We start from the raw sequence: 72,089 nt of genomic DNA on the forward strand, positions 1-72,089 counted from the left end.
ATGTTCTCTGCAACTTGCCGCCCTAAGCAAGCTATTAATTATTTTATACATTTTCCAAATCAACAGGTATTTGATTCCGTTCTTATTGTGCAATCACTGAGTGCTTGTATATAACGGGTGCAAAGTTGGCATTATGGTGCTAGATTCTAGCACCAGAGTAGCTCATATAGTGCCAGCAACAACAAATTCTGGCACCAGTAGACATGTTTAATTTTTTTAAATGTGTATTATTATTATTATTTTTTTGTATTCTTTAGCAACCATAGATGATGGTAGTTTCTCATTAGGTCTAGGCTACTCACATGACCCACCCACACTCACAGCAGAGAAGGTTAGTGTCATGTGGGAAGTTGTGAGGGGGGCTTGATTAGGGCAGGGTTTGATAATTTAGCACCAGGAGGCTCTCTTCACCAGTAGGCCTTCCAAAGGCCTGTTCACACCGGATACGATGCGACAAGCAAATCTGTAGTATGATACACCACACCACGACAAAAAAAATAGAACATCTAGTTTTGATACAAACCATTCACGCTCCCTGTGATGCGAAAAAAATGGATTGGTGTCTATTTTTGCGATTTTGTCACGTGACAGCTAGGGTGCTGACCAATGAGTAATCGGAGGAGAGTCGCCTATCACATTGCGCCTGTCGCCACTGGTGTGAAAGGTAGTGTCGCAGCAAAAGTATCACTTTATCGCAGGAATTTCAATAGTTTTATAGATCTGGCAGTTTTCCAATCTGTCGCATCACGTCTGTGTCGCTTCAGGTGTTTACGGTCATGTTGCTGTCAAAGTATCTTGTCGCCCGATGAAAAAATTGCATCACATCTGGTGTGTAGCAGCTGAATGCAGTCTGGTTTTCGGTGTGTTCCCTTGACTTTTCTACTGTCCATTAATATTTAAACTGATCCCTGATAAGCCATTCATGTATCTCAAATTACACAACTGAGGAATATATTAATAGTAAAACAGGTTTAATTTACGGGGTTTTACTGTGAAACAAGTAAATGGGCTTTTAAATCGTCCAAGACTTACTTTGACATTTAAAAGTAGAATGAAGAAACTGAATGCAAATTACAGCATAACATTTTAATAGGCAACTACTCTTTATTAATTTGAATAATTAGAAATATGCACATTGATTGTAATAAAGTGTGTCCAGCATAATATGTTTTCATTATAACTTCTAAGAAAGATTACTCGCTTATTAAAATGCAGCCTATTATATCAAAAGTAAGTCTTGGCCAATTTAAAAAAAAAAAAAGAAAAAAAAAATTAGTCGTTACACAGCAAAATCCTGTAAACCTCAACTGGTCAGACTCCTGGTGAACACAGAAGAGAGCAGTCTGGTCACCCTAGTATTAACTACTTTTTGGTAACTGGGAAGATTTTAATGTTCCCATTCAATAATAATAATAATAATAATAATAATAATAATAATAATAATAATAATAATAATAATAATAATAAGTGCTTCGTTTTCCAATATTTTTGGCTCGTTTTTGTTCCTGGTCGTTTGTGTTTCTTAGTGTCACCGGAAATGGGGCGTGTCTAGAGTTGCGCTTGTTTTAAAGAACGAGGTTGCTATTTCTATCAGGCAGTCCTTCCAAAGGTACCACCAAATGTTCTTGTCAGGACACTGCACTCTGATTGTTTGTCATATTACGGTTAATAAAATAATGAATAACCCTCTCCCAACACCGAAACCCTAGACCTAAGGTCAGTATCGTATAATGCAACCATTACACATCTAAAGTAATTCATGTTTGGCAGTGGATAAGTGTTTTTGTTACTTTAAAAACCGGAGGTGCTGACTTCTTCAGTTCTCCTGACAGGAAAATTTCGTGGTACCTTTGTAAGCACTGGAATCTGGCAACCCTGTGTGAGATGGAGGAGCACATGGCAGTGGAGTGCGGCGCGCCGGGCGCTCATGCTTTCACCCAAATGGTTAACTGCAACACAGACAGGCGCTGGGGTACGTCACCAAGTAGCGGTTTTCTTATTTAGTTTTACTTTGTGCAATTTTGGGGATTTTGGCGGTCGGTTTGGGTGGGGAAATACAGTAGATGACTTGGTGACACTGACTAGTTTAGTTAATAGCACATCACCAGCAATGAATCACATTAATCAATTACAGCATTTTAATGCTGGTTACATTTATAATCCCTAGGTCGGTAGGTTGATTCCTAAAAAACTAAAACATTGAAGCTGGTGGCAAGAGTAACAGTTCCATAAAAAAAAAAAAAAAAAAGGTATTTTAGTTACACGGCATATAGACCCAAAAGTCAAATCCTGCGAGTGAAAAGTATACAAGTACAAACGTCTTATTCAATCTGTACATTTTTACACAGCAGTGACGTTTAGAAGAGGAGTGGTTTTATGTGTCAACTCCCACGTGCTTTTAAGAGATGTGTCCAAGAAGAACCGCTTACTGCATGATCTGTCTGATGTGACTCAGTAGCACCAGTCGGCTGTGCTGCCGGTTCCCTAAACTGTAGAAGAGAAGGACGTTGCGGCTAAATTATATTGTTTTTCCAGTCTGCTTATATTTTTGTTACTGCCGGTGAACAATGGAAAAGCTGTCAGCAGAAATTTCTGGTGTCCCTCCTCTTTTCCACTGCGGTAGATCATTGTTTTTGATGCTGGTGTTGTGTAGGAGTGCAGGGATGGACCTGATCTTTTTGGATTTCTGCTAGAAAACACGCAGAGGACCTGCGTTATATTATTCGTTTTGCCTTGTTCAACAGCAGATGTATTTGGTGTTGCCATTCAAGCAGAACTATGGTGAAATTGCCAGCGCTCACACATTACTGGCCTCTCATCCGCTTTCTGGTCCCTCTGGCAATTACAAATATAGCCATTGACCTCGGGGAACAGGTTAGTAACATTTCCTTTATTTTATTTATTCTTTCAGGTTCAGGTCCGGTTTACCACTCTGAATTGCGCATTATTGATATTTTTTTCTATTACAAACACACATTTACTAAATGTTTATTAATATGTGTTTACCGTATAGATTGTATTATGTGTTTTTCCTCGCCCAGTGCATGAATCCCGCATCATTTTGTAGCTTAATGGCAGTACCGCTACCTCAGTCTATGTAGCAACGGATAAAGATGAACCACTGTTTTTGCATTATTATTTATTTATCAATTATCGAGGATCGTATTGCTTTTGGAAAGTGGGGGGCAAATGTGAGATGCAGGTTTCTGATATTACCGTATAGTATTTAACAGATGGCCGTGCAGTTTTTGACAGGTTGGCCGTGCTGTCACAAAATGCGCACTAGCATTTTCCGATAGGATCAAAACGACGGCTAGTGAGTTTTCAAACTGTTGTCTGTAGTTTTGTTTCAATTAAACATTTTTGAATAATCAATCAGGTCACAAGAATAAGTCACTACGTCTAACAAAAAACGTCAATTGTTTAAATACATCTGGTGGGAAACTGCAGCCTCCAGACTTGTCAAGTGCAATACGGTAGTGCTATCTGCGATGTTCAGTGGGATAATCCTAGCTGTCGAGTGGAAATTCTATATTTAGAAAATGAGGCAACATCGTTCGAAGTTCATTTAAATACCTAACGGCAGGATTGCTGGGAATGGTTCAATCTGTTTTTACATATGTGGTTTTATAGGCAGGTACTGTAATATCAAATAACCACAGTAGTACAGTACATTTCTTTCTGTTTCTGAGAATAGCACAAAGCTTCAAGAGTGTAATACCATCAGATAATACACTTAGGCATGATTATCTTACTTGTGTCTATGACTGATAAATCACTCTGATTTTGTTTTATTTTATATATATATATATATATATATATATATATATATATATATATATATATATATAATATAACATTGCTTGACTGGTGCGATTTTTTAGCTGTACAGTTTCCACTCTTTTGGAGGTCCAGTGATCCCCAAAAAAGTAGGCCTCTTTTGAGTTGAGAAATGTAACGTAAAAGTAAAGGTCAAACCCATTCAGACAGTTTCACCAAGTTGCTCGCTGGCTGTTTATGAAAGCAATGGAAGAAACTGGAATGGAGGCTTCACTATATGCCTAATGCATGTTTTCCATACATTTACATACATACACACATTTGAATGACATTTGAAATGTGGGGTTTCATAGATGTTACTGGTATTTCTTAACAGCTGTGCTGGTGGAGATGTTATGCTCTCAAAAGGTGTATTGCAGTTTTTTTTACCTCATTTTTAAATTCCTGTTTTCTCCCTCACCTGTTTGCTAAATCATCACTTGACATGGTTTGTATGAAGTCATCTGTCATCTTTGAGAGAAAAATGTGCTGACAGTACTGTACATTATTCAGTGCTGTGTACAAAACCTTTACGTTTTGCAGTAAAATGCCTTAACTTAATGATGAGATGTACAGTAGAAGGAATGAAACCAAGGGGTTAGAATAATATTTATTATGTAGTTGAAGATTTGTTATCTTCTACATAGAGCTAACAAAGCAATTCCAGTAGACCTCACCTAATATGTATAAGCATTACTTTGGAGATCTCACATTTTGCTCTATATGTTTTGCTATATATGTTGAATGTGTATTTTATTTTGAATGGTATTATTTTTTCATACCTGTTCGTGAACAAATACAATGGTGTTTCAACGTCTTTTGCACTCTTTTCAACACTGGTTCCTGTCACAAAGAAACGCAGGAGACACCCAAGTTGCTTCTGGGAGTTCAAGTTCTTGTAAATTGGTCCAAAAAAAAAATACTAAGGTCACACCAAGCAATCCTTTATTATCTGAGATCTGCTGGAAGTAGCCCTGCCAAGCTTCTTTTACCAACTAGGAAAAATTAAGCATACAGTACGAAGGGTTTAGAGACCTTCATTGTGTTTTCAAATTGTTGCCATTTGACTCATAAAAGATGTGTATAGTTAAGCTGGTTTCTAAGCAAGGTTCTAAAAAATACTGAAGCTACTACAAATAAAAAAACAAATACCCTTTGCAGTAAATAAATAAATACATAAATAAATAATGAAGCCGATCGGATAGCTGATTGCTTTAAGCCTAGACTTTTCTGTCCCTCAGCAATAAGATGCAATACATCAATTACATCATTTTTTACACATTATTTTTACATACAGTTACCCATTTATACAGTTGGGTTTTTACTGGAGCAATCTAGGTAAAGTACCATGCTCAAGGGTACAGCAGCAGTGTCTCCCACCTGGGAATGAACCCATGACCCTCCAGTCAGGAGTCCAGAGCCCTAACCCCTAAGCACTTTTTTTTAAAGTAACAAAAACACTTATTGACTGCCAAACATGAACTACTTTAGATGTGTAATGGCTGCAGTATAGGATACTGACCTTAGGTTTAGGGTTTCGGTGTTGGGAGAGGATTATTCATTGTTTTATTAACCATAATATGACAACCAATCAGAGTGCAGTGTCCTGACAGGAACATTTGGTGGTACCTTTGGAAGGACTGCCTGATAGAAATAGCAACCTCGTTCTTTAAAACAAGCGCAACTCTAGGCACGCCCCATTTCCGGTGACACTAAGAAACACAAACGACCAGGAACAAAAACGAGCCAAAAATATTGGAAAACTAAGTGCTTATTATTATTATTATTATTATTATTATTATTATTATTATTATTATTATTATTATTATTATTATTAGTAGTAGTAGTAGTAGTAGTAGTAGTATTAGTATTATTACTATTATTAGAAAAACTTTAAGTAGTGGGAAATGTGGGCGAGTAGGGTAGCCTATTGTAGATCTACTGATATTTAAAAAGTGTACTGTTCTAAACATTTTGACTGGATAATATCTAGCCTATATCATTAACCTAAAGTATGCTGATATTTTAGCTCCGTTCAATTAGAATTGCTGAAGCTACAGTTCTGTAGGGAAATTTGTATAAATTATATATGCACATGTATAATAGGTTTATAAGAAATATGTAGTAAATAACAAATAACACAAGGGTAGTACACAGCACTTTCTTATGGAATGTTGTTTTTATTTTTTTGTGTTTGTGTTAGGGCTGTGTTTGAAGGTTCGTTCGCTAGCCAGGAATTAGTTCTAAACCTTCACAGGTTCGTCAGGCGGCATTCACGCACTGTATGTTTTTTTTTTTCTCTATTAACAGAAATACTGTGTGAATACTGTAGCGACCCGTGGTTCCTGCAGGCAGGGGTTTCTCACAGACGGAGGTGGGACGCGAACCCGGGACCTCCCGCTCTGAAGCATAGCGCTGATACAAAAGAGCCGGCTCACTTGCAGGAGCTGGTATCGGGCTTATGTGTTTATATATGATTATGTCACCTACCAGCTCTGACCCGTACCCCCGTGCATGCTACAATACTATAAATCACACATTAAATGTTGCATGCAAAATGTGATCTTTTGATTTGTATAATGCATATTACTAAAACCAAATCGTTATATGTATGAACTCTATGTGCTGCCGCTGCCGTGTGGAGCAGGGTATAGTATGCCAAATCGTGGCATGCCTGCGTCAACCAAGATGGCGCCCTGACGCATTTTTATGGAAAAACCTTTGAGAATCTTCTTGGGAAGTGGTGAACCGATTGATCAGAAACTTTGCATACGTTATCAGCAACCACACCCGCTTTAAGTTTGCTAAACAGAAGTTGCTGCAATAAATTTTACTATCAAAATGGCTGCCACCAAATTCTCCAAAACGCACCACAAACATCAAACTGCTTCTGTTTGCAAACCGTTTAACCAACTAACTCTGAACTTGAAAGGCATCATCCTGGGGACAAAAATTTTGTAAAACAAAATGGCCGCCAGACCTACATCTTAAATTTAAAACTGCTTCAGTTTAAAAACGGTTTACTTGATTAATGCCAAACCTGAAAATCATTATGCCTGTATCAGTGAAATTGACTTTTTCAAAAATGGTGTTTATGCGTGAACCAAGATGGCCGCCTGACGCATTTTTTGGAAAAAAACTCAAAATCTTCTGGAGAACTGGTGAAGTTACTGATTTCAAACTTGTCAAATATCAAGAACTAAACCCGCTTCATCCAGTAATTGCTTAAGTGTGTGGTACTGGTACTGGGGCTTGGGAGCCGTAAAACTGCCTGGCAGTTCTAGTTATTATTATTATTATTATTATTATTATTATTATTATTATTATTTTCAGTAAAATGTGACCGTGACTGACAACCTGCTTGGAACAGTGACTGTTAAATAAAGCTTTGTTTTGCTGCAGTTCTTTTAATTGGCCGCAATAAGGTGCTGCTGCAATGCAAGCTTACTGTATATATCGCAAGCAGCATCAATTACGTGTACATAAAGAACGTGTATTTTTATTTCAATTATAAAAACATGATTACTGTTCTATATAAGCTGTGCTTTTTAAATTACATGTGAATGTTTTATTCCATTTATATGGATTACCTATAAAAATAATAGGATTTTCAAGTAGCTATGGTGACGTCACCAGTAAATTATGCAAGTAGTACCATCAAAGGTTTGAACCTTCCTTCGGGAATGTGTTCCAAACCTTTGAAGGTCAAAATGTACCCTTCATTGCAGCCCTAAAGGCTGCTACCCACCAGACGCACTGTGCAGCGATGCGTCCAAATGAATAGAACCTATATATTTGAGAAGTATCTTTCACACCACAGGCAACGCAGGAGCGCATGGGTACCGTTTAACCGAGGCATTTCAGAATGACGTGCTTGCATTTTTTCTGTCCCAGGAGATTCTGGCTCGCTTTAAAGCAGCACAAAGCATTTTTGTCCCAGATGGCTTCCATAGAGATCACTCTTGTTTACTTTTTGCTGTCTAAAACGTTTAAATAGAGGCTCAAGAGCTGCTGTGTTTATCTTTATATATATATATATTGTGAAAGGACTGCACCACTCAAGGTTCTTTTGCCCCTTTAAAACACTGATCCAGGACACAGAAATGGAGTTTAAAGTACTGACGCGCTATTTTTAATTCACAAAACAAAACAAAACACAAAATAAACACCTAGCTCTTGTTCGAGCATTAACTAATACAGCGACAGGAACCTAACTAAAACAGGACAGCTAGGCTGTTTCCCTGTCACAAAACAAAATAAAACAAAACCACACAGGTTTACACTGCATATACTTTTCTCTAGACTGCTCGGAAGCAGAGCACCTCTTCTGCCGCCTCCTACTCAGCAGCCCTGAGCAAACTGACTGCACTCCTTAAATACCCTGCACAATAACAATAACTACCAGGTGCAGGGGATAATTAATAATAAAACAATTAAACAATAAAACAAACAAAATACAATTAGGCTGAACAAAATGTGCCTCCGTACAGGATTTAACCCCCTCCCTGCTGTCTTACTATATATATATATATATATATATATATATATATATATATATATATATATATATATATATATATATATATATAAATCTCACATATCACACAGAGCTCGTTTTCATTTGCCAGTTTTTGAAACTGTTGTGCAAATTCTGGTGAGGCGGTAAATAAGTGCAAGGTATTTTTGTTATTTGTAGCGAATACAAACATCTGATTTTTGTATCCGAATACATGTCAAAAAATACTCGTTCAAATATTCGGATATTTGTCCCAGCACTAGTTTAAAGAATCAATGCTAAATACAAGTCAGGAAGGAGGGTGAAGAGGAAAATTATTGAATTCTGACAATATATATTTAACTGAATACGAAATGCCTTTCAGTCTATAGCAGACGGTGATTACATCAGCTAAGGGTAACAGTTAAACCTCAAGCGTCTGAACAACATTACACCCAACGCCTAGGCCATCTTATCTTGGGCTATACCCTATCTTTTGTCCAACTGAACTTTCTGGTAGCACAGTTGTAAAATGCACCAGACACACCCTATCTTCAAGCTTGTAAAAATCCTGTATAAATATCTACTGTAACTCCATTTGTGTTAACAGTCTTTCCTAGACTCTTCCTCTGTATACATGGATTAAAATATCTAGAGCTGATAATCAACCTGAATCCTGAGTCTCTTTGGATAGCAAAAAATAAATCCACTGCAAGGGCTTTTGCATAACTGCACTTCCAGTGTTTTAATTGGATATACACAATTTCATTTTTCTTTGTATCGGGGGGTGTTGTTTATTATTTATTTCTTATCAGACGCCCTTATCCAGGGCGACTTACAATTGTTACAAGATATCACATTATTTTTACATACAATTACATTTTTTTACACATTATTTTTACATACAATTACCCATTTATACAGTTGGGTTTTTACTGGAGCAATCTAGGTAAAGTACCTTGTTCAAGGGTACAGGAACATTGTCCCCCAGCTGGGATTGAACCCACGACCCTCCGGTCAAGAGTTCAGAGCTCTAACCACTACTCCACACTGCTGCTTTATTGGTGTTTATCAGTTGAAACCAAAAATCTGAAGCCTATGATATATAAACAGTCCTATTATGCTTCTATGGGCTTGCCCTTGCCTCTCCGTTTGAAACAGTTTGAATGGCTTAGTCATTCTGTCATTGGAATTGAGTGAATGCAGCTGATAAAATAAATTCAATTCAAAGGTTTATTTCAGTTTTCCAAGAACTGTTTAAAGAGCGTCCAAAATGACCCAGTGTAATTAAGATAACAATAGGAATGCCATTCAGTAGTGCTTTCTGAGGGAACATCACTGTGTAGTGCAATGACTCCTTTTTATGGACAAAAGATACAAACTACAGGGTGCAAACATACAGTATAAAGTAATACTGGGAGACAGGACTGGTTGTTTGAGCTGTTTTGAATTCTGATTATCAAGGTCCGGTGGTTGCTGGGTCATCTTTGCTTGCTCAATATTTTTTAATTTTGTAGACTGAAATAATGTTGGTGCTCGCAGTGACTTCTGACCTGCATAATAACCCTGCAGTGGTATAAAGAGTGCAGTGGGATTGGATTACTGTTTTATTTGGCCAGCTGTCAAAATGCAGGGCTGCCTTTTATTATTCAATCATTTAGACAGGCTCATTTAAGTTGTTTGACTGCACAGTATTGTCCTTTGAGAGAGAACTGATAAATGATATGATCTTCAGTAAGGTGTGTGTGCAAATTTATATTGATGGTATTATAGTGATGTGTTATATGAATATTACTGTAGGTGACAAATATTAAACAGGCTATGAGATTTCTGATTTAAGATTTGATTTAGACAGTCGGTAATTATCATATTTTCTTGGTGGCTGTGCTGTGGGGATATTCCTTGACTGTGATGTGTGATTTAAATAACTTTTTTATAGGCCAAAATGTGCACAGCAGGGGGATTATGACAGGTTGATCCACTTGCTTGAATTAATGTTAGTACACTTGCAAATCCCAATTGCAGAGTACCAAAAGTTGATTCGCTAAATTAGATCAAATTTAGTACTGATTGTAGCGTACTAAACCAGCCCCTCGAGGTCGCAAAAAAGATCCACCTGAAGTGGACAAGTTTTTATTTCAATTTTATTAAATTTTGCATTTGACTTTTTTAATTTAATGGTTTAATTGTTCATTTTTTTTGTGTGAAGTGCTTTGGAATCCTTGTGATGAAAGGCACATTATTGTTGTTATTTATATATGTTTTTAATTTTTCAAAAAAGTCTAGTAAATAATAATAACAATAACATACCCTGTTTTTGTTTTCTTTTTAAAGAAAAAATGTTGCCACCAATTTTCCTGAACCTTCTCAACATGTAAGGCTTCATGCCGAGTTGTACATCAGTGGGGATGTTTTAATTATAAGTTGGGCTCTGTGCCAAGGGATGGTTTCATTTCCCCAGGGATCAGCTGTCCGTTCCATGATCAGGCGGTTTCTCTGGATGTCAGTTTTAATCTCACACTCAAGTGCTAGTGGGTATTTCAAAACAAGCTCATCAAAAGCTACTTTTAAATGTATTTGTGAACCCAATACCTAATTCATCTAATTCCACATTATTGAATTTCTAAATAACTAATGTCAGATATCTTGGCGAGCACCATTTCTCTGGGGAGCAAAACTGTAAAGACAGCTATCGGTTCAAACAAACCCTGTCTTCGATGGCACAGATCTTACACATTATAATCTATTGTATTACTCTTAATAGGACTACCATTGCTTTCCAAATGGTCACAATGCTTCGACGAAACCTTAACGGTAAGCAGATATTTGTTACCACCAAAAATTAGAAACCATAATAATTATCACAACAAATGTCTTCTAATATCATACTGTGGTATACCTTGGTAAACGCAGAGAACAGTGTTGCATATTGAAAGCATGATAAAGCACAAGTAAGCATGGTATAAATAACACAGAAGTATGGGGTAATTCCTCAAGTTGACTAAGGAGAGGTTGTTGCTTCACCTTTACTATAGGACAATTATTCTGTTTTGTTGGAAAGCCCATGAAACTCATCCAAGAAGCTGAAATTTACCAGCAACCTAAAGGCTGTCAGACATCAAATGGAGTCAGTTATTTGCAACCTCCTATTACATTACTTCTGACTGGATTATCACATTTTGTAGAGTACTGTAAAATATACACCTATAAATGAGATCTGGAGTGATTTGAGTCGGCTTGGGTTTTTACGGAGACCCATTACAAATTGTCAGAAAGCTCAAGTTACCGTCTGAAATCATTAACCTGCCCTTTCAGTGTAAGAGAATACTTAAGACTTTTAAGATGTGACACTTAGAAGCTGTTTTGCCTATATTGACAACAACTAAAAGTCAGTTTGGTGTGCTGCTTTGTTTATTCAATTATATACAGGTAGGTAGGCAGTTGCAGCCTATAGTAGGGAAAATAAACCACTGACCGGGTTTCCACGCAGCTCAGAAAGTCATCAGTCTCTCTCCACAGTCATTATTTATTTGACATGCTCTGTAGGAAGTGTGCATCTAAAACATTATAACACTTTAAAAGGGTGGGTAAATCACATTCTCACGCTAACAAGCCATACAATTTACCAAAAATTATTTTGCATGGAAACATGCCTGGAAGTCGTACAAGGCCAAATTGGAAGTCAGACAGAAACATTTAAATATACCTTTCCATATTTTAATATTCATTAGGTTATTTGCATTTGGAAGGAGAATATCTCTGGCTAAAAGAAAGCTACATGGAAACACAGAGAACCAAAAAGTACTACCAAAACAGAGTGAGAAAAAGATGAAATTTATTTTTTGATTTTCCATGGAAATTGCCCCACTGAAGATATTTTGGATATTATTATTATTTATTTGGCCAAAGTCTTTATCCAGAGTGACTTATAGGTGTTACATGGTTACAATGCAAAATATTAGAGCAAACAAACTATTTTCCCCTTGTCCTTTCCAATGGGTGGCATCCCCAACGGCACATTACAAACCAAATCCACTCAGTCCTTTGTGTGACCATGGGCCCGCAAGTCACTGCTGCATATGAACGATCAACTTACGCTTATAAAGAGTGATATGATCATTGGTGCTCCCTCTTCAAATTACACTATTTTTGCAATATTACAAAACTTTTACCAAGCAGCTCAGAAGGTCAATGCAAGGACTCAGGAGTTGCTGGTTATGTTTGGTTTATTTCCTTTTAAAAAAAAAAAAAAAAGTGGGGTTCTAATACGCTTTCTGTATTCTATTCTGCAGTAACTCGACAAAATAATAAAAGATTACCTTTTTATAGCCTATATGTTTCTTTGAACTTTGCCCGATTACATTAAATTGGTTGTAAATATTGTTTTTTATTTTTATTTTTACAGTACAGTTCTATTGAATTTCAGTACTGCAGCTGAGTAGCAGGGATTTGAATACTGTGAAAATTGGGAACTGTGTTCTCTACATGAAAATAATGTTGTTACTCAGATACAGTTAAATTTGGCTATGTTTTGTCTGAGGCAAGTAGGTCAATTTTACAAATAAATATAAAAGGTTCTGGAAAGTCTCAAGGTATTTTTGTTTAACAAGAAGTTGTTGACTTAATTCTGCACTCCCTTTTAGCTTTCATCTCACTCCAGAACACACGTGAAAGGATGGCTAATTTATAAACATTGCTTTTCCTTTTTTATTGTAAACAGAAGTAGGTAAGGATTAAAAAAATAACTTCTAATAAACCTTACTATATTTAAGATGTGTAAATGAACAACAAATCACCTTCAGTGGAATCAGAATTTGTAATGGTGAAATGTGGAGGACCTGTCTAGGTGTTGGGCAGATGATTTTTCTGACGATCAATTGAGATCTTACTGCCACCTGCATAGGAGTTATGCTGCAGATCTTATATTGCAATGGAAAAAAAGCACATACAGCAAGATTGCCATTCTTCATTAGTAATTATTGGCATGAATTATTGGCATCTAACATGAAAGCTGCTTCTCTGACCTTAATCCCGTCAGGTTTCGTGAGGGTTCAGTTTGAGAACAATGCTGGCAATCTAAAATTAGACTGGGTTTAAGGATTGCAAAGATAGTAAGACCTTTAAACATGACTGGCATGGCTTACAGTATGAAAAAATAAACTAACATTGCATTTTAGTTCTGGCACAATAGCAAAACTGAGATAAACACTGTCCGAGTCACTGTGTCAGTTTGATTCGCAAGGTGTAGACTTACTGGTTGTTTAATATATATCGTGACATTCATTCCCTTTTGTGTCTGCTGGAAGTGCTACAAAGTTAGACCTGGAATAAGCTCAGGAAAAGCTGCAGTTCAAGGGCATTCAAGTTCAAGACTCCAGATCTGATTAAATCCTCCCTCTGCCAACAGCATGCTATGTTCATTTCAGTTGGATCAGGACAGTTGAATTATCAGCAGCTACAGCTCCCCACTCTGTGGGTGTGAAGAAAACAGAATTCAACTCAGGGACCTTACTATACTTGAGCGATTATGTCATGGCGTAGTTTGCGCTATAAGTAACTGCTTTGCTCACAACAGATATTAAAAGTCTCTAGGGCGGGTTGTTTATGGCTTTGTGGTTGACGAAGTTGATTTACAGACAGATGGCGTGCAATTTATTGAGTTTATATTTTAATAATAGAGCAGACAGTTTTGTCTATATTTAGCAAATCCAAATTGATCCTCGGAGCATTGGGTTTTAGAATCCATTGTAAATGTACAGTATTACCTGTTCATCTGTTCAGTGTACTGGCAAAAGTTTACACTCTCAGGATTCTGTTACTTTGGCAGTCCCAAGGGGCCGCACATGTTTGGGAGAACGGTCTTTCACCTATCAGCTCCCAAAGATGTGTAACTCTTTTACTTATAGTATGAAGATGGAATTTGACAAGCTCTCCTTTTCTGGCTATAAAGATCGTATTTGGGAATTGCTTAGAGCCTCTTGCCATTGTTTTTCCTTTAGTCCACATTAACATATAGATGTGTCATATTTATGTTGTTCTTCTTTGTAGGCAGCAGACTAAGTTTGAACCACACATGTATTTATTGTGTTGCTTGCATTTGTAATTGTTTAGTTGACTAACAGGACCCCCTTGTAAATGAGGCCTCAGTCTCAATGTGTAAATCTTCTGTACAAATAAAATAAAAGAACACTTACCTCAAACTGACAAATGAAAGAATTCTTTGTATATATAAACAGGGCTGGGCTATTCATTCAGGGTGGCAGACTGTAAAAGCAGTTTGTGGTATTTATTGCTGCCAGAGCAGAGCTGGGTGAATCTCTATCTGTATCTGTACCACGGAAAGCTGCATCTCCCATTTAATACCAGAGGCCTGTTTTGTTTATTTTGTGTTGGAAAACAATAAACAAGCTCATCTGCATTTAGGTGCATTCATTTGTTTGTTTTAATGTAGATAATGTAGATAAAGCTGTTCTTATTGACTGTTATACATTAGAACAAATTATTGAGGGTCATTACGTCAGACCTGTGGCAGTAAAGTATTTGCTATTTTCAGAAGCTGTAGGCATTGCCTACAGTTTGTAGACAGGTCTGGAGCTTCAGGAAATGAAACATTTACCCAGCCCACCCTCGTCAATCTTGCCATCAGGTTTACTTCTGTGAGGTTGCTTGTTTTGTGAGATTAAAATAAAAAATAAAAATGTCATGGGGGCCACACCCTGCCGAGAATCGGATTTTCCTTTTGTTAATTATAGTAATTGTCACTATGATAGGTAATCCCAGTGGTCCTTAGGGATTGGATTAAATTGTTGTTTCCAACCTACATAAACTTATTAAATCAATATGTGTCCCAATTTGGCATTTTAATGTTTTAGGTCCTTGGTCCTCCATCACTTTTCTGGTCCCCTCCTGTAGGCTGTATTTTTATTTTCAGCAACATAGGAGTTCCTGTGGCTAGTGCTTATTTCCATTAACTTCCAAAAGGTTAGACCCTTATTCACACACCTACAGTAAATGTGTTTTGCCCTTTTTAAGGTCCATGGCATCTCAACTGCTAAAACAAACTGTGTGCTTTAACTTTTATCTTAAACATTATGCTGTTTTGTCCCTTTTTTATGTAGAACGTTCCAGTCACGCAAAAATATTGCAATAAGTTTGCATCCAGATGCTTAAAGACAAATAACCTGAAACCTGAAAATAAAGTACAGTATATTAAATATGTTGCCTACAGTGGAAAACCATCTGAAACATAAAAGTCACTTTATTGACATATTATTATTATTATTATTATTATTATTATTATTATTATTATTATTATTATTTATTTCTTAGCAGACACCCTTATCCAGGGCGACTTACAGTCGTAAACAAATACATTTCATGAATCACAGTACAAGTAATAATACAATTAAGAGCAAGTTAAATACAATACATATGCAATTGACTGATACATTTTAATTAAAGGTCTCTTCAACTTTATGCATTATTTCTTGAATGAAACTCATTAGCAATGAAAAGCACAAATTTGATAGCAGGCTACAGTGTAGATATTATGTAAATGATTAACTCCTTTTGAAAATTTGCACATGCAAATTGTACCATTTACACTGGGTTACTTGAGGGTGTAAACTGTATTATCTTCCTAGTGATGAGCAAAACTACTGTACTTACGTAAATAAGTTCAAGAGAGACAGCTTGTTCAGCCTGTAAAAAGATAATCAGTGAAATACACAGCACCAGACACATGCATGTTTCAGCTGAAATGTCTGTTACTGGAAGTACTGCAGCAATGGCAGCTTACCAGTTTGCGCACGGAGCTCAGCAGGTTTTATGCAGAGATGAACTTTGTGTCCATACAGCTTAGTTTCCACGCAGCTTAGAAAGTCGTCATTCTCTCTCCACATTCATTATTAATGTGACGTAGCACACTGTCGTGGGGTCCACCTGCCCCTGTGCGTATTTTGTGTCATATGTATGTATGTATGTATGTATGTATTGGTGCACGGGGTGTGCATGTGGGGGGGGGGGGGGGGGATATAGAGGTGGCAGGGAGGAAGTTAAAAACATGTTGGAATGTGGCTGGAGTCATGAATTGAATAAATGATTAAAGAATTCATTAAGGCTGCAGCTACAGGTATATAAATAAGGTGATCATGGGTGTTAGCGTGGTAGAGGTAATGCTGGTGTTAGAGGTATGTGGTGAAGTGTTTTTTGTGTTCTGTGTCGTTCATCCTGTGTTATTTATGTCTGAGTGTTTTGTATAGTCCTTTTGTTTTGGCCCTTGTGCCTTTTATTTTGACCAGTGTGTTTTGGTATTTGTACCGTTTTGTTGGGTTAATTTGTTTGATTAAGAAGCGCAATAGTGCGTTTAAACTTTCCTTCTCTGCCTCCTGAGTCTCTTCCTGATAATCACCAGCCTGGGCTGTGCCGTCAACCTGTCTCACACACACACACACACACACACACACTCACACACACACACACACACACACACACACACACACACACACACACACACACACACACCACTCGCACACACACACACACACACACACACACACACACTCACACACCACTCGCATTTCACACGCTATAGGAAGTAAACATTTAAAACATTACACGACTTTAAAGGCTTGGTAAATCACCTTCTCACACAGAAAAGCTGTACAATTGACCCGAAAGTTTTTTTGTTTGGTTTTTCTGCATGGTAACATGTCCGGAAGTCGTACTGTACATTATGCTCGAGACTTCAACAGTGAAAATTCCATTTGTGACGTAACCTTGCGACACTTTCTACTAGAACTGAAGACCCTACCAAGCAATACTTTAGTGGCAAGCTTCTTTGACCAAATAGGAGGGAAAATAATAAAAGGGGTTTAGAGACCTCTTCATTCAGTATTTTATATATATATATATATATATATATATATATATATATATATATATATATATATATATTTACGTGATACCATTTATTTTGTGTTTTAGATTATTGTCATTTGACTCATAAAAAGCGTTTTAGCGTTGTTTTAAGCATTGTTATAAAAAAATACTGAAGCTACTACAAATAAAAATAAAAAAAAAAACATTGCAGTAAATACATAAATAAATAATGAAGCTCTTCTTTACACTTCCTATTGTTATCTTCGTCATTGGGCACCGAATAGCTGATTGCTTTAACCTAGATTGTTCTGTCCCCCTTTGCAATAAGATGCAATTCGTTGTACAATAGCTTAAGTACCGTTTATCAAGAGTACCTAAAAATTCTTGTTTGTACCAAAATTTGTATTAAATTAGTGTAGCTGTATTACACCGTGTAACAAATTTTTTGGTTCCTGCTTAGTAAGTGTTATTTCCTAATTGCTTATGCCTCAAAAGTATAGAAAATGGCTATTATTCCCCACAAACTTTGCTTTTGTGACCAGGACAGTGATATTTTGAAATTTACCTATTTTCCAGAACATTCCAGATAGATTCAGTGCTGAGTAAACTTGGAGTAACTTCTAGAACTTTCCAGTAATATAAATAGTAGTATAAATACAGGGGCCTTAAGCCCACCAGTTCAGTTTAGTTCCAGCTGCCTAAGTGGATACATATCTGCATTTTTCTGAGATGGCATCAAGGTCATAGGAGACTTCAAAATGGTGGCATTCCTGATGGGTCTCCAAGGCGGTTTTACCAAGTTTCCCTGCTATCTTTGCCTTTGGGACAGCAGGGACACCAAGGCGCACTACCACAGGCGGGACTGGCCACAGCGGACTGAGTTCTCTGTGGGAAGGAACAACGTCAAGTGGGAGCCACTGGTGGACCCCCGGAAGGTGCTGATGCCACCACTGCACATCAAATTGGGCCTTATGAAACAATCTGTCAGAGCTCTAGATAAGGAGTCGGCAGCCTTCAAGTACCTTCAAGATTTCTTCCCTAAGCTGCCTGAGGCAAAGGTCAAAGCCGGTGTCTTCGTCGGACCACAGATAAAGAAGATCCTGGAGTGCAATGAATTCCCCAAGAAGCTCACTAGTAAGGAGAAAGCGGCTTGGAACAGCTTTGTCGCAGTGGTTCGGGGCTACCTGGGCAATCACAAGGCCGAAAACTATGTGGAGCTGGTTGAGACTCTGGTGAAGAACTACGGCACAATGGGCTGTAGGATGTCCCTCAAAGTCCATATCCTTGATGCTCATCTTGATAAATTCAAGGAGAACATGGGAGCGTACTCGGAGGAGCAAGGCGAGCGCTTCCACCAGGATATACTGGACTTTGAACGCTGCTACCAAGGACAGTATAACGAGAACATGATGGGAGACTACATTTGGGGGCTGATTCGTGAAAGTGATTTACAGTATAATCGTAAATCTCGAAAAACTACTCACTTCTAAATCTTTTGTAGTCATTTTTGTATTACTTTAGTATAAATACATGTTAATTTGGATTCATATGTTGTTTTTTTCTGACTTTGTGAACGAAAAGACACAAATTCACCCGTTTTCTCATTGGAAATAGGTAAATTTCAAAATATCACTGTCCTGGTCACAAAAGAAAAGTTTACGGGGAATAATAGCCATTTTCTATACTTTTGAGGCATAAGCAATTAGGAAATAACACTTACTACCCAGGAACAAAAAATGTGTTACATAGAGTTATTACTGCTGTCTACTGACAACACTGGGCTTGAGCAAATTCATTGAACAAGATTTGTTTTAAAAGCACGAATTTGTTAAAGACAAACACAGGGTTTAAAAGCAGCTTGCTGCAAGACTAATATACTACATAATGAAGTTCCAGAGGTCCCGGTGGACAGCACAGAGAAATGTGTTGAATTTGTGGACTACCGATATACTGGTGCATCAATAACAACAAAATATATTATATTGTGACGACACGCTGTAATTGTCGGTGCAAATCAGGAGTCCTGTTAATTACTCTAATGGGCAGAGACCACACCAAAACAGCAACCCCCCTATCTCTCCAGACTAACAGTGCCCTGCTCTCCCTACTCATTCCTACTCCAGTCGCCCTCACAGCCTCATACCAGCTCTCTCTCTGGCTAACTCTCGTAGGCCTCAACTAACGGTCTGTCCCTTCTCAATCGCTCTCACTAACAGCTCTCCCCTCTAGTATATATGGGTCAAGGTTGGATGTTGCATCATCAAACAATCTCTAGATAAAAGTACAAAAATAAAAATGAGTATGGCCTGAACGTTTACTGTTCTTTACCACAGATTGCTGTTATTTTCTTATGGTAACAGATTGCTGTGTTATTTTCTCATGGTAACAGATTGCTGTTATTTTCTTATGGTAACAGATTGCTGTGTTATTTTCTCATGGTAACAGATTGCTGTTATTTTCTTATGGTAACAGATTGCTGTGTTATTTTCTCATGGTAACAGATTGCTGTTATTTTCTTATGGTAACAGATTGCTGTGTTATTTTCTCATGGTAACAGATTGCTGTTATTTTCTCATGGTAACAGATTGCTGTTATTTTCTTATGGTAACAGATTGCTGTGTTATTTTCTCATGGTACCAGATTGCTGTGTTATTTTCTCATGGTCACAGATTGCTGTGTTATTTTCTCATGGTCACAGATTGCTGTGTTATTTTCTCATGGTATACCACACCAGACTTTTGTAAGGGATAGGACACCAGCACTACTATGCAGTGCATACAGAACAATGATCAATGCTGTGGCTGTGTCTTTTCTGGTATTTTGTAAAAGTGATGCAATATATTGTTAAATAAAGTTAAAATCTACTGCTCAAAGTGCTGTTTGTTCTGTGTATTCTCCTTTGCAAAGAGATGCAGTATGTGCAGCACGTGTCTCTGGGTATGAGAACAAAGGGGGCATTTACAATATAGTATCCAAATTGGTGTGGTTATTTGTTTAATTGTGTGTTCCTGAGCAGTACTGTTATTTAACAAATAATGGTATACCACTAATGACCCTTATAAAGTTCCCCACAGTAAAAGCATAGCAAAGTGTAAGAAAGCATGGTAAAAGAGAGGTAAGCATTGTAAAAGACAGGTAAGGTAAAGCAAATAAAACATGACAAACTATGGTAAATGCATAGTATAATCATTTGAAAACTGCACAATTGCCATGGTAAACCTTTATAAGGGAAAGAATGCCAGGTGTGTCTGACAGACACAGTGGGGGCTGCTGGCTGCTGTGAGTCAAGAATTATTGCCCCAATAAAATGCAGTACAAAGCTATCATATAGGGATACATTTCTGTTTCTGTACATTTTTTATTGTAACTTTTTTTTCTTTCAAAGAATCTTGGAAAAGTAGAAATTAAACGAATGCCTTGAATAGTTCATGGTGCCTCATGAAATAAACGTTTACAATTGAAACCCTGCATGTGTTACTGTATTTTTTTTTTAATTGATTAATCTATTTTTAAAAACATTCATCTCCTAAAATAGTCTTTTTATTTTTTTTACGCCCTTACCTTTTTTTCTTTGCAGGCCTTGAATAGGGGCATTGCAGCTGTAAAAGAAGATGCAATCGAGATGCTGGCCAGTTATGGGCTTGCCTATTCCCTGATGAAATTCTTCACGGGTCCAATGAGCGACTTCAAGAACGTGGGCCTGGTATTTGTGAACAGCAAGCGGGACCGCACCAAGGCTGTCGTCTGCATGGTCGCAGCAGGCACTGTAGCCATCATTTTTCATACACTCATAGGTAGGTGCTATGAAAATGCTGCTGCTCAAGGCAACAGATGGGCAAGTCATTATTGATCATTTCCCTGCTAATACTGCATACTGTTAAACTTAGAGTAGGCCCCAATGAAGATTGTTAACATTGCATGTTAGGTTTGGTTTAAAGCATACATAATTACACAAACTAGCAAAGGCACTGTATTTGTTTTCGGCTTTTCAGGGGTTCGTCTTCCATAATGTTCTAAAGAACATTTGCCCAGGGCATGCTGGAAAAACATAACTTTGTACAGGAATGTGTATGAACTAGAAATACATCTAGAATTTATCAAAGTTGTGTAGGAAAATGATACATGTTCTATTCTACATAGGGCCTAATAAATACACTCCAACTATCTGACCCAAGAATGTTTTTTTAGATAAATTAAATATCTTGTTTTTATTAAACGGTTTTATTGTTGGGTTTCTTAATAACTGCTGAGTTATTCAAGAAAACCTTTTTTTTTTTATTATTTCTCAACACATATTTGAAATGGATTAAATAGGTTTTAATTTAGAGAGGATTCTACTCAAGAGAAAAATATTCATTCATATTCCTTGATTAGTAGTCAAGAACTGCATTTTTTTATGAGGTTCACACAAGCTCCAGTCACAGTAGCAAACCTCGACATTGTAGCTGCAAGTATCAGACACCAGCCTGTGCTGGATATATTAATCTTCACTATTTATAAATGTACCCCTTAGAAATGTTTTCCATTGTAAAAGAACAGCAACGTGTAATAAAGCATAGTGAAAATGTGGTACAGCATAAATAAGCATTGTAAAGCCAGGGAGGTAACATAGTATAACAACAGGACAAGTATTAGAAACTGCACATTCACCCTGGTAAACTTTTATAAGGGACTGTGGCAAAGTGGTTTGCAGTGTGCAGGTGTAGAGGTGATGTGATTACAAAACAGAATAGCCTTAGCCACGTCCCCTTTTGTACCTTCAGTCACGCCCCCTTGGTTAATGAGTGCAACCGTTTCTCCTCCATTCCACGGTTGCCACAATGCTTCCCTTCTGGGGCGGTGACTTGGTGTACCGTGGCAGATGGCTTTCTAGATGGCTGACTTCCACCTTTCCCTGGAATGAATTGTCAGACCATCTAGTTCGGGGCACTCTGTTCCCTTTACACAGCGCCCTCACAGGTCGGGAGGAAGATTTATAACCAAGATTCATTCTTTCTCTGTCACAGGGACGCTCATGGTAGAAAGTGAAGACTTGATTTAGTTCTGTTTGTTTTTACAGCTTATACCAACCAGGAATATGCCATCATTGAATATTCTCTCCTAGCCATCACATTTGTGTTTTTAAGGTGATATGGATTTCATTTTTTCTTCTCCTTCTGTTTCTATTTGCAGCTTATACGGACCTGGGGTATTACATCATTAATAAACTTCATCATGTAGATGATTCAGTGGGGAATAAAACTAGAAAGGCCTTTCTGTATTTGGCTGCCTTCCCACTGCTAGATGCTATGGTGAGTTACTGTTTACCTTTACTGTTCATGAGGAAAGGTTGTTCAGCAGTTTCTGCCTTCCTTGTATTTAAAGTGAAAAGACCCCTTTAAAATTCATTCTTATTATTATTTACATATCTTGACATTTCCAAAGACTGGGTTTAAATATGGGATGAGATAATAGGCACCTGTGTGTGGTCGAGCTGTTGCTGTGATGACGTCACGGACCAGAAACAGGAACCAAAACAAGGAATGGATGGTGGTGAAACTGCAGTGCTACGGCGCTCAGTGTATTTATTAAATAAACAAAACAAACGATTTAAACAAACAAGACAGAAACAAAAAGGGCACGTTGGCCAAACAAATAGAAATAAACAAATAAGCATGCTGGTTTTACCACCAGCACGATACTCAGCAGTTGTTTTTAAATTTCGTTTTCTCTCTCCTCGCTCTCTCCGCTCTCACTCCTCATACACTCTCTCCGCTCTCACTCCTAACACACTCTCCGCTGAGGGTAGAGAACTGCAGGTTTATATACAGTGACCATCTCCCGATTAACAACAATTAATCAATGAATTAACTCGAGAAATGGTCACCGTCTGCACGAGTTTAATAAGGATGCGTGACTGTCAGCTAGCTAAATAAATCACTAGCTGATCACTCACGCATCCTCACAAGGTTTTTAAACTCTAAGAACAATAACAAAATACAATAATACAAATAATAAAACAGCGCACAAATATATATATAGGGGCGGGACACTCCGCCACACTGTGACATGACAAAATTGATCACTATGATCACTATGTCCAATTATGTACATGTAAAAATATAAATGTGACAGACAGCCAAACATGATACTCTTAATAACATGCTATGGAAGGTCTTCTTTCAGTTTTATCACAATCGCACGAGTGGTTCTCTAAACTATATAAAAAATATCAGTGTGTGATACAGACAGGCAGTTGGACAGACATGCATACCCTCAATATTATGATACATTAGGTTACTTGGACAAGTGGTTATCTATGCAAAACTGTACAATTACATACTGTACAGAAAGTCAATCAGATGGACAGAGATTCATGCAAATTCTAAAGTGTGATCACCCTTTTTACTGGTCTGACCTGTGTCAGGCCGCAGACGAATCTCTGACTGACCAATAGAACATGAACGATGCGCACTGAAACACTGACAACAAGGCTTTCATAAAATACAGTGAATCAGTGAATGAAGTGAAAACATGTAAAGTAAATATATAAGCCATTGGTTTCGCAGTAGTAATGTGATAAAAAAAAAGAATCCCAACTATTCTCTCCAATGGAGGAATGTACATACTGCCTGTGTGGTTTGAATATACATACTGCCTGTGTGGTTTGAATATACATACTGCCTGTGTGGTTTGAATATACATACTGCCTGTGTGGTTTGCTCAGCTGTGATATTGTGACATTCAAACAAATCAATAAAACCTATGTACAGAGTCTTTTAACCTCTATCTGTTCTCCAAACGTTCAAAGAGAAGGACTGGTCTTTTGAGTTTTGTTTCCTAAAAAGCACATTGATTTTTAGGGGACCATTGAGGATAATCAGGGAGCCATGTGAAATGAGCCTATTCTTTGGTGGAAACATCGAGTTGCATATCCCCCTGGAAGCATTATTACTAATGAATTACATTTATTTTTTGGCTCCTCATGTCTAGATTCATTATGTTGTTTTCTATATTTTGTCTTGTGTGTTATTCAAATGCCCAGTTCCAGGCAGAAGAACAAACCCTCCCTCCCCTGTAGCTGTAACAGTGCTTTAAAGTTCTACAGCAATGAATCTCATTACAGATTCTTGATAATGGTGTGTGCAGCATTTATGAAATGTTGCTTTGTGACAAAACTAACTACAAATAGGCACTCAATTCAAATTAATTTAAAACCATGAAGAAAAAGAACACACACATCCATCTACAGTATGGGGATTTTAAGCTATTTAATGTTATGTTCAAGGATAAATGATCGTATAGTACAATATGTATAGAGGATGCATAATGGCGCTCGGTGATAAGCTTGCTGACATCAGCGTGTTTAAGTCATCTGGTAAAAAGCCCCTTTTTGCTGAGCACCTGGCCCTATTCACAAACAGTGGTTTGAAGATCCACACTGTTATGACCATTAAAGTAGACCCCATTTTGGGAAATCCTATTAAGATGAATCTCTTTTCCAAAGTTTGCCAGTACAACGAGGCAGTAGTTGTTACATGTTACAACTCCCCAGTAATGTTGTTGAAACCTGGGATCCTTCAAGAAGCTGCTTGATGAGATTCTGGGATCAATAAGCTACTAACACCAAACGAGCAAGATGGGCCGAATGGTCTCCTCTCGTTTGTAAACTTTCTTATGTTCTTATGTTCTTAAGTACAACCATTACAAACTGGGAACACCATTCATTAAAACAATATTGCAAATAATGACATACTGTACAGGTATCAGGAAGTATTTAATCTAGAAGACTAGCTTTGTCCTTTGTTTCTAGTACATTCCTGTTCCACACTGTTACTTTTGAGTATAAATACACTTCTGCCTTTCTTAGTATATTTATATTTGACATGCCTTTGATGGATTTAGCATTGCTGAAAAAAAGGAAGCATTTCCTCACTTTCTTACTTGGATTGTAGTATCATACATCTGTTCAATGTACTACAATGTCAACGGCACAATAAATCATTCATGTATTTGAGCCCTTCTACATTGATCTACCCAGAGCTACGCTTGAACTCTGGATGAGGCAGGCCTCTAACTCTTTCACTGACAGATACTGAATCCTAACCTAAGACCTGTAAACTTTAACACTACTCCCCAAACCAACCAAAGCAAAGTTCTCAGCAAAAAGAGGAATTCTTTCCCATAGGCTAAAGTGGAAAAACGTTCTGCCATGCTTGGTTTCAGTATTTACATAACTTCAAAGGTGCAATCGGATACACAATACTGGAGATTCACAAAATCAGCAAGAAGTAATGAGTTAAGAAAACTCAAAGTAGTTTCTTGTAAGAGGAACAGTAAGACACTGAAGAAGCTTTATCTTTTATTTTTTAGTAACACTTGGATATAGGTCGTAGTGTGCATCTCTGTATTTAAAGTGTATGTCTGAACAATACCTTCTGGAAGTGCTCCATATTGCTGCACAACAGAATTGTTTTCATGTACAATACCTTACCTGCTGTCAATCAAGACTCTTAAAATACCTTACATCCTTACATAAATACCTAAATTCTTAGGCCGTTGATAAAGAAATTGACCAAATCAACCGTGATTTCTTAATGAGTCAAAACCCTAATTTATAATCATTTAAAATGTTCTCTTATCATTGCAATGGGTCTTTTTCGCTAGTGTTGGGAGTAATGGAATAGGATGGCACTTTTACTACACTGTACTCACCCTCACTTTGTGATTTTTACCTTTTGTTTTTTAAAATCGTTCCCTGGTGTGAAGACAGATACAGCAGTAGCCTGTACCGCACTATTGTACTAAAGAGTAGAGTGAAAACAGCATTGGAGAAATACGGACTACTAAAAAGATTATATGAAATACATTTGTGTGATTACATTTGTTATTATATTTGATAGACCCAATGTCAAATCTATTTCTTTCCTTACAGGCTTGGACCCATGCTGGCATTTTGCTGAAACACAAGTTCAGTTTTCTAGTGGGATGTGCTTCTATCTCTGATGTCATAGCTCAGGTATGGTGTAAGGTACTCGGCAGAGGGACCAAACTAATGAATTCAGGTTTTTTCTAAAATTAAAGATAAAAAAGCTCTTGGTAACAATGTCCTACCTCCTATAATAGTGCTGTAAATATTATAGTTTCCCAATAACAAATATTATTATTATTATTATTATTATTTATTTCTTAGCAGGCGCCCTTATCCAGGGCGACTTACAATCGCAAGCAAATACAAATACATTCAAGTGTTACAATACAAGTAATACAATAAGAGCAAGAAATACAATAATTTTTGTTCAAGTGTGACAAACCACAATTCAATAATACAGCAGATAATAGTGATAGTTACATCAGGATATGATTAAATAGTGATAGTTACATCAGGATATGATTAAGTACAAAATACTACAGGTTAAACACTTGGCAGATTACAATATTCTGAAGTACAGGATTAAATGCAGTAAAATAGGGGGCAGATAAGAGCAAAATGAAGCACATTTAAATGAAGGGTGATAGTGTCCCAGGATACAACAGAGGAGTTCTACAGGTGCTGTTTGAAGAGGTGAGTCTTAAGGAGGCGCCGGAATGTGGTCAGGGACTGGGCAGTCCTGACATCTGTAGGAAGGTCGTTCCACCACTGCGGAGCAAGGGTGGAGAAGGAGCGGGCTCGGGAGGCAGGGGAGCGTAGCGGAGGTAGAGCCAGTCTTCTAGTGCAGGCGGAGCGGAGAGGTCGAGTGGGGGTGTAGGGAGAGATGAGGGTCTGGAGGTAGCTGGGTGCAGTCTGGTCAAGGCATCTGTAGGCTAGTACAAATATATCACTACAGCCAACTCTCTTTTAGACATATTTTTATTTTTTTTAACTAAAAAGCTATGTCTAGACTGCTGTATATTGATAGTGTTGTATGTTGATGCTGCATATACAGCACCCCCTGAACTGAAACATACATTGGATTCTATTAAATGCACAGAACTGTATTTTTAAAATACATAGAACTGGATTCTCAAAGATGTTTACTCAAAATCTTCATTAGAGTTGTGTCCTGTGTTGTCCGTATCAGAGTTAGATTTTTAAACATATTGCCAACTGTTTGGAGCACATCATGGGTCATAAGAAATCAACCGCGGAATACATTTCTCAACATTTACTTGTGAGCATCCTCCAGGAGAAAGAGAATGTTTCTTCTAAACCGTGCAGTGTATCCAGATCATGCTCCCTCTTGCAACAAAGCTGATTTTCTGTTCCCACAATGTGCCACTTCATTTCAATTAGAGTGTCAGCATTGTTGCAGGAAGATGATCTGGATACACTGATGTTTTTTTTCTCCTGGAGAATGTTTCTGATTACAAATATTTAAAAAGTCATTCCATAGTTAGTTTACCTGATGTGTGAATAAAAAAGGAAAAAATAATCGGGACTATGTTGAAAAATATATCGCTGGGATACTGACCACATGGGATACAGCAAAGCTAAAATAATGTGAAGATACATAAAACAGTGCCTAAGTGAAAGGTCATGGGTGCGCTAACTGAAGACAATTTGATAGTATTTGAAAAAGTATTTGAAGTGCTTACCATCTAGATGAGGTCATCAGTCCTGACCTATCTAATGTTGCGATACAGTGGGAGTAGGTTTGTTTTGAGCAGTGCAGGGTAAATTCTTGCTCAATTTACAAAATGGAAAATTAATTTTTTTTAAATGTAGTGTTACAGACATAAGACATGAAAGAAAACATGAACCCAAGGAAAAGGATTTTATTTAAAAACGGAAGCAGCTAAGCTTCCAGAAATGTTGCCTTAATCCCTACAGCTGTGGCCCAAAGTTTTGCCTCACCCTATAGAATTAACTCATTTTGCTTCATAAAGACGAATGAAACCTGCTTAATAATGTTACCACTTTGTAGTTTTCCATATACTTAATAAAAAAACTGACCAAAATTGAAAAATGTGACATTTCGAAATCTAACATGAAATACTGTACTACTATTATGGCTTCCAATAGACTTGATATCATTATGTAGTTTCTTTGATTACATGATTTTAAATAAAAGATAATTTTATGTTCATATGTTTTATTTTTAATTACCGGTATGTCTCAATCTTAAAATTCTAGGTGATGCAAAACCTTTGTCCATAGCTATAGTTCCTACTGTTTGCAAGGATAACAAAGAATCATAATACACAACTGTCTCAAAGTTCTCCTCGTTCATATTTGCATATGTGTTCACTATTGGAGGTAAGAGATCGTGAAATGTTCTGGCTAGGAGTACTTCAAACAGTGGAGGATAACTCAGTTTGCATTTATCTGCCAAGGGGGGTAATTGTCCTTTCAAGGCCTTAGAAAGAATATGACAAGGGAGATACAGAAATGTACTACAGTTGCATGAGGAGTCCTACTGAATATGCGGCAGAGTGTGGAGGTTTGGATCACACATCTCTCATGCATTTTATGAGACCAATTTTCTTAGAAATGCTTCTGATAACTTCCAGTCTGGCTCTTGTCGCAGCTCTCAGATCCTGTGGGCTAATATGTATGTTTCGGCTTCTCTTACAGATTGCTTTTGTAGCCATTTTGCTTCACAGTCATCTGGAGTGCCTGGAGCCTCTTCTCATCCCTATACTGTCCCTCTATATGGGAGCCTTGGTGCGCTTCACCATTGTGGGCCTCGGCTACTACAGGAACATCCATGACACAATCCCTGACAGCTGTGGGCCTGAAGTTGGGGTATGATAAACATTACAGTCATCAATCCTTCCACCCCAGTTTGGTATTAACATTTGTTGACTATTCTTAACCCATTAAGTGCCAATGTCCTCATTATTTGGAGCATTTTTAACTGGCATTACAGTACCTGTTATTTTAACTTACATTTAGCACTTAATGGGATAAGCCAAGTTTGTATTCATAAACACAAAACTAAGGCGTCAAAGCTTTGTGAATAGGGTGAAGTCAGGTAACAGAATGGCATATACTTTGTGTTCGGAAATCCAGCAATGTAACGGGGTGATGGTCCGAGCTTACCCCCTCCCACAATCACATTATTTACTCAGGAACACTGAGGTCTTTAAAACGCAGGAAAACAGCAACGTGGTAGTGTTCACAGGTATAAATATTTATTGTGGCACTTAATACTGCACACAAATTATGACAATTAGGGCAGCAGTGTGGAGTAGTGGTTAGGGCTCTGTACTCTTGACCGGAGGGTCGTGGGTTCAATCCCAGGTGGGGGACACTGCTGCTGTACCCTTGAGCAAGGTACTTTACCTAGATTGCTCCAGTAAAAACCCAACTGTATAAATGGGTAATTGTATATAAAAATAATGTGTAAAAAAAAAAAAAAAATGAAATTGTATGTAAAAATAATGTGATATCTTGTAACAATTGTAAGTCGCCTTGGATAAGGGCGTCTGCTAAGAAAAAAAAAAAAAAATAATAATAATAATAACTGATGCTCACAGACTAGCAGGTTATAAATACACAGATACACAGACATTCACACAGACAAGATCACGACTGACCTAATAATCCTCTCCTAAAGAAATACACGGCATTTTATAATCCCCAGCCCCGCCTACTCCTAACAGGATTAATTATTCAATAAACACTTACACCTGGAGTGATTTTATACAACAATAAACTCTTATTTAACATTCATACTTGTACAATAAAACATTCATATATTTTTTATGTTAAACATGTTTCTTCTCATTTATACCTATTTGTTTAACCTGCATGAATACCGTCTTTGTTTACAAACACAATCATTATATTATATTGTTTACTCATTATTATTATAATTGTCAGTATTATTCTTTAGTCCTTAAAACTATTAGCAGTAAAGACTGAACATTAGCATTACCACTTCTCTTGGAAGATTACTGAACATATGGCTATAACAAACCCTTGTCCCACATGTATAGCTACGGCAACTTCATTAGGGACGTGCCCTAATCTAAATACAGCAATCCACTGTCATACATCAAACACACTTGATCAACATCATGCACAATACATAATAAACCACGGCTCTATCACCAGTAGAATAACAATCACAATAATAATGACAATAACATGTAGTTCAATATTACCAACTGTCAATCAGGAAAAAAATTAAAAGGACATTTTAAACATGTTTTTTTTTATAAAACAGCTACTGTATGTCACTCTGTTTAATAATACAAATCATTCATTAAATATTATGTGCATGTTGTGTAAATATCATTTGTCTTCTCATGTTTTAGGGAGATGCCACATTCAAAAAGATGCTGAACTTCTGGTGGCCACTGGCATTAATCCTTGCTACCCAGAGAATAAGCAGACCCATTGTCAATCTCTTTGTGTCTCGTGATCTTAAGGGAAGCTCAGCAGCCACAGAGGTAAGTGAGTTTTCAGAGGGCGGGCACACCAGTCAGTAGCCTGCAGCTACACTGAGATTAATAAGGTGCTGGAAAAAAAACCTGGTGATTAGCTAGTTGGAAAAACAATAATTAGTGCAAAACAAAGACATAATTAAACTTAAGTAAATTGCTAAATGTGTTCCTGGTTCAAGTTAAACCTAGAAGTGGTTCAGCAATGGGTTTTTTAGGCAGATCATTTTTTAAGCAGCTCTTCATGTGTTTTTTACTGGGACGGACAAAACCATGTGTAGAGCTGAGGGTCATGCCAGAACCCCCCCTAACGCTGCTCAGGTAGAAATGTCTCATTTACTGTACGAAGAGTGGCCTCATCATTGCCAATCCACCCTTTACATAGCACCTGCTATTTCTGTCTGTCTTTTTAAAAACTTCAAACTACACTGGCCTAAATCACATTAACCTTCAACACTGGACAAGACACTCTTGGGTCAATTGCAATGTACTACTTACTCAGACCATTATGGTACTGAATTCGGGTTTGGTTCAACCCCTGTTAAACCATTAAATTGGTCTGAATTAAACCCTACTCCAACGTACCAAATACTTCAATTAATTAATTGGTTTAGCAAGACCCATTTAGTGGTTTATTTTATACCCGTTTTAAACCAGCTCTAGTTAAAGACTAATGCCACAAACAAACCGTTCCTTGCGAATTCATCTACACAGTAAGTATGTTATATCTTGTAATATTGATTATGCTTATATGAAACCGAAAATAAAATGTAATGTAGTGTTTAAATGACTATATTGTACGTTTTTACACAGTTTAGCAGCAATGTCTGGAAAACAAACAGGGATGCAGCACCTAACAAAAAATGCTATTTTGTGGTTAGTGTTATACCACATAGTCCTGCTGCATGCATGCATGCATAGTTACACCAATGTCATTTAGCTATAGCTGCACCTATAGAAATAGACTGAAAAATGGGTTTAAATGAAGCCAGTACGTTGAAGCTGAAAAAGCCTGTTGACACATTGTGCTCTAATTTGTTATGTTGCAATTGACCCACTTGAGTCCAATCGTGCCGGGAGCTTCAGGGTCCTAGCAGGCTAGTCACTTTTAAGTACTTAAATTCCAGTTATATTCTAAACATAGCGTACAACTTGTAACTTTGGCCTTCCTGTGTTGTCTGCTTTCCTCATAACTAGCCTGTTTCATTCTTGTTTAGGCCGTAGCGGTCCTGACAGCAACATACCCAGTGGGTCACCTGCCCTATGGCTGGCTAACAGAGCTGAGAGCAGTCTATCCTGCATTTGACAAGGTAAGCGTAATTAAAAAGCATTGTGGCATCATTTAAATTTTGTTCTGCATGTATGTGCTTATGTTTAAAAGCTAATGGATAATATTGTTTTTTTAACACACCACATTTCTCATTCTGTTTTAAATATTGCAACATTGTTTACTTGCAGACATAGATAACCCAAAATATTAACAATATTTAAACTGCATGGTAAAGATCATTTTGTCGTTTCTTTAATTAAGGTGATTTTTTTTTTATTATGAAAAAAGAATGCCAATACTTCATCATACTATACATTTTTTAAAACAGTATATTTTGGTGTCAGTAATTCACTGAATCTCATGAAGGAGAGAACTAACTTTATCCTTCAAATATCAATATCCTCAGACAGCATTCACAGACTCACCAAGGGGAGAACATCTTACTCCAGTTAAAGCTTTAAATTAGATCCAAATCAACCATGAATTAAACTTACAGCAAGCCAGTGCAGACATTACGGATTGTGTCCCATCTGTGAGGAGCTCTATAACCATGGATGCAGACGAGCCTGGCTCATTTGCATAGTGGTTAAGAAGCTTGCAGTGTCTGGGTTGCCAGTTCACGCCCAGTCTCCGCCCGTTACACATAATGTAGAATGTATGCTTTGGCTCTGTTGCTTGAACCTGGCACACAAAGCGTTAACCGTATCTGCTTTCAATATTATAATTTATGTTACCTATCAAATGAATCGTTATCCAACAGTGTCAAAACCAGAATTAAAACAGAGCTGGTAGGTGGAATTTAGAATGTTGGCATGAAACAAGGAGCTACATAAGCTACTTAATGTGAATGACCTCAATGATGGAATCAAAAAATAGCTAGTAATGGTGTTCTCTGTTTGTCCTAGAATAATCCCAGCAATAAACTGGTGAACAGTGGAACAACTGTCACCAAAGCACACATCAAGAAGTTCACCTTTTTCTGTCTGACGCTCTCAGTGACGGTAAGTTGGTTTTCTGATGTGCTTGGTACAGTAATGCTTTCTAGTGGGTGGAAGTTTACATATGTGATGCATATGTGTTAGAATAGCATCTAGTGTGTGACATTTTCAAAAAAAAAATTGCTTCTATTCAAAAAACACAAAAAGAAATCCAAATTGGCTCCAATGTAATCTGAACGAGCTCATTCCTCTCAAATGTACAGCCCAAATGAAACCAAAATGGGACAGATTTGATGAGATCTTACAGGTCTGAAGCTTCCCAGAGGTCTGTTGAAAATAAATGTGTCATGTATGTAATTGTGGTGCTCCAGGTTGTGTGTTTCTGTGGTGGAATCTTACAACCCATCATTTGCAAGCAGAGGGGGTTATCTGTGGGTGTGATGAGCTTCTATAACTAGAATGAGATACTGTAAGGGAAGTTTTTTTTACATGGTAAGGGGGTGAGCCACTTCCTGAATTTGCTTAGCTTAGTAAAAACAAATTATACCTTCATAATTATAGTGATGAGTTAAAAACAAATGTCCTGTACCAGTGCTTGATAATATTAGAACGTTATGTCATGTTATACCACACACGTGTACAGCTATGGTGAAATGTTTTGCATCACCCAGAATTATAGGATTGAGACATAATACAAAATAAACTATATGAACATAATTTAGATATTTTATTTAACATTATCTAATCAAAGAATCTACGCGATATTCCAAAAGTCTACCGGAAGCCATAATAGTAATACAGTATTTCATGTTAGATATATGGAAAACTACAAAGTGGTATGTAATTCAATATGTTAACAATATTTACACTTTTGTTTGCCAATGTAGACAAATGTACTCAAAGGTTTTGGCTATTGCTTCTTTAGTGTAATTGTGATTTCAGCTCTTTCTGGGGTAGTCTGGCTCCTTCCCTCTGGATGACAGTTGGGAATTGACACTCTCTATAGGCTGTTGAAAGTTTTTACTTATTTTACTTCATAAAGCTGATTTTGACATGTTACACTGTTGCTGAAGAGGTTAATGACAGTCGAGAGCAGTATCATAAAAAACAAACTGGATTTTATTTATAAAAACCCCCACAAAATTAATGAGTTTGCTTTTTAGAAATGTGAGTGCCAAAGTGGGGAAATGAACAAGTTTAAATACTAATGTAATATTGGAAAAGGCAGTTACAACACCCTCCTAGCAGTACCGCACTTTAATGTGTGTGTTTCATTTGTGAGAGTCTTCAAAGGCTGACTGATCATGTGGAAATGAGTAGCAAAAGGCAACTGAATAAATATGAATTTACATTTGGCTTTCAAAAAACCTGCTCCTCTTTCCTCTGTGTCTGCAGTCAAGCAGTACATTCTCCAGTGTTGATAAACCTCCAGAATTCAAGGGCATTACATTAATTTCACTTCAAAGATAGAAACAAACAAAATTTCAATGTATTAGTAAGTTTATGAGAATCTTTAGGTGGCTGATATACTTTATATGCACCCACCTGTTCTCCCGAAACATGCAGAAAATAATGAACTGAAGAGTTCCTGTAGTCCCTGTGATGAAGAAAATGTATAGAATTGCTGAGAAGAGGACTTCAGCAGATGATTAAATACACGTACAGTACAGATACTCTCATACTCTATCTGGTAGATGATTAAATACACGTACAGTACAGATACTGTCATACTCTATCTGACTTTTTGTTTCCTCTGTGTCAATATGGTGCTCCCTCTTCATCTGCCGCTACATTATGTGTGATCGGGGGTAGCACCGAATAGTAGACTAGTCAAATAGAAACGTGACAGTCAACCTCAGAAACTGGTAGCCGGCTAATCGCACATCACGTAATTGTGATGGTTTTAGGTGGTCTGAGCATTAATACAGCAAGTTTTAAGAAACCAAGCAGTTTTAAAAAAACAGTGCACAGCAAGGTGTTATGAAACAGTATGTTTTTGCAGAGGACCAGGCATATTTATCGCAAATATTTGACCCCAATTGGTAGTCATTCTACCCCTATGGGAGATATTTCATGGCTTTATGTAAAATATCATTAAAAACTGTAGTCTATGAGATTAGACTTAGGGAAGGATAACTGTTTGCAAGTTTGTTTTATGGAAGAAATCAAAACCTCCCTCTGAATTAAGTATTGACAACAGACATCCACTGCACAGTGACAGAAATAATTTGTGCATCAGAGCAGTGGACAAGAAAGAGACCCTGCTGGGCCCTTCATAAAGTTTTAACTGAAGAAGTTTTGTATAATAACTCCACTCAACATAGCAGTTGCTCTTATAAAACTTTCCCACAGTAAAATCGTAGCAAAGTGTAATGAAGCAGAGGGAAAGCATAATAAAGCATTGTACAGTAAAGCCCAGAGACATGGCAAAGTGTGGCTTACTATGGCAAATTCATAGTATAACTATGAGAAAAGCATGGCAAAACTGCAAAATTGGTAAACTTTTACTAGGGTGGGTATGCCCCTGCATCGTTTTTGTAACACTTATTTTTATATAAGACACCGAGGGTCCCACTGTTACAAAAAACAATATTGAATAGGGGATCTTATTAGGGATGAATACTGCTAAAACATATGAAATGTGCCTGAACAGGTTATGGAAGAAACCCCAAACATAACTCTACTAGTTGTTATATTTGGGCATGGTAGTGTTTTCTGCGTTTGCATCCAGCCATTTTATTCAGAATTTTATGCCAGCAGTTCAGAAGATTGTATTTAGGAATGCAACAGCTATGAGTTTCCCAAACCGAAACCAACATTTTCATAAAATTCCAAAGCGAATGATACTGGCAAAAGATCAAATTTAACCAAAAATAAAATTTGTGCACAATGAAGAAGTATTGACAGCCTCTAAGGCAGCGTCATTTTCGGAAGCTCATTACACACTTTTCTGCACATAGACATTTCACCCCTTAATAATGGAATATAGTAACATAAATCCAAAGTTATGACAAGACTGATTGATTCTGACAGCCCCAGTATGGATAGCTGTGGTTTCATACTTAGTCTGGGTGTTCAGATGTCCAGAGTGGGGTCAATTCCTGTTTTTCAATTCCAATTCCTTTTCAAAATAAATTCCCAATTCCAATTTCTACAAAAGGATTTGGAATTAGAATTTATATTCTAGAGACATTAATATTTGTTGTTGTTGTTCAACTGCTTTCATTTGAAGCCAATTTAATTGACTAACAGTGACTTAAGTAATTGACACTTTGAGAAGCTCATTTTAGCAGAATACTACTTGATCAATAATGTGTTGGAATTGAAACAGGAATTGCCTCCAACCCTGCAGATGTCTAAGGCTGTTTTGTTTTTTGTGATTTGTTGATGTTTCTGGTGCTGGTACTAGTAGGAATACGCAAATGCCCAAACTTAAACCTTTGTTAAAGGAATGCAAAAGTTGCAGCTGGAAGTTTGTTAATAAAATAAATACATGTAGTGTGTTAATTTACACCTAATGAAAAAATGTAACAATGTTGCTAAACTGACAAACCGTGAAATACAAAAGTGTTGAAATAAATAAAATGTTGGTTGAGGTCCTGATCCAGTGTGAAACTGGAACAAGCAGTAAAGTGGGCAAAGTGCAAAAAAAAAGTGAAAGGGATGCTGCGTGGACCAACTTGAGAGCAATTTGAGGTCGTTTTGAAGTCAACATGTTGATTAAATAATTGTAATTTTGAAAACCATGAGCTGCAGTTCTACTCGGATGTGATTTGCTTGAGATTTGCACCGTCTCGGCAACAATGGGAGGGTACCAGGAAAACATTAAATCTCTTAATACATTATTTGATTCTTTCTACATTGTATCTAATTGTATAATGCATTGGTATGAGTGATGCAATAACACTGTATTTAGCACATTTATCACAGTTAAAAAACAAAACAAAAAAATGTGTAATGATGGTAGGTCCTGTTCCCTTGGCTGCAGAAATTCAGTCTGTTATTTTTCCATTTTAAACTTTCATTGGATGTCAAAAACCGAACCGATCATAACCGACTTGCAGCCCTAGTTGAATTAGGTAAAGGACAAAAGGGATTGAATGGTAATTCATTCTGGATATGCTGTACTATAAAGACACATTTTTTTCAGTAATAATCCTAATCAAGACAACTATGCATTAATGTGACATGAACAGTATTTGTGTACATTTTATTGAAATCCAACAGTTCATAAATGTGTTTTAATATATTTTTACTTCTTAGATCTGTATTTAGATGTGTCTCAGTCCATTTAGGGTGTGTACACTGCATTTCTTTAGTTTTGCTGCTGCTGTTTTTTATCCTGGGTGGGCAGAACTGTGTTAACAGCCGATAAGGATTTTGCAATATGCTGGCAATCAGTGCAGTGCAGCAACGGTTATGCAGTGGGACAATGATGCAAGCGTTGTGACTAAACATTATACTGTGACAGCCAACATCCAGTGCTCGTTTTCCTTGTGTAGTTATACATCTTAGAACTAGAGTTTAAAAGCATCACATGCCAATTAAATCATCAACCTGTTAAGAAATATATGCAGGCAATACGTTTCGGATCCCACCTTTTCATTACATTTAACTGTAGTAAATGTTATTTTACAGCAGGAATGACATTGGATTGATTCAAAATGACACATGTGCTACAGTAACTGCATGTTCACTACACTGTTTACCAAGTATTGGGAGGATAGTGTTTAAAGAAAGCGTATCATTTGTTTTCATATGGACAATTTGCAGAGGTATGGTTTTCACCGGCTCCAACACTGGTTTTAGACTTAGAGTTTATTTCACACATACTGTACGTGTGGTTTGTTTTTGTTTCGATGTGCGTGATGAAAGCCAACCATTGATGCTAGATTGCAAACTCAGTTTACAGCTATGGCCACAAATCTTTTGCATCAATTTTAGGATTGAGACATAATTTAAATAAATAAATAAGCAAATAAATAAAAAACTTTATGAACATAAGTTAGATGTTTTATTTAACATTGTGTACTCAAAGAAACTATAGTGTTTTGTTAAGTACATGGAAAACTACAAATCAGTATGTAATGAGTATCAGTATGACAAATCAGTATCAGTATGACTTTATGAAGCAACATACATTGTAAAGCTTTTGGCAATAGCTGTAGTTGTCCTTCTCAATTCTCTTTTTTAAAAAAAATATTAGATGTAATGTGTGTTTCCCGCATGCTGTGTTTTTTCTGTATGCCAAATGACCGGATCAAGTAAAATGGGTTTGAGATCAATTAGACCACACCACAAAACTACCACACAGTGTGGCACAATAGTACGCCAGGATTAAAAGTGTTAGAGGAGCACTGAGGGAATGCTCAAATAGGATATGGCAACACTTTGCTTAACCGTAGCCAGTTCCTCATCTTTCATGAGCACTAAATTCACAAGCGCCAAACAGAGAATAATTAAAAGCCTTTAGCTGAGTAGTTTATTTCAGATTTTTACAATATATATACTGTGTTTTTCTGTATGCCAAATGACCAGCTCAGTGTTTTTTTGTTTTTTTTTGTCAGATGGAAAAGGTTGAACAGGATTATCCTATTCCATTTTCAATCTGACAAATAGCCTTTCCTGTCAGTTGGTTTGTGGCTGAGGCCTACATGCTGAATCACTGTAGAGGCACAACTCCTGACTCGTCCTGTTTGAGTCATTGCTGCACAACATCCTGACCCCTGCCTGTATCGCACCCTTTATTCTCCATCGCAGAGCTGGGGCAGAGGCGGACACTCACATGTGGCAAGAGCATCATGTGAGATAAAAGCATTCACAAAAAAATGTTATTCTTTTTTTCCAGCTCCATCACAATGATATTTTATTGTTAGGGCGAGTTCAAACAAGTAATTTAATGAAATAGCCAGTCACCTAAAGGCCTAAACATATGTGGCTGCTTAAGAGTATGGTAGCTGCTTATTTAGCGTGCCTTCTGGGAGAAGTTCTGAAAAACATTAAGTATTGTCTGCCACATGCCTCACAGCTCAGCAGCCATGCTTTTGGATTCGGATGTCTTATTTAGGGCAAGCTGTTGTGTTTCAGTAAGGGAGACCAGTAAACTTCTTCGTCTTGAATATCTTGCTGGAGAAAAGAGGGCAACAATTAATATATAAGCCAGTTGTAAGAAATTCTGGTTGATTACTTCGATTTTTTTTCTTTTCTATTTCTTTGCTTTTGTTTCCTTCTGCAAGTCTTGCTTCTTGCTTCAGTGTTTACTTACCAAGAAACCCCTATGAGCAATGCAAAGCGATGCTCAGCACTCTCCTCTCTCCCATCACAGACAGAGGACACTATCACAAAGGAAAACAAAAAATATCTTTTGATTGATGAATTCTGCAAATCTTCTAACTAAAAGTGAATGTGTGGCTTTGAAGAGAACGGGAGTGCGGGCAGATATAATTTTTTTATTAACGAATCCACATAAAAGGCTTCATCAATTAAACCACAGTCAGAATAATTCAACAGAAAAGCGAATACCATTTTATTACACAACAGTCATTTCAACAATTAGTTAATTATAGTATTACACATTTCAAACTTAACACTTATAAGGCTTGCGATTTCAGTTTAGCATTTCATATTGTTTGCTAAAAATAATACAATACATAATTTCAAAAAAGTTTTTTATAATTACAAATTGTGACAAAGCTTCTTTATTTACAGTATAACTTTGAACTCAGTTATTTGGTGGATAAAGCGGTCTCGACAACAAAGGACGGGTTTAAACAGGACGGTCCCTGTATGTTTATTTGTTCCGCAATGTCCCCTTTCCAGTGGGAACATGGCTTCATTTAACAAAAATTTTAAAAAATAAATAAATAAATCCTAGCTCCTGTTTTGTAGTCCTAGTATCAATTATTACTTGTATTGTAACACTTGAAATGTATTTGCTTACGATTGTAAGTCACCCTGGATAAGGGTGTCTGCTAAGATAATAATAAATAAATAATAGGAAGAAATGGTTTAGGTAGCATAAACAACTCAAAGTGTTGAATTGCTAAGAAAATAATTCACAGCACTCGAAATAATGAATTATTTTTTTACCGATTTTAACTAATCATTGATGATCCGTTACGTAAACGTCAGTGCTTGTTACTGAAGGCTCTACACTACATACAAGAGTGATAACGAAAGTCAGTATCTACCAGTACCAGTTTTTGTTATTCATATTTAACTTAAAGTCATAGGAGTCTGAGTTAATTTATGTTGCTGTTGAGAGACAGGTTGCATTGTAGAGGTAGCACAAATTATATGGGGTTAATATATCTTCATATTTTATATCATGTCAGAAATATGGCTTTGTGTGTATTTTTCTATGCAAGACTGTGAGGGTTATAACTTCAGTAAGCCTTGGTGGATTGATCTGAAAATGTGTATGTATAGCTTCATAAGGATGAGTGAACAAAACAGATTTGTACACCAAACCGGCCACCAAAGTTAGTCAGGGTGTTTGTAAGCTCACATTGGTTTGATTTGCCGTGTAGGGTAAGAACTCTTGTAGTTCAGTTCTGTTATTGCATCCTGTTATTAAACCTTTTTAAGAGTGATCCACTGAACCCCCCCCCCCCCCCTTGCTTTACTGGCTTATCTGAAAAATAAACTGTATTGGATTGCATTGTATCACTCTCCTGAAGTAGCTTTGTTGAATAAAATTTTGTTGAATGACTCGTTTGTGGGTTGGAGTTTATTGAGGTTAGTCTTCAAAAACACAGACCTGAAATGCAACGGGCAGGACATGAAATGTGAATCCCAGAGGTAAATACAGTCTCTTTCAGGAGGCATGCACAAACTGCCTGCCCCCTGTCCCTGTGCTGTTGTGAAGCAGCTGTCACAGAGAGTTCTCCTGAAGAGCTGAGATGCTTGCACCACATGGGAAGCATATTGTGCTGCTAAGCTATATTTTAAAGTACCTCACCAGTATAAACAGGCTAATGTAGAACCAAGGTTGTTGACCGATAATGTAGAACAAAGGTAACTTCCAAATGTGGTTTCAGTCCCTTTATAGTTTTTCAACAGCTGTCATGGTTGCCAGGTAGCATTTTACAGTGATTGCTTGCGCAAACAATGAATTAACCCAAAGTGGATGGCAAAGACTGTCGATGATTAAGTAAACAGCTGGTATTTCAAACCTGTCTGCAAGTGTAGGCAGGGTTTTATGAAGGGCGCTTCTTCATTGGAACATCGTGAAACCTGTGAATTGTGAGTCGTCAGCACTCAGTGTGATTATGGGCAGACATAGATTAACAACAGAAAAGCACATTTGTTGGATGGAAAACAAATTTATCAACTTCAGAGTTTAACCCTTGCATATTTTGTAATTGCAATTGCTTGAAATTAAGCATTTATCTTTCATGTAGAATCAAGAACATATTCCTATCTTCAGTATTACAAACACCTTGATGTTTTCATGTTCTTTTTTGTCCCTCCATATGCACAATAAATCTTCCAATATGGACCTAAGGGGTCTTTCTACATGTCTTTCCAATTCACTCTCCGATAGGGCAGGTGTTGGTTTACATATTTACTGTCATGGGTATCTCACTCTAAGAATACGTTTTACGTTGTTACATTAGGTTATACAGTCTCTACCAACTTGTTGCACAATAAACAGGTTTTAATGGTTTTTCAATGAATTACACTCAAAATAAATTTGTGAAGGTCCTGTATTACAGTAATTTTGTGTGCACCCAATATGTAAAATATCATATTTGTTTAATTAAATCGGGGGAAACTTGGATGCTCTTAAGGGAATTAAAATGTAGATCATGGTAACATCTGTGATTGGTTGGGTTTCTGAAGGCTGTATCTTCAAAACTATCCTAATTACAGCAGATTAAACTTGGGGTGCAAGATGCACACATTGAAATGTTTCCAGGCAAAGTGTGCTTGCTTAACACACAACATATACGCAGAAGGACAGTGGGTTTTGAAAATTGCTTTGAACCGATGACTCAAATGTTTGCATGTCTTGATGTGTGTTATTAGCAATATGTTATACATATATCTCCTTCACGGATTATGTTTGCTTTCCTTTGATTTCAAGACTAAGATGGTTTCCGTTGAAGCCTGACGAGATCCAATAGGAGATGTAAAAAGAAAAGGATCTCTATAGTCTATCATATAGTACTGTGGACTCTGAGGTACTGGTTACAGTACATCATGTAAAAGACCACTGTTGTTTCTGAATGGTAACAAAACGACAAATGAAGTGTTTGAAGATAAATGTCTGTCAAAACAATTTCCAAGTACTATACAGAGAATTGATAAAAACACTGTTGGAAGGGAGGCAGGTATACATACTATAAATATGAAATAAGGTTTCTGTGTTTACTAGAGACAATGCAGACCCAGAGTATAACAAACACATGCATGGTTTGGGTTGAGGGAGAACACAGCTGTATTTGTTATTAGTTTAAATGGTAAGAACAGAACATCATTGAATGTGTAGACATACATTTGCTTTTATGTAAATAAACAAACTCAGGTGGCCTATTTAGGTTCTCAGAGGGTGAACTTGAGATGGCTGTTAAACCTGTGGGTTGTCTGGGGCCCAGCGGGTGTAAAATGAAATAGTCCAGCTTTATAACTTGCTAGGAGGCTGTGTGGTCCAGTGGTTAAAGAAAAGGGCTTATAACCAGGAGGTCTCCGGTTCAAATCCCACCTCAGCTACTGACTCATTGTGTGACCCTGAGCAAGTCACTTAACCTCCTTGTGCTCTGTCATTTTAGTATAATAAACTAAGTTATTTTAAGGATCATCGTAAATGTTTTAAGAAAAAAAATGAAATAAAATAAAAGATTTTGCTATCATTAGGGTTTACATCAACGTGACTTAAGCAGATTTGAAAAAACAAACACAAACAAACAAAAAACATAACACTAACTGATATTACAAAATGCTGTCAGACTCTGATTACAACCCAAAACCATAAACATGTCCTAAATACCTAGGCAGCCCTCAGAATTTTGAGTGTTTTTATGCGGTTAGGTAAGCACTGTGAAAAGAGTTTGATGTTAATAGGGCAAAATCAGCTTTTGGTTGTGTAACAGGCAAAACAGGATGAATTTAACAGCTGCTGCCTCTACCAGATGTGGAATCCCTTTCCTGTAAACAAAGAGTGATCTGCACATGCAAAGCTGAGGCTGGGGCCCAGACAAACCAGGGGGGCCTGCCAAATGAATAACAGGGCTGACCACTTCAAAGCCAAAAGAGGTTAAGCTAGAACAAACCCTGCAGGATCTCTGTCTGGCTCGTGGGCAATGTACGGTACTACTGTTCAGCTAGCTGTGTTGTAGCAGCGTTGCATAGCTAGTTGGTTGCAGACTACACAGAAAGGCTGTTCATCTTCTTGGTTTAAAGCTTCAAAAAAGGGAAATAAGAAAGAAAAGGAGACTTGGACGGGCTTTTGGGTCCTTTTTTATACAAGGACAATCCTTGTTGGTCGCATAATGCTGTACAGTTAAAATTGTGCTATCATCTTCTGTAGATTAATAATATTAATCTGAAATAAAGCAAAATATATCTCTTCTTGGAGAACTAAATACCCTTTTCTAACATACTCCTACCTCCTGTGATTTTTGAGAATTTGTAAACCTTTATTTACCCTACACTCTGCCACGCCACTCTCATCTTTCTCCTTCTTACTGCCCACCCAGAGCTACAACAGTGGTGGCTTTTTATAATTGAATTGCTTAACAATCAATTATTTTATCTTATTACCTTGTTTGCGGTTAAGCTCAGGTGTTGCTCTGAGCTTCCTAATTTTGACAGACCACGGATACCTAGTGGTCAATCCACTGGTATTGCAGTCTTTAGTTAACACCGGGAACAGAGCTTTAGATGACCTCAGGATAACATACATTCCTTCTCTCTCTCTCTCTCTCTCTCTCTCTCTCTCTCTCTCTCTCTCTCTCTCTCTCTCTCTCTCTCTCTCCCCCTCTCTCTCTCTCTTTCTGTCTATATGTATATATATATATATATATATATATATATATATATATATATATATTATACATACATACATAGCTGCAATCAGCTGTAACATTGTACAAGGTCATAACTTTGTTTATGAGCAGCACACATTAAAAAAAAAAAAAAAAAAAAACAACCCTGTAATAACCATTATGTTACATTTGGAGATGTATCAGCAAATAAACAATGTGCAAGGTAACTGAGAACTGCTCAGTCTGAAGAAGGTAAGAGCTTGGCCAACGAAGGTGTACGGTAGTTATACAGTAAGAGTGCAAGCAACACAAGCCAGTCTGTGGTGTTGAAGGAGGACACTGAAGCCAGTAATCCAACCTCAAACATGTGAGCCTTTCTGAGCTGTCCCTGTTTTCTTTGTTGTAGAGCCCTGCTTCAGTTTCATCAGTATGTGGCCTTAACTGGCCCTAACTACGCCCTAAAGGATGCAGCAGTGCTGCCTCATAGTCTGACTCGTGAGCCCACCTCCCTCTTTTACATGCTGATGGACTGGATCCCAAACCCATCCAGTGTGTCGCCTCTCAATAATGTAACATAAAAAGCACGGTCTTAATTTACCAAAGGGAACGCACCCCCATTATTGGTAACATAGAGGCAAACGCCCCCAGGCAGGGAGACGAGTGTCCTAATGGTGCACTTGTACTGTCAAACTGCTCCATATGTTTAAAGACCATAGGGGACCCTTGGCACTCTACCATAAATGTTTATAATAAGATATAATGCAATTTATGATCATGGGAAGAAAACCATAACATCTGTTATATAGATAAGACATGCAATGCTGTTGTAAATCTGCATACCATTAACAACAGTACATTGTCATTATAGCTGGTATTTGTACTTTTTTATGCATTTCTGGGAGACCAATGTTGCCTTTGAAACAGGAGTCACCAGCAGGGTTATACCCAGAGTGCGCTGTGGCTGTTTGGCACGAAGTCAAGAAGTTAGAATAATCATGCATAAATTAGAAAGATCACCATGGTGACCAATTCGTTACCCATTGATTTTTGTGGAGAGAAGATTGACATCCCAGCAGTATAAGGTCAAAAAACTCAATATGCAAGATAAAATCTGAGCTACTAAAAAAATATTGCTTGACCTTTCATAGCCTACAATCAGTGCATGCAGGCTGAACCTGGTCTTATCTGCCAGAATGAGCAAAACAAGATGAAATCTCTGAAAGAATGTGCAAACAGAATCTGCCTTTTAATGTGGATTGGTTTATAGATGATCTAAAGCACACAATAATATAGTTCTAGGCTCAGATTTGATTTTGAGGGCGTATCCTGTAAAATGTGTGCTTTAATAATGCCAAATACATTAGGTTGAGAGAATTATTTTCATGTCAATCAGACATCCTTTATTTCTAGCATTTATAGTGTATTATTTATAGCAACCTGAAGCCTGCTACTGTGATAGACGTTGTAGCCTTTTGATCTGTGTACACATTGACCAATAAGACCTAAAGCACTAATTAATGAACTGCTTGTCTTGCAAATACATGTCCATTCCTGGATGAAGGTAGTTTTATATGTTGCTGCATTGATGTGTTTATTCAGTTTTGCAGTTGACTGTAAAGAGAACTTAGCTGAACATCTATACAACATTCTTTTCTCATTGGCATGTCCATTTTTTCAAAGTAACTTCTCTCAAGACATTAGTTCCAGTTGAGGAATCGTCTCGTATCTTCCAGATGTCAGATATTGCAATTTTATTCACCTACCATGTATTATGGTTATGTGAGTTCTAGGGCTGTGCAGGTTTCCAGAAACACAAATTATAGAAACAAACTTTCAGTAAGAGGCAGCTGTAGATTGCTGTCAACACAAAACAAAGGTCTGCAGACTGCTATAAACACTGACTGGAATAGCAAATAATTGCTTCCTGATGCTCAAGACAAGTGTATGTTTGTCTAGAATCAACCAAATGCATACAGTAAAATAATCCTTTGGAAATGAAAAGCTAGCAGGAAACTAATAGCACAATATGTTCTTCAGTATAAATGAAGATTTTGTGAAGCTATATAAAAGCATAAATGATATCTGAATATATCAATGATATCTGAAGACGTGGATGCAAGCTCATTTGCAGATGCAGCTTACACTAAAACCAAACTGAATTGAACTTGCCCATAGCTGGTGCAACTGAGCTCTGCTCTTGTTCAAAAGGGTGCATGGGAGTCTCATCCACAGGATGTGAGCTCAAACATGAGGATTCATTGGCCGAGTTCTAGCTCAGAAGAAAGAGAGCCCGGTGCTAACCCAGTAACACAACGTCCTACAGCACCTGACTGAGATGAGGTGTTGTTTTTGTGTTGTTTTTGTATATGTTTCTATGCTTTGTGTATTTTCTTTAACTCAGTGTAAAGACAAGCTTATGGAAATGTACTGTACTGATAAAGACACGTTCCTTATTCAGGTATGATATATTGTTAGTGCTTTGTAATCTCTTGGACCAATATATCATATTAGCAGGGTGTGTGTGTGTGTGTGTCAAGTGCATGGATTACGAGTATGTTTATCTTAGAAAATGAATGATGTAACCACAGGATAGGTATAAAAAGGCTTATTTAGTGCTCTTTTGTTAGACCAGAGGAAGAAGAGAAGACTGGTATGTTTTGGTGCATGTTAAAGTTCAGTGTAAATAAGAAAGTAAGAGAGACTGAAACTACAGCGAGTGCAGAAACCACAGATTAAAATGAAATGTCTCCTTAAAAAAACAGCCCGCATAAAAGCTTGACAGAGCGTGGGTAAATCTAGGGAAATATGCTGACATTGCACTTATGCAGGCATTTGTGTATTTGTCTTTCTTAAAAGCTTTACCTCAGCTTTCAAATGTTACAAATGACATGTCAGGGATTCCATTATCATTAAACAGTCATGTGAGTGAGAGCCCAGTTACACAACAGGGATGGAAAGAAGACTGAAGACTCCTATTGTATACCAGCTTCCTCAATCCAGGCTTTAAAATGAGCCTGATTAGCCACAGTGTATAGGTAACAAGCCCAAGCCCATGTATGTCTTATTAAACTCCTAGTAAAACTGTTAATCAAACTGCTGTGCAATGGGAGTCTTTATTTCCATCCCTGGACAACATTGTGTGCTTCAGATGGCAGGTGTATTAAATTGTTTGTTCAGCCCTTGTTTGTGACACCCTAGATGTGAAATGGTACAAACAAGACAGTGGGCTAATGCACATGTTGTAGTTTAAATCATTATGAACTCGTATAACAAAGCCTTGGTGTTTCCTCTCCTAGACAAGCTTACAGCATACTGTACCACAGTAAGAGCTTAACACATGACACAGAGAAGCCTGTGCAAGAAATCACAACTACATTTTGTAAAATATAATATAAACTATGATTAAACACAATAAAGCACTTTAATAAGATTAACATGGGGGGGGGGGGTAGAGTTATTTTTCTGAATTTACCATGAAAGCATTTATAAACGTTACAGGCTGACCTTAAGCCAAGATAAGGTAATAATAGTTACAGCCAAGCTAATGTGCATCCACTAAATCACTCACAAATGCAGTTTGCAACTGGAGTTATTTCTCATAAACCCCCACGCCAGATTCACTACTGCACCTAAATTATTATACACTGTGCCATCCCTAATGAGGCAGAACGGAGCTGGAGGAAATGCTTCCCAGGCCCAGTGTCTTGTAGCCAATGGTAACACGTGGGCTCCTGGGATCTGTAGGGCTGCATTATTAATAGTGAAGACATCCTTGCAATTATTTTTCAGACCATGACTTGGACTAATACCCACTCCATGGCTGTCATCTGCATTATTGGTTATAAAAGATGATTTGTCACTTACACTGGGACCATCACATATCTGTGAAGCTGATGTTTTCTGTGTTATTTCATGTGATTTATGTTCTGTGTTAATAAACTAGTGATGTGCAATGTAAATCAGAAATGACAGCTACAGTGATCATTTTTCAAAACACTTCATTTCAGAAATTCAGCAATAGAGAATGACATGAACAGCAATAGAGAATGATGGAGAACACACATTTCAAACATGTAAAAAAAATAAACATGAGATTGCAGAATTAATATCCCTTGATTTTAATTACACCGTAATGGCAATGAAATGCGGGCAGCAGTGTGGGGTAGTGGTTAAGGCTCTGGACTCTTGACCGGAGGGTCGTGGGTTCAGTCGCAGGTGGGGGACGCTGCTGCTGTACTCTTGAGCAAGGTACTTTACCTAGATTGCTCCAGTAAAAACCCAACTGTATAAATGGGTAATTGTATGTAAAAATAATGTGATATCTTATAACAATTGTAAGTCGCCCTGGATAAGGGCGTCTGCTAATAAATAAATAATAATAATAATTTCTGTGATACTAGCCATTGGTAGTATGATGGCAGACCAATCGTATTTTTCAAAAATCTCTATAGTAGCAGGACTGGCAGCCCAGGTTCTGGAACCCCAGGTTCAGGTGGCATCACTGACCCATGTTTTTTTTTTCCAGTGATGTAGCAGTATGATGCAGTGTTGATCAAGATGCTTTATCATTGCAGCTGTGCTGTCCATTGAAATGAAAATAGAAGGGATTAGGGATTTATTTGTATTGAAGCTGGCTATTCTCTAGATAAATCCTATGTGAATGCAGCTTCACAGTTAATAGCAGTCACTAAACTGGGTCATTTGAGAAAGAGGTCGCTTCCCTTAGGTGAAGCAAACACAGTTTGTTTTGGCATTTATTATACGCCAACAGATATAAACAAAAAAATGATGTCATATTGATATATAAACTGACTGCTGCTTTTCATTATGGGTCAGTTCATTGAAAATGCAAAGGGAACTTCCTCATTTAAAAATAAAATGATGTTGAGAACATTGTAATGTACCTAATGGCTGTACTCATCTTCTCTCCACAGCTGTGCTTTTTGGTGTTCTGGACCCCGCATGTTTCTGAGAAGATCCTGGTGGATATTATTGCGGTGGACCTCGCTTTCGCTGAGCTCTGTGTTGTTCCTCTTCGTATCTTCTCTTTTTTCCCAATACCAGGTACAGTGTGTTCCATTCGATAGCGTTCAGACACCAAGAAAAGGCTTGACGAGAAATTGGCCTTGCGCGTCTTCCCAGTCTCACGAATGTATCGATGTAGCAAAAGCTTGGTTTTAATGTGATGAAGGCAAAGACTCCAATGACTTGTACCTGGCCAAACTGAGGTGGTAGTAAAACTAGACCTAAATACTGACACAGATTGGACCATTAAATGCTGTTTTAAATTTTAAAATGCCCTTAAGACTCATGCTGCTTATATGTTATGCACTCTTAATGATCTAAACAGCAGCAGTATTTGGACTCCCCAATGCTTAATTTCATTTCATATCTAGTTTATTTATTTCCTCACTGTTGAAAATCGTATATGCATTGTCTAGTTCCAGTAGAGATGTGATTACCAATGTACCCAGAAAGACTCATTTCTTGAAGGTGCTGTGATACAGCCTTTTAGCATGGTGTTTGCCATTGTCGCCTTATACCAATGCCGCAATTTACGTGGTATACTATACTGCATAACCCCATTTTATGTTTGTAATTCTTTTTCCTGTCTCTGTGCAGTCACTATGCGAGCACACCTAACCGGGTGGTTGATGACACTGAAGAAGACCTTTGTACTGGCCCCCAGTTCAGTCCTGCGGCTCATTGTTCTCATCACTAGTCTCATTGTGCTTCCTTACATGGGGTAGGTACAACGACAACCAGCACAGTGTTCACTACTGTAAGGTCGTGTCATGGAAAGGAATAACATTATTCATCTGACAAAAATCTATGTGACCAATCGCTTTGTATAACGAGCTGCGACTCCATGACACACAAGCCAGTTACATAATAGCATACAGTATTTTATTTACAGTCAATTTGAAATACACAAAAAACTGTAGCTGCCTGGTGACTTCAAGATATGCTTGTAAGGGTGAAAATAAGTTTATGGAGTAAAATACAAAAGCAATACTGATATGTTAAAAGAAATAAAACTGTGTTAGGAACAAAGTCGCTTTATACCCCAGATGGAATTTAGCATTTGCTGGCCAGAAAGCCCTACTCCTGAACATTTTTTATTGTCTGGAAAATCAGTGACTTAAACAAGGAGCTGATGACAAAGACCTGCTCCATTGCCATTACTAACATGAAATTAGAAAATGAGGAGCACATTACTAAGCCAGACTGCATAAAATAGGCTTTTACTAAATGGATTTTTCTCTGTGGGAATTAACTCTTTCCAGGCTAAAATCATATTTTTTTTTACTATCGATTTGTGAAAGCAGTGGTGGACAATGGGGTGAAAGAAATGGTAGGTGATGAATTGATGAAGTGGGTAAATAATAACTGAGTGGCCCCTGGAAGCTGGAGGGTTTTAGGAAACTTGTGAAAACATGGACCTAGACTCATTTGGGAATGGCTACATTTCTGTCTTTATTTCTGCAAGTTATATTTATTCAACTTCCTTGAGTCGCGGTGGGGTTGCAGCGGTGAACCCGGATTAATAAAAATACAATTGCCGATTCCAAATTGGGGAGAAAACTGGTGTAAAATCATTGCCGATGACTAAATAAAAATAAAAATAAAAGTATGTGTGGGTGTAGCAGTGTGACATGAGGGAACATGAGTATGAGCACAGTTATGCTTCCAATGCATTTAGAATGCACGCGCTCCATTTATATAAATCTTTACCTCCCAGCGAAATCGGTTTGCAATGCCTACTGTTGCCTACCGCTTTGACCGTCACTGTGTGAAAGTAGCCTACAGGGTGAAAGAGTGAAAGGGAGAATGGAGCTGGTGTAAGTTGCACCTTTGTGGACTACTCTTAATGAAAGCACCCTTTTTAAATAACAAACCACAGAAGAGTTTTGCAGAGTTAAGGTAAATTGTACAAGAAACTCTGACACAACATTGCTCATTGTCCAAAACATTTGTCTGCTTGATAGAAAAGCCTTAGGATTTAAAATCCTGGTTTAGATTTGTGTACCTGGCAGACTATCTTGTTATGAAGTGGAACATTTTAAATAGGAAAAAAACTGGTCTGAAAACACAATCCATTGTACTGTATATAGAAACTGCACCTGTCCTGTACTCTGATTATGGTACCTAGGACACACATTCACAAAGCTGAACTTGCCTCATACTGCCCTCTGGCTCTAAACATTAAACAAATAAATCTTCGACCCTGTAAGCTTCTTCCTACAGACTTGTATGAACTCAACTTCTGTAAGTGGTGTTTCTGGATCTTTACTATTTGTAAAGCCTACCCCTCTGGGTATGATGGCGAGTATTGTTATTTACAATGTGTTAATAATATGAGGCGTTACTGTGTGCCAGCATAGGTTTGGAACTGCCCCTTAGCATGAGAAGACACATTATGTCTTTCAAGCAGTACTTGAGAGACAGGAATTTCTACAGTATGCACTTACGAATCATGGAATTTTCCGTAGAACATTCTCCTCTGGATACTGCCTTGGACCTCATTTAATCAGGGGTTCATGGACAAGAACACCACGATGATTTCAACTCTCACATTTTCTAAGGTTTTTCATTGAACAGCCTACGTGTCTTAAATTGTAATATCATTTAGCTGTGCATAATATTGACTTATTAAATAGCTTTTTATTATACATTCATAACTCAGTTGCTTGGATTACATTAACTAACACAACATGCTGGTAAACCACTGTTTACAGTGAGCCAGACCCTAATGCAGATTTTGCTAGACCTTTCTGTTTTATAATGATGTCTGTTTCATTTGCAGGGTTCATGGAGCCACTCTCGGTGTCGGTTCCCTGCTAGCTGGTTTCTTGGGGGAATCCACCATGGTAGCAATAGCAGCCTTCTATGTATATCGGAAACAGGTACAACAAACCACATGTTCTTATTTTAACGTGACTGTAACTAACAAAAGAATACGTAGGTTTCAAATAGCAAACATGTATTTTTATTTTATAATAGACACTAGGATAAGTTCTGAGTTAGCTTGCCTTCATTTCAGGAAGTATGTTAGTGCTTTATTTCCTTGGTCATTACACCCCAGCAGTGTCATATGGGTTAAAGCATGTTACTGGCTGAAAGCCTGTCAGTCAATAAGGGAAGCAGCTGATTGACTATTGCCAGGTAAGAAGCCATTGTAGGGTTGGGGACAATGGCACCCGACAGGTGAAATGACCCAAGTGCAAGATAGTATAAAAGCATGGCTTGGAAACAGGTATTTGTTTTATGTAGTGTAATAACAGATGTGATATTTTAAAATTCAAATACATATTTGCTATGTGTTTCTTTTACAACTGCACATTTTAGACCAATATAATGAATGGATGCAGATGGTAAAGAAAATATATGTACCTATTTTGTTAACAACAGTTACTTGGATTCACTGCATAGCAAGCTAGTTCGTCATGTAATTAGATATAAGAGTGTAAAGTGTAATAGTTCAACAGTAAATGTCACATGTTCTAGTTGCCTATAACATTTATTAAAAGTTTTTTTTTATAGTATGTCACATTTCCCAGTGCAATTTTTGGCAAGTTTACTTTTAATAAATAAAGATATTTTACTATGTCTGTGCATTTTCTAGTAATACCACAGAAGTATTAAACTAACAAAACTCTACTATTACAACTGTAATTATGTGTTACTTGTGAAGGCAATCCCTGTTGGTAAATGACTGGATTGTCAATTTAGGCCTTTAAAATCTGCGTTGCTTACTGTACCATAGACATGCAGAAGTGTTTAAAATAATCAGGTGTAAACTAAAGTTGAGCTCAAGTAATTTGAATCTTACTACAAAAAAGTTCAGGCAATGACATTCATTTATTGTCATTTCTTTTTATTGTAAGAAGAAGAAGAAGGAGGATAGCGATGACGAGACGGCAGTGGAGGGAGAAGACTCGGCTCCAATGAATGAAGTCGGGCCCAGGGAGGAAACTGATGACATTGTGGAGCTGAGGGAGGAGGACGAATAAAGACAGGAGGAGGGGGAGAGCAGACTGCAGGAACAGTCTGAACTTGCTTCTGCCACCGCCCGCTTTCTCTCCCCCAGCTCAATGTTGCTCAAGTTCCATTTCTGTTGCGCACAGTGGAAATGCTTGCCGGGGGGGATACAGCGAGGAGGCCTTTACTTGCATGCGGTGGCTATTCCGTTAATTTCCCTTGCTGATGAGAACCGTGGCCACGGTACACCCCCTCCCCTCAGAGTTTTGTAGCTTCCAGCGGATACTGTCTGCACAAGACAGAAAAGATACCTGTACCAAAGCACTGTCGTACATCCACCTTTACCTTTCTCTTCTCTGCTGTTATTTTGCGCTGCCGTCCTATACTTTTAAGAAAACACAAAAGAACTGCAAGTGTAAAACTTTATATCACATCTTTATTCAGTTGCTTGAAAAAAAAGACTTCTGATCTTGAATGTAGAAGAAAAAAGAAATGCATTGAGGTCTCTATATAGACCTGTGCGCTTTTATTTGCCATAGTGCTGCTAATTACCAGTTACGCTGTAGTTGGTAAAAAAAAAACTGGCATAGCAGTTAGAATGAGGCTTATTTTTTATTTTTATTTAAGTACCAAACTCATTTTCTGAAACCATCAGTGTTTAAAGATTTGGGAGTGTAGGGTTTGTGCTTAACTTAAATTACATTTAAAGGGAGTTTTTAAATAATATAATAGTTAAAAAGTTGTAACTGTTTAAATATTGTTCATGGTTTATTTTGTAAGGGTGAGATATAAATGCAACGGCCGGGGTCAGACAGCCAAATGTTGGCTGCTTGACTTTTTATTATGTTTGTCAGTCAAGTTTCTTGAATCTGAGAATCTATTTTTTTAATAGATATAACATTAAGCTGTCAGTCATTAAAACACACATTTACAGCTTAGGAATGCCCCTGAACTCATAAAGTATCCAAAGCATCTAAATGTGCTGTTATACACTCGTGGCATACAAGTGTATTTCATATCCCTGTGTCTACCACACACTGTGGGCATTAACATCTCAACATAACTTTGCTTTGGTGGTCTCGAGAGGGAAAGACTTTATGTCCCTGTGCTTAGAAATAAAGAGTATAAGTGAAAACACCTTTTTCTGATTTTAAACGGTGATAAAGTGGTGCATGAAGTGGCATTTTTTTTAAAGTTGAAAATCAAGTTGTGTGCTTTAACCTAACCTGTAGACTAGAGGATTCATTCAAAATTGTTGTTTCAGGGAATATGGTTAGTATAAAAAAAAAATCTAAATATTGTTCATTTCTAAATATTTACATGAAGTAGTAGCTGACTATGCAGATATATTTGATCAACCTGTACACACTGGGATGAGCCACAGCTGGATCAACAACCTATCCTTGGTTACCCTGGAAAATAAGGGTGGGGGAGGGTGAGGCATTTCAGGGTGATTTCCTGATACTGTTAAAGAATCAAACATCCAGCTGTGGAAATCCATTTAATTTGTATCTGGCTCTTCTCTGTAGAATTTTGCTTAACATTTGACAAGGCAATGTCTTTGAACATATGGGGAGATTATATACAGGAACAGAACCCAGCAAATAGTATGGCTGTGAAGGCAGGCGGCACACATCAGACACAGTGAGGTAGAGCACCTAGACCATGGAATAAATGTCTTATATATATATATATATATATATATATATATATATATATATATATAGTAGCGTGTACAGGGGAAGGCAGCAGCAGGGCTGGGTGACGTAATCATACACGAAGACATAAGCCTGATATACACTCCTTGCAAAGGAGCCGGCTCGTTTGGAGAGCGGTATGGGCGCTATGCTTCAGTGGGATAGATCCCAGGTTCGTACCCGCTCTTCCCCTGTGTGTGGATTGTCTCGCACTGTGTGATGCACCTGCCTGCGTTAACTGAGAACGCTTTCATATATATTAATAATCGATGCATCAACAACATTTTTTCATTAAGATTTTTTCATGTTTTTAAAGTAAGATAATTGTGTAGCTTTCATTTTTAAATCAGGAACATGTATATAAAATACTTTAGGGGGGCAACGAAGTGTACATTTTGACGTTCGGAACACATTACCGAAGGAAGGTTCGAACCTTCGATGGTACTCATTTGCATAATTTACTGGTGACGTCAGCATAACTACTTGTTTATATTTGATTGAAAATCCTATTTTACAGGTAATCCATATAAATGGAATAAAACATTCACATGTACTTTAAAAATACGTTATATAGAACAATAATCATGTTTTTTATAATTTAAATAAAAATAAAAATACACGTTGTTTATTTACATGTAACTGAAGATGATACAAGTCGCTTGCACAGTTTGCATTAAACCTTTTTTTTGGGGGGGGGGGGTTGTCTGGGCATGTAACAAAAAAAGTCCCAAACAGCAGAGGGGTTTCGAGATATTTCTTTCAATACAGTTTACGCTGTACAACGCTTTGCTGTCGATGGAGAATGAAGAAATTAAAGGTTTCCTTCTGGATAACAACACAAGCTGGAGGGGGGAGAGACGGACGGAGCTCAGTTTTCGAAATTAAAATTATTTCTGTTATCGTATATTTTGTATGTTTCAAGCATATTATACCATAGCACTTCTCTTACACTGTCTTGTACACGAGGTATTCAGTACATATTTTACTGAAGCACTACAATCCCCCAGTGCTTTGGATACTACTATACCTTGCTCCATACACTGCAGCGGCACCATATAGATTTGTTACATATATAACGATTTGGTAGCGGATTAATCAAAATATCGAATTTTGCATGTGAGTGACATTTAATGTGTGATTTATAGTATTCATATATTGTCAAACAGTTTCTGTTAACAGGTCCAAAAAAAAACCCCAAAAAACATTGCATCAATGACGTCTGACGAGCCTTTAAAGGTTTAAAACAATCTGCGAATCCCTGGGTGGTGAACGAAGATTCGAACACAGCCCTAAAATATTTAACTGTTGTGACTTGTCCTAGCCAGAGGCCGAAAGGTTTGTATCCTAGCAACGCTGTGACGTTGGCTTGTTCAACAAAACCATGCCTCCCCATGGAAAAGTGATCCATGTGAATGTTAGGATACAGCATGAGTTTATCTGGCTTTGATGCAATATCTACATCAACAGGGCATGCTTCTGATCAGGTGGCAGAGGACGTCTTGTGGATCTTGGCCCATTCTTCAGTCTTCAGGTTTTATTACAGGGTGCAGGACTGTGTCTATGTACCGTAAAGTGGTAAATCCTCCCCTTGGAAGCACAATAAGATCTGTGTGACTGTCTCCCCACACCATAAGTGAGTCCCCTCCACATCGTTCATATAATCTTGTGTGTGTGTATGTGTGTGTATATATATATATACACACACACACACAAACGAGAACCAAAATGATATGTGCTAAAAAAATATATATATATATAAAAAAAAACAGCTTATGTAACCCCCTATTAATAACTACAAAGACTACAACTGAAATTCTTCAGATAAGTGGGATACAAATTATGGGCCCAAGTCACAAAACATAGCAACACTTTTTATGTGAAAATGTTTGAGAAACATGAGACATGAGAACTATAAAGCCGCCACAGAAGGTGGAGAAATGTTTCACTGATACACTGTTTGGGGGAGTATATATATCTGTTAAAAGAAACAACATTTTACACAAGTCAATAAATATATTTCTTACACACATAATTGTTCCTACGTCCCGGAATTCAAAAGAAATCGGTTTTGGCAGCATCTATAATAAGTCATTTTAGTAAGAGGATGCAGAAATTTAAATAATTTCGTAAATCGTACCTGTTGTAGTTTGTTGGTCATATACATACATATATATAGAAAACACTAACGTATGTTCACAAACCATTGTTGTATACAAACAATATACTCCTACTAAGGCTAGGGCTGGTTGTTTTATTTACATTTTAAGTATTTTTTTTTATTATTTTAAATTGTATTACTGGGGTAAGCACCTTCTTTCCGGGACAGACCAAGCCAGTGTTTCTGAAATTAGGACACCAGGGAGATTTTGTGCAGCCACAGCAAACCTCAATAACCCCCAATAGAACCTCTTTATCAGCCTTTCCTTGGGGCTGATATCAGTACTGCTGTGCAGCTTTCATTCAGCACATTGCATTGCTGTTTTCATAGGCTTGCATTTCGATTCCTCCCCTGCTTCATGTTACCTTCTATTGGCCAGCCACCACTAAGAGACACGCCCATCCAAGACAATGCAATAAACCACAATTTAACATGTACACACGCCGCATTCCAAACACAAAAAGCTGTCTGAAGGCCTTGCAAAATCCCCTTCTAACACCATTTTACCACTGAGAACTTCTTGTCATTTGTGTACGTTTGTATTTGCTAGTCTACTAGAGCTAGAAAATGTAGTAAGCTTGGCAGGCACCCTTGCTATAAGACACAGTGTGAGCCGGTGGTAATCCAGCATGCATTAATCACATGCTTTTGCTGCAATAAATGAGAGCTGTACAGTGTCTGCACAGTTTGTTTTTCAACTTGTCATTTTTGCATAGTAGCAGATTCTGTTTACTGAAGGTAATGTACTGAGTATTGGAACGCCCGTAAAAGCCACAGTTTTAGTCACACAAAGGGTAGGACTTCATTATTTTATTTTATTTTAAATTACATTTTTTTTTAGATTGCAAGAGTCAGAGTAACCACCAGAGGGCCCCTAATCCATCATAAACCTATATCAACAGTTTTGTTTACAGAACTACTACTGTATATGTACAGAGCCCGGGAGGAGACATGAGAGAAAAAATATATCTCTTGTGGCCACAAGATAGTCGTGCGCACGGGCTCCATATATATCATCCTCTTCATTAAAACTAATTAGTGTGGGATTGCATCCAAAGTTGAGGCATTAGAAGTGACTTCTTTCCATTTCCATATATATATATATATATATATATATATATATATATATATATATATATATATATATATATATGCATGCCTGCCCCCAGCATACTTTTATCTCATATGATAGGGAAACTAAGACATCTTGTTTGAAAAAGGTTTGTCTTGAAGCAATGGATGTATGACACTGCAGCCTACTGGCTTAAAAAACAAACAAACAGCACAGCCAGTATATCAGATGATACGGTAATGTAGCATAAACTAGTCACCTAGATCTCAGTTCTATGCTAATTTAAAAACACTGGCATTCCACATCATCACATTCATGTGTTTGTAAAGAATAACCTTATTATATTTATAATATGGTGATGGGTGTAACGCTTGAATCTTGTAGTATTATGCATTATTTATACCTAGAATATTTCCACCATTTCAAAAATAACTGCTCAGTGTTTGTGGGAGATGTGGCTGATGAGCATTAATGAGCATGCTTACAGTTTTCTCCCAAGGGTTTATGGCACAAACGTTTTGGTTTTTGGTATTATTGTTTATAGCCAAATAGAGATTATTTACTTAATATGTGCCTTATTTATGATGGGTTTATGTTCAATTTAAGTGGAATCTATTTTATCCTATTTGTCATGGCTAAAAACAGTGTATGTTTTTATCTAAAATAATTGAAGGACCTTGCTGTGTGAATCTAGATACAGGAGGGAGCTTTGACGCTTTGCTAATGCTGTTCAACATGATAATGTTAGAATGTCATTAATCTGGTTTTGGAACAGATTTGACGGACAGCTTTAAAATCACATACCAAAAATGCATTTATGACAAAGCAATGAAAGTGGATATTTATACTTGAGAAGATACAAATTATTTATGCTTTATATACTTTTAAAGTAAGATTTTAAAAAATACAAACTTAATTTGATTTAATATGGATAACGTACCATCGAAATCAAAAAGAGGTAACCACTCACAGGAGCAGGGCTGTGACAGGAAAAGGTGAATTAAAGATGGAGGATATACGTGCCGAGGTTACTGAGGAATCCTCACCTGCACCAATGCCCCTCTTCCGATCAGCAGCTGGTGCCTTTTTCGCTCGTGGAGCTTAACAGTATGTTCAGTCTGGAAGCAAACTCAACTGGCTGCTAGGTTCCTGCATGCTGGGTAACAGGTAGTGCCTCAATAAGGCAAAAGCTTGCTGTATTTATTTTTAAGTAATACAAAAAAAAAAAATGATATTTATTCTTTCAGAATTGGGAATTTTCATGGGGAACTACAGATTACAAGGCAAAAGGTGCATTTCACGGAAATCATGAAATCTGTGATAACCGTGAAAATAATACAGCCTTACAAATAACATCTGCCTTATGTCACCATGCATCAGAGATGCACACCACATTTTCAACACATCTCTCATAAAAGCACAGAATGCTTCTTTGCTGCCAGTCAGTTATCTTTCAGTGACGGGTTATGTTGAGTGCTGTTTAATAAGGTCCTCATGAGGAATAATGATGTCAAGCCACGATGCTAAAAAGTACATTCTGTTACAGTACTAACCATTGTAAATCTGAACTACAAAAAGTCCATATCTGCTGTAAAATGTTTAAAACATGTAGTATAATATTAAAAGGTAGTTTTCAATGTCCATGATTTATGTTGTCTAATTAGGTTGTATTGCATTGGCATTATTCTTTACTTTGTATACAAAGTGACTATATGTATAGTGTCCTTTGTGTAACAGATATTTATGCATTAAAAATGACATTTAGGCTTTGCTTTATGATTTACACTAAATAACTAAAATCAAATGCTTAATCGACTGGTTTATATAAATGCATACGATTTTACGTGATTAAAAATAAAATTCTGTAAGGAAATGTTTCTCCAATTTCTGCTTTAATGCCTTTTATTGCAAACAAAGTCCTGACTGCTTGCACACAATTCTGATGGTGGGCCTTTGCCAATTTGTAAAAGGGATGCTTTTATTAATAATTACTCTACAGCCCACAGTAGAAATCCTTTATATTATAGCGTGCCTCTGGAAATTGGATGTAATGTTTCCACAGAACATGGAAATGAAGCATGTGCTGTTTATTTATACCACTCATGTTGCTTGATCATTTATTAGCTACAAATTGTGTCTCATAAGAGAATGAAAAGCACATCATAAACACAAGCTAGTTCACCATGATAATTTTGTTAATGTTGTTTATTTTCTGTTCACACTGAAAAGGATGCAAACTCCGATTTGTATGACAGACAGCTTAGCACTTGTTCCTTCAGTGAAACTTTCTTCTCCAACTGCCGCTCATCAATGAGAACCCGGTGGTTGCTTAGTTACAGTAGGCCATATTTACTGCAGTCTTTAATTAACTCCTACTGATTTTTACAAAACTAGTATCCCAACATGTAAGTCATGTAATTGACGGTCTCTTAAGCACTCTCCAGTTATTTGTTACTCAGTTTTGTATATTACTGTGGAATTTGCATCCTTAAAAAAATAGGAGTTAATTAAAGAGTAAACATTTTGAAAATTTGGTTCGATAAAACAGCTATCTACAAAATAAACTAAATTAAATGAATTTACGTATGCAGTATAAAACATGCATATGTAAATTGAAGCCGACACCCTGGGATCCTTCAAGAAACTGCTTGATGAGATTCTGGGATCAATAAGCTACTAACAACCAAACGAGCAAGATGGGCCAAATGGCCTCCTCTCGTTTGTAAACTGTAGGTTCTTATGTGGTATAAATAGGATAGCTAACTGCAAGCTAATGTCACTTGTTAGGTAAATATCTAACCTAATAGCCTGGAATCAGCTATCCTATACATAGGTCAATCCTTAAGTTAGCATGAGTACCAGCGTCTATGTCGTTTACGGTTTGTATCCATTATCTAATACCTTAAGATTTCAGCACCAGATAGCTGCTGAATTCTTTATCCACAAACAGTTCAGTAAGTAAGGAGACCATGATTTCATTTTCTAGTTTAATCTTCTTACTATGAATGAGGTACATAAACATCCTTTTACCGTGTACATTAGACAAACCCATACATTCATTCTTACAAAACAGTCAATCATTTCTCATTTATCAGTATAATTATTCATTAACACACAGTTTACAGCTTGTATGTATTAAGGGGGAAAAAGTTACTTTTATTAACTTCTAAAAAAAATAAAACATGACCTTGTTGTTAGCTCAGAATGCTTCACTGCTGCCAGTCAGTTATCTTACAATAATATAGAGTGTCGTTTAATAATGTCCTCACGAGTGCTATTTAATACACGTTAAACCCTGATGCCAAGAAGTGCACTCTAGTACAGTACCTACACAATGTAGATCTAAAAATAACCAGAAGGAAACAGAATAAAGTTCATAGTTCATATATTTAAAACATGTAGGAACTACAAAAATAAATTTATTGTGCAATAAATCATTTACATAATTCATTAAGTAGCACAGATCATAGCTTGTTTGTTTTAATGATTTTTTATATATATATGCAGCTGGCTCTTTGAGCTAATATATATATATATATATATGACTATTTTACAGAGTGGGTCTTAACATGCTTTACTATTACTAGAAGTCAAAACCTAGCTACAGAACATGGGCGCTCCACTATACTGAAATACACATTTCTAAGGGTAATTGAAAACAAAAACAAAAAATGTCAGCATCATCCATCATCCCTGCTGTGATTGTAAATACAAAATTATCAACATCACTAAAAAGTAGATCATGACCTACATCCACTAGACACAGAACAGAATTTCTTAAAGGGCTATGCATACTAAAAAACTGGAAAGGGATACCCAGTTTATAGCCTTAACTAAATTAATCAATGAGGCGCCAGTACCATGAAAAAATATATATTTATAGTCTGCAAAGTAACTTCTTGTAAACAAACACACACAAAGTTAAAAAAAAAAAAAAAAAGTGTCAGAGCGGTTCTGAAGATATAACCATCATAATCCAAAAAGATAATGACATTATCATCAAGAATGTGTGCCAAGGTTGGTTCGTACCAAGTTTAATTACAACTGGTTGAACAAGTAAAATGCATGTACCATTTGTACACACTGTACATACAGACAGGATCATCTTTCTATCCCAGTATTCTGATACACTCAATTACGGAGGCTTAAGAATATCTTTACAAAGTCTAAGTGTATAAGCGGTTCTCTGAAATGTAAGTGTCACATACAGGGGCCTCCATTATATCCCTGCAGGGGACATTAAAAAGCACCGTCAAGAAATTTTGTGTTAAAAATGACTCCAAAAATACATCGTTAGCAGGCAACTATTTAGCGAAAACGCGGGCCCACTGATCTTACGCATACACTGAAATTAAGAACATGCGTAATTAACAAGCTCCAAATCTTTTCCTGTTTCAACACACGCACCTTGTCTCCTTTTTATTATTAACAGCTGCAGTGCAGCTCAAGCCAAGCTAGACTGACTCCTTCACTGCAGGTGAAAGAGCAATGGCAGGAGCGAAGGCCAAGAGCTATAACCTGGCTGTGTCTTGCTTTTGAACCGGGACATTGTAGTGTCTGTCATCCTCTGTGATGAGCGAGACCACCGGCCAATCTTCCTTGTGATCATCAGGGTAAAATGTGAGAAACTCATCAGTTTCAAATTTGTAAAGCCTGTGCACATGAATTGTCAGTTCCAGTGCGTAGCCCAGGAGGAACATCTCGACCTGTAAGAGAAACAGCATTCTGTCATTAGATCAGGGCAGCAGTTGTTGGGTCTGATTGCCCTGAAGTGCTTTACTTTTGTATATCAATCTGTACCAAATGAAATGGCTAGTAATTTATTTATTTATTATTTTTTTTATTTTTTGCATTAATGAAACTTAATGTTAAAAACGGTAGCAGTCAACACACCTGTAATTACATTGCTGTTTAACAAAATATATCGATTTAGGGCTAAATTTCAAAGCTATTTACTCCAATTCGTCATTAGCACAATTTTTTTTCAGAAAGGAGCAACAATAAATTTACCAAACCAGATGAACAACTAAGCCTTTCAATTAAGGGGCTTGCATGAATGTATTAAGTGGTTTGTTATTTGCGTTAGGTACCTCATTGGTAAACTGTGCTCCTCCTCTTCATTCCTGAAGATCTCATCACACACGGCTTGTCTCTTCTGCACTGGAGGATTCCACCACAGCCAACCACTTTACCAAGGAAAAGTAAGAAAACATGAACGAGCTCTCTGTGGCGGTTTTTATGATTATCGGGAATGCTTATTAGAAAATCGACCAATTGGAGTGTTCCACTTCATTCATGAGAGGACTTCATATTTCTGGTTGAAAGTGTTTTGTTCACAACAGTCCACCAGGGGTGGCCAAAGTTGGCCCTTCCACTGCTGGTCTTTGTTCTAACCCTATTCTAAATTCTTTAAATTAACCAATTAAACCTCCATCTAGACGCTAAAGTAGTTGATTATCTTATGTTCCCTGTTAAACCTGGAGTGGACTAGCCCTCCAGGACAGCTCGACAATGCTCATGCGATTACACTAAACTAATAGAACAGCACCACCTGAAAATAAAAAAGTAGTATCAAACCATGGACAAGTTTATATTAACAACAACAACAACAACAACAACAAACTTGAAACCCTGTAGGCCACTGTTAAACATCTAACCAAACTTGACAAAGCACATCTTAGAATTAGCTATTGAATTAAAAGGAGTTCTTCTGAAACAATCAAGCTTGGATTAAGAACAATATTTTTACAACCTTTCTCTTTAGAAGCTGCATGTGTCCTTTTAGCAATTCCATCCAGTTTCCATTTGTATACTCTTTTGTGTAAACCTCCACTGCTTGAGCCAGTCATAACAGGAGGCTAACTTTGCAGGCAGCTGAAAAAACAGAAAGAAAAGTTTTCATCAATAAGTCATGTTTTGTGTAACTTACATTTTCTAGAAAGATAATTTTTAAAGAAATGCTCAGATGAGTTCAGTATGTGTAACATTGGCAATATTTACTTATATTAGGTTAAATTAAATAGAGAATAATGCATGGGGTAGTGTGTGATATGAGAATTTAATACCCACCCAAGGGATGGGATGCTAGCCAAGCATCCCACAAAGGGTTGGCATATTTTTCCAATCGCTGGTGAGCATTTTTTTCCTGCCAGAGTTCTAAAGTTCCGTGTTGCTTGGCTGTTGTGGGGTGCTTACTCTGCTTGGTCTATGTCAGCGAGTTATTAGCTTATTAGCATCTCTATACTGGGCGTCCTTTGTATGTCTTTCATGTCAACTGTACTTTCCGCAACTTTAGCTTTTTTGCCTCCCTTGGTTAGATCCTCTCCAATGTTTTCTAGAGACTGTGCTATATTTACCTCCAAAACACTGTCCAGTTGATCTGGACTTTGAAATGCTTGGGTATCTACGGCTTTTTCTTCCACAGTAGTGCAGCTGGGAATAGAAGGTATAGTTTGACTGATTAAGAGACCAGACCTGTGGCTGAAGAACAATGGAAATGCCCAGAAAAATACATAGAATTTAGACATTTGTTTATTTGGTATTTACTTTGGACTAGGAGATATAGATATACACATTATATATATATATATATATATATATATATATATATATATATACACATTATATATATATATATATATATATACAGTGCCTTGCGAAAGTATTCGGCCCCCTTGAACTTTGCGACCTTTTGCCACATTTCAGGCTTCAAACATAAAGATATGAAACTGTAATTTTTTGTGAAGAATCAACAACAAGTGGGACACAATCATGAAGTGGAACGAAATTTATTGGATATTTCAAACTTTTTTAACAAATAAAAAACAGAAAAATTGGGCGTGCAAAATTATTCAGCCCCTTTACTTTCAGTGCAGCAAACTCTCTCCAGAAGTTCAGTGAGGATCTCTGAATGATCCAATGTTGACCTAAATGACTAATGATGATAAATAGAATCCACCTGTGTGTAATCAAGTCTCCGTATAAATGCACCTGCACTGTGATAGTCTCAGAGGTCCGTTTAAAGCGCAGAGAGCATCATGAAGAACAAGGAACACACCAGGCAGGTCCGAGATACTGTTGTGGAGAAGTTTAAAGCTGGATTTGGATACAAAAAGATTTCCCAAGCTTTAAACATCCCAAGGAGCACTGTGCAAGCGATAATATTGAAATGGAAGGAGTATCAGACCACTGCAAATCTACCAAGACCTGGCCGTCCCTCTAAACTTTCAGCTCATACAAGGAGAAGACTGATCAGAGATGCAGCCAAGAGGCCCATGATCACTCTGGATGAACTGCAGAGATCTACAGCTGAGGTGGGAGACTCTGTCCATAGGACAACAATCAGTCGTATACTGCACAAATCTGGCCTTTATGGAAGAGTGGCAAGAAGAAAGCCATTTCTTAAAGATATCCATAAAAAGTGTTGTTTACAGTTTGCCACAAGCCACCTGGGAGACACACCAAACATGTGGAAGAAGGTGCTCTGGTCAGATGAAACCAAAATCGAACTTTTTGGCAACAATGCAAAACGTTATGTTTGGCGTAAAAGCAACACAGCTCATCACCCTGAACACACCATCCCCACTGTCAAACATGGTGGTGGCAGCATCATGGTTTGGGCCTGCTTTTCTTCAGCAGGGACAGGGAAGATGGTTAAAATTGATGGGAAGATGGATGGAGCCAAATACAGGACCATTCTGGAAGAAAACCTGATGGAGTCTGCAAAAGACCTGAGACTGGGACGGAGATTTGTCTTCCAACAAGACAATGATCCAAAACATAAAGCAAAATCTACAATGGAATGGTTCACAAATAAACATATCCAGGTGTTAGAATGGCCAAGTCAAAGTCCAGACCTGAATCCAATCGAGAATCTGTGGAAAGAACTGAAAACTGCTGTTCACAAATGCTCTCCATCCAACCTCACTGAGCTCGAGCTGTTTTGCATGGAGGAATGGGCAAAAATTTCAGTCTCTCGATGTGCAAAACTGATAGAGACATACCCCAAGCGACTTACAGCTGTAATCGCAGCAAAAGGTGGCGCTACAAAGTATTAACTTAAGGGGGCTGAATAATTTTGCACGCCCAATTTTTCAGTTTTTTATTTGTTAAAAAAGTTTGAAATATCCAATAAATTTCGTTCCACTTCATGATTGTGTCCCACTGGTTGTTGATTCTTCACAAAAAATTACAGTTTCATATCTTTATGTTTGAAGCCTGAAATGTGGCAAAAGGTCGCAAAGTTCAAGGGGGCCGAATACTTTCGCAAGGCACTGTATATATATATATATATATATATATATATATATATTGTGATAAAGTCACCCCTCTGTATTTACTGTTCCAGGTGTCCGCTCTTACCAGCCCCGTATTCTGATACACAATAAAGCAGTTTCACACTTTGTTCTCAGTTAAACAGGACAGTGCCTGTATCTTTATTTGCAATTACATCCAAACAAAAATAAGCAAAACAAAACCTAACTCCTCTCAGGAGTACTTCCTAAACTCAATACAGTCCCTGACTGAGCGTCGGGCAGCTAAGCTGCTTACCGACCCAAACATACAATCCAGTACACACAGTACTCACTTTACTTGACTGCCTTCTCCAACCTGACAGCCCTGAATTAATCAACTGTGAGGTTTATATGCCCCACAGTCATAAGTGTGGGCAGCTGGCTCTAATTTACCCCAATCAGACCCACTGCCAAAACAATTAACAAATAATTTAACCCAATTAGGAGGCCTTTAGCAAAATGGCCTCCTGTTACTTCAGTGTTACCAAGATGGAGTGTCCTCTCCTAATCCCCAGGGTCCTAAAGCCTCTATATCTTTAATAAGAAAGCCCACTCCATTACATATCCTCCCCCTCTGCACGATCCTGTGGGGTTGGGCATACCAACTCTATGCTATATTTACTTTCCCTTAATTAACACACAGTTATCATTTGCAAACGTATTCATTACACCGTCTTTAGTTTTAATACCCGCCAAAATCCATTACATTATTTGGTTACTTTGTTCACCTGCCAGTTTGTTTATGATGTCCTTCCACTTTTTGTTAGCTTTCTTTTAGCCAACACCTTTTCACAGTCCACTTGTACTCATTCCAGACTGGTGACAGGGACTATTACAGCTCAGTCGGCCCCGATCAAAGACCAGGCCTCTGATGTGAGCTGACCCTCTCATCAGCTCCATACCATTCGTTCTATTCTTCAAAGAAACAGTACAAGCGTTATTCTTGCGCTTCCGTTTTCTATTCTCTTGGCTAGAGGGCATGGGTGCTTCTTCTGCTTTTGCCTGCAGCAGACATTTAACCCCATTTACATCTCTAAATGCCAACTCTGTTTTCTTCTGATGCTCCTGGTCCCCTTTCTGATTAACTCTTTCCTTTTGAACTAAGGCTTCCTTTCCGCTCTGTTTCTGCTTCTCTAGCTGTGTCTGCAACTCCTTCAGACACTGGGAGACATTGGACCGATTCTCTTCCATGGCTTCTATATCTTTCAACATGAACTTGTTTTCCTGATGAGTTTTCTGAAGGTTTCCCATCAAGGCTTGAGCTCTGTTGCACAGTTCCTCCTGATGCATCCTTGCCTCCCGATTCCATTTCCTCAAGTCCAGCTTCAGGTTAACTTTGCCTTCCTCCTGCTTGGTCCGCTGTTGTTTGGCTTCTTTAAGAACAGTACATATCTTTCGCAGTGCCTCTCTGACCGCAGTTCCAACTCCCTTTCGCGCTTCAAACAGCTTGCAGAGTTCCTTCACTTGGCTCTCCATATCTGAACTCTGTTTCATCCATTTCTGCAGGTCCTGTTGAAACTTTCCTCTGTTCATTTGTTCTTCTTGTAGGACAGACTCGTGTTGCTTAACCTGTCCTTCAAGTTTCTGTACCCCTCTTACTTGATCCCGTAGATTCTGAAGTTCAACTTTCTGTCTAAGGACAACCTTCCTGCAGTCTGCAAATTCAATCTCAGTACTTAACTTTTCAGCTTCCAGGTACTTTACGTGGGACTCCAAAGCACAAAGTCTTTCTTTAAAGGCTCTCTTCTGAGTATCAAGCTCTTTGCTTTCAGCTTGGTGTATCTTCAACTTTTCCTGTTCAACTTTTCCTCTCACTAGAGTTAGTTTGCTGGCAGTATCTTCCAGTCTCCTCTTGGTTTCTGTATGTGCAATAACTTCTTCTTTTAACTTGTTTTGTGCCCACTTCGACTTACTTGCATAGTAATGGACTTCTTTTTTCAGAGTGTCACTCTCCCGGCTCCCTTCGGCAGCTTCACTTTCCTTCATCTTGTACAGTTTCTGCAACCTCTCCTTCTCTTGTATAAGCTGCTTCACTCTAGTGGAGTGTTTTTCAACTTCTTTATTTGCTTCTACAAGCTTCTTTCCAAGCACTTCCTTTTCTTCCCACATGGCATTATACTTTAGATTAACCTCATATAGTTCTGTAATGCTGTTCACTTGCTGTTGCTCCAAGACTACTTTCTCCTGGGTCAGTTTCTGACACTGCAAGGTGCTATCCTCAACTTCCACTGTCAGCTGTTGCACTCGGGTCTCTAGCTGGGACAGGTGAGAGTTTGCGTCTTCACTACTTTCCCTGTATTTCTTTTGAAGTTCGAACTTCTCCCGTTTCATTTTACTCACAACACACTGTAACTTTTCTTCCCACTCAGCTTTCAAATAATCAGCGCTTTTCTTCAGCTCTGCAATCTGGTTCCCCTTGCTCTCTTGGACAACCTGTAACTCTCGCACAAGACTTTGGACTTCCCTCTCCAGTTCACTAACTGTCTCTTCCATCTCCTTCTGCTTGATTCTGTGAAAGTTCTGCACTTCTTGTATTTCACTGTTCTTTCCCTTTAAAATCTGCTGTACATCCGCACTGCATTTCTCTGCTGCTCGGTGCATTTCTTCTTTACTCTTCAGCGCTTCTATTTTCAACTTCTCAAAACCCTCTTCTTTGTGTTCAAGCTCCTGTTTCAAACGCTCAGTCTCTCTTTTCAAAGTATACAACTGATCTTCAGTTTCTTTAACTCTGTTTCCCATTTCAGAAGACTGTACTTGAGCTTGTTGAAGTTTCAGAAACAGTTCTTTGTTTTCTGCCTCTTTTACTTTATTCTTCTTCTGCAGCTCTACTATAATACACTCATGTTCCTCACTCTTTTCAAGCTGGTTTTCCAGCTCCTTTATCTTGAACACACAGTTTTGTAGCTCAGCAGTTAACTCACCGATTTTCTTCTCTTTCTTGTCCAGCACCTGGTCTCTCTCAGACTTGCTTCTGTGCTGTTTAGCAGCATTCCTTGTGAGCTTGCTTAACTGTTCATCTTTTCCATAAACTTGCTTCTCCAGCTCTTTCAACTTGCCTTGTAGTGACATTACAGCGCTATGGTTCTGCAAGAACTTGGTTTCTGCCTTCTTTTTCCACTCTGAAAGCTTGTTTTTCCACTGCTCTGCCTCGTCAAGAGCAGTTGTCTTCTCCTGGTTAAGGATCTCCATGTTTTTCTTTAATTCCTGCAGTTGGCTCTTCAGTTTCTGCTGCTCCTCCCGTTGAGCTTGTAACTGCTTCTTCCCATCATCCTGGGTTTGTATGGGCAGCTGCAGGTCACACTGTCTTTTCCTCAGCAGCGTCTCCTGTGGCGGCTGACAATCCCTCACAGTGTGTACTTCTCCCCAGAAAACTTCTGGTTCCTGTAGTAGCAGCTCCCTCCTGGCTTCCTCGTGTCCATCCTCTTGGCACCAGGAAAACTTTAGTGCAGCCTCCCGGGTCAACCTGTACCGCTTGTCCTCTTTCTTCTTAGGCTGGTAACGCCCCATTTTTGGTTCTCGGTTTGGGCATTCTTGCCACTCGTGTCGAAACCCTTCACACAGTCCACACCAGTCTGGCGGGACATCCGGGCACTCTCTCCAGCGGTGGGCCCGCTCTCCACACCACTCACACCAGGGAGATCCACTGACCGGTGCTTCTCCTTCTGGATCTGTCTTTTGGAAAGCCAGCTGTTCCATTTTCTCCTCCCTCAGCAGCGCCTCGGTAGGCTGTTGGGGTTCACACTCCCTTTGTGCTTTCTTGGGCTCTTCTAAGCCCCACTTCTGGTACCATATGTGATAAAGTCACCCCTCTGTATTTACTGTTCCAGGTGTCCGCTCTTACCAGCCCCGTATTCTGATACACAATAAAGCAGTTTCACACTTTGTTCTCAGTTAAACAGGACAGTGCCTGTATCTTTATTTGCAATTACATCCAAACAAAAATAAGCAAAACAAAACCTAACTCCTCTCAGGAGTACTTCCTAAACTCAATACAGTCCCTGACTGAGCGTCGGGCAGCTAAGCTGCTTACCGACCCAAACATACAATCCAGTACACACAGTACTCACTTTACTTGACTGCCTTCTCCAACCTGACAGTCCTGAATTAATCAACTGTGAGGTTTATATGCCCCACAGTCATAAGTGTGGGCAGCTGGCTCTAATTTACCCCAATCAGACCCACTGCCAAAACAATTAACAAATAATTTAACCCAATTAGGAGGCCTTTAGCAAAATGGCCTCCTGTTACTTCAGTGTTACCAAGATGGAGTGTCCTCTCCTGATCCCCAGGGTCCTAAAGCCTCTATATCTTTAATAAGAAAGCCCACTCCATTACAATATATATATATATATATATATATATATATATATATATATATATATATATATATATATATATAATTTTTTTTTTTATTTATTTATTTTTTTACACCCATAGGTCTTGGTATGATGTGCCATTCTTTGAATAAGTTTCTAGAAGTGTGTTTCTATGTGGCTTTGGCTTACAGTGGGTGTAGATACTGTGAAGATGGTCAGCCACATTTTACAGCAGCAAAACACCCAAATCACTCTGTGGATAGGACTGTGTGTGGTTATTTTGTTATGCCCAAGTATTCTGAACATACCTCTCACTCCTCTCAGACTCCTCTGCAAGTCTTACATCATCATCTGTTAGAACTGCTGGCAAGACTGCGGTAATCTTCACCTGCTGCCTCTGTTATGGAGCCGCTTTTGTCTTCCTGCACTGCATCATTGAGTAACCCTGCAGGTCCATTTCCATGCTGCAAATTATCAATGCAAGCAGTTTGATTTATTTTCTCAATCACAGGAAATTTCCCAGATTTAGTCCTGCAAAAAAAAAAAAAAGTTATGAAAGCGTGAGTACCTCATTCATGATTGTTATACAGTATGCCAGTCCACTGCATTAATGGAACGCTGATTTATGAATTACAGTCGTTCTCTTGATTCTGGATACCCAAGTAAAAACAAAACACCCGGCTTCTGTCAAATTGCTGGTTCTCTAGTTCTTGTTAAAGAACACATGGATTTAGTATTTGATCATAAGGCCACGCCAAGGTAATTTGAAGTGTGCATCCTAAAAACAAAAAGCATTACCTGATTGATCATTCATCGAGGGAGCTTTCCTTGAAAGATGAAGCGATTCATGATTGTTTTTTGAGCGACGCAGCAAACCGGTAGAGAAATCAAGAAATCTCATTACCCCATATCCACCTTATATTACAGAACGCCAGGGAATCAGCCAATTGTAAAACAGACCTTAAACAGCATAAACGTAGACTAAACTACTCTGCACTGCTGGCAGGCTGCTTGTGTTCTTCCTGGGTTACTGTGGCTTCAGTAACACTTCCTGCAAAAGCTGTATGTGCGGTGTGCTCCGGGCCAGCTGCCACTGTCTCCAGCTGTGTTAGACTGATAGATTCGCTCTCTTGGTGCACAGCCACAGCCTCCTCAGCCACAGTTTCTGAGCATGCTGGCATTACTACACCACCCTCTGCCACCCTGTCAACTGGCGTGACTCCGTGATTATTCTCCTGGCTGGGAAAAACAAAGTGTTAGAGAATCCCAATTAAACCATGCTGATACTCTGCAGCCAATGGAAACGAACAAGACCGATTTCAACACACTCACAGTCAGGCAAGACACTAAAGTGGTTGGGCTTGATAAATATTGTAATTTCATTTCCTTGCATACAAATAACGTCAAAGTTAAAGTTTTAATGCAAAAAAAAAAAAAGAAAAGAAATAATAACACCAAACAAATAGTCTGTAAACTGAAATGTATTCAAGCAATTAAAACAAACAAAAAAAAATCGTAAAGATCACGGTCAAGACAAATAGACTTTAATCTTATCCAGGAATTGACCTGCATTGTTGTAACTACTAGCAACACGTTAACAAATGAATTGTTTAAAACAAACCACAACATTTTACTTTGCGATACAAACATCACAATAAGGATTTTTTTTTAAAAAAACTTATAGCAGTACCTTTGCCCTTTGAGTCTGACAACCCAAGTGAAATACATTACGCATTGAGTTGTTATATTGAATCCCTAGTAGATACATTAGTATACACCTACAAGAGTCCACTGTTACACCTATCGAATACATTGTAACACCAGCAGCACACT

General features: G+C 37.8%; 1 protein-coding gene and 1 long non-coding RNA gene across 6 annotated transcripts in view; one reads left to right on the plus strand and one right to left on the minus strand.

The window, feature by feature from the left end:
- The first annotated feature begins 2,396 nt into the window (after window positions 1-2,396).
- On the plus strand, window positions 2,397-55,320 carry LOC117435468 (progressive ankylosis protein homolog B). Of its 2 annotated transcripts, none has more exons than XM_034058641.3 (12): window positions 2,397-2,874; window positions 20,772-20,988; window positions 22,367-22,485; window positions 26,109-26,192; window positions 28,728-28,898; window positions 30,416-30,550; window positions 31,759-31,851; window positions 32,717-32,812; window positions 48,672-48,801; window positions 49,360-49,483; window positions 51,545-51,644; window positions 52,629-55,320. In XM_034058641.3, exons 1-12 carry the CDS (start codon window positions 2,779-2,781, stop codon window positions 52,749-52,751), a joined length of 1,488 nt encoding a protein of 495 aa, XP_033914532.1. In that variant the 5' UTR covers window positions 2,397-2,778; the 3' UTR covers window positions 52,752-55,320. The 2 variants fall into 2 exon arrangements, with proteins under 2 accessions (XP_033914532.1, XP_033914531.1); XM_034058640.3 differs by having other exon boundaries at window positions 2,398-2,874; window positions 52,626-55,320.
- A 5,694-nt stretch (window positions 55,321-61,014) lies between these two features.
- The window catches only part of LOC131726334 (uncharacterized), an 11,519-nt gene continuing 444 nt past the window's right edge, over window positions 61,015-72,089 (minus strand). Inside the window, exons 2-7 of one of the 4 annotated variants that reach the window (XR_009321531.1) lie at window positions 71,055-71,495; window positions 70,565-70,787; window positions 64,003-64,078; window positions 63,399-63,520; window positions 62,737-62,832; window positions 61,015-62,352 (exon numbers count right to left, since the gene is read on the minus strand). This is a non-coding gene — a long non-coding RNA (uncharacterized LOC131726334). Of the gene's footprint in view, window positions 62,353-62,736; window positions 62,833-63,398; window positions 63,521-64,002; window positions 64,079-70,564; window positions 70,788-71,054 lie in introns of all 4 variants that reach the window. The other 3 variants (XR_009321537.1, XR_009321543.1, XR_009321525.1) reach the window with 3 other exon arrangements.

The sequence above is a fragment of the Acipenser ruthenus genome, chromosome 3, assembly GCF_902713425.1.
Source record: "Acipenser ruthenus chromosome 3, fAciRut3.2 maternal haplotype, whole genome shotgun sequence".
In the NCBI taxonomy this organism is placed as follows: domain Eukaryota; kingdom Metazoa; phylum Chordata; class Actinopteri; order Acipenseriformes; family Acipenseridae; genus Acipenser; species Acipenser ruthenus.

Bases quoted from the DNA above. Each gene is read 5' to 3' on its own strand.
- LOC117435468 (XM_034058640.3), top strand. From the start codon at position 2,779: ATGGTGAAATTGCCAGCGCTCACACATTACTGGCCTCTCATCCGCTTT. The intron at 26,193-28,727 runs GTATGGTGTAAG...CTTCTCTTACAG, and splicing joins TCTCTGATGTCATAGCTCAG to ATTGCTTTTGTAGCCATTTT. The intron at 51,645-52,625 runs GTACAACAAACC...TTTTATTGTAAG, and splicing joins TCTATGTATATCGGAAACAG to AAGAAGAAGAAGGAGGATAG.